The sequence below is a fragment of the Arachis stenosperma genome, chromosome 3 (genome assembly GCF_014773155.1).
Source record: "Arachis stenosperma cultivar V10309 chromosome 3, arast.V10309.gnm1.PFL2, whole genome shotgun sequence".
NCBI classification, from domain to species: Eukaryota; Viridiplantae; Streptophyta; class Magnoliopsida; order Fabales; family Fabaceae; genus Arachis; species Arachis stenosperma.
In genome coordinates this window covers 124,910,995-124,966,888 of record NC_080379.1, presented here as the reverse complement: position 1 = coordinate 124,966,888, position 55,894 = coordinate 124,910,995, and the positions used below count along the sequence as shown (strand labels likewise).

General features: G+C 38.3%; 2 protein-coding genes and 1 non-coding gene across 6 annotated transcripts; 2 read left to right on the top strand and 1 right to left on the bottom strand.

The window, feature by feature from the left end:
• Positions 1-15,188: 15,188 nt before the first annotated feature.
• Positions 15,189-34,019, top strand: LOC130969595 (cation/H(+) antiporter 17-like). Of its 4 annotated transcripts, none has more exons than XM_057895389.1 (4): positions 15,189-15,364; positions 17,829-23,663; positions 31,281-32,508; positions 32,738-34,019. In XM_057895389.1, exons 3-4 carry the CDS (start codon positions 31,312-31,314, stop codon positions 33,902-33,904), a joined length of 2,364 nt encoding a protein of 787 aa, XP_057751372.1. In that variant the 5' UTR covers positions 15,189-15,364; positions 17,829-23,663; positions 31,281-31,311; the 3' UTR covers positions 33,905-34,019. The 4 variants fall into 4 exon arrangements, with proteins under 4 accessions (XP_057751372.1, XP_057751369.1, XP_057751370.1 ...); XM_057895386.1 differs by having other exon boundaries at positions 17,829-27,587; XM_057895387.1 differs by lacking the exon at positions 17,829-23,663.
• Positions 18,433-19,572, top strand: LOC130966670 (uncharacterized). Its single transcript, XM_057891491.1, has 2 exons — positions 18,433-18,847; positions 19,232-19,572. The coding sequence occupies exons 1-2, from the start codon at positions 18,433-18,435 to the stop codon at positions 19,570-19,572; spliced, it is 756 nt and encodes a 251-aa protein (XP_057747474.1).
• A 15,589-nt stretch (positions 34,020-49,608) lies between the features above and the next one.
• Positions 49,609-49,716, bottom strand: LOC130971865 (small nucleolar RNA R71). Its single transcript, XR_009083070.1, has one exon. It is a non-coding gene; the product is annotated as a small nucleolar RNA R71 (small nucleolar RNA).
• Positions 49,717-55,894: the final 6,178 nt, after the last annotated feature.

Here is a 55,894-nt window from a genome sequence, read left to right as displayed (position 1 = left end):
CGTGGTATAGGCAGGACCTGATGGCAGCATTCAAGAGAATCCGGAAGGTCTAACCTGTCTGTGGTATTCTGAGTAGGATTCAATGATTGAATGACTGTGACGTGCTTCAAACCTGTACCTACTGGGCGTTAGTGACAGACCAAAAGAGTGATTCTATTCCGGTAGGGGAGGGAACCAAACCGGTGATTGGCAGCACTGTGACAGAGTGTGTGCATTAGCTTTTACTGCGCGGATGGGAGGTAGCTGCTGACAACAGTGAACCCTACACGAGCTTGCCATGGAAGGAGACATGCGTGTTTGATGAAGACGACAGTAGAAGCAGAGATTCGGAAGATGGAGCATCTCCAAACCTCAACCCATTCTCCATTACTGCAGTACAAGTAACCATTACATGTTCTTTTGCTTTTTACAATCAATCCTGATAATTTCTGATATCCTGACTAAGATTTACAAGATAACCATAGCTTGCTTCAAGCCGACAATCTCCGTGGGATCGACCCTTGCTCACGCAAGGTATTACTTGGACGACCCAGTGCACTTGCTGGTTAGTTGTGCGGGATTGCAAAAGTGTTATTGCAATTTCGTGCACCAAGTATTCTTCCTCTGAAGAGGATGAGTATGTCACTGAAGAGCAAGTTGCTAAATACCTTGGAGCAATCATGAAGCTAAATGACAAGTTATTTGGAAATGAGACTTGGGAGGATGAACCTCCCTTGCTCACCAAAGAACTGGATGACTTGTCTAGGCAGAAACTGCCTCAAAAGAGGCAAGATCCTGGGAAGTTTTCTATACCTTGTACCATAGGCACCATGACCTTCAAGAAGGCCTTGTGTGACTTAGGGTCAAGTGTAAACCTCATGCCCCTCTCTGTAATGGGAAATTAGGGATCTTTGAGGTGCAAGCTGCAAGAATCTCATTAGAGATGGCAGACAATTCAGAAAACAAGCTCATGGACTTGTAGAAATGTTTTGGTGAAGATTGAGGACCATTACATCCCTACTGACTTCATAGTCCTAGAGACTGGGAAGTGCATGGATGAATCCATCATCCTTGGCAGACCCTTCCTAGCCACAGCAAGGCTGTGATTGATGTTGATAAGGAGAGTTGATCATTCAAGTGAATGAAGAATCCTTGGTGTTTAAGGCCCAAGGACATCCCTCTATCATCATGGAGAGGAAGCATGAAGAGCTTCTCTCAAAACAGAGCCAAGCAGCCCCCACAGTCAAACTCTAAGTTTGGTGTTGGAGGCCACAACCAAACTCTAAGTTTGGTGTTGAACCCCCACATTCAAACTCTAAGTTTGGTGTTGGGAGGTTCCAACACGGTTCTGAGCATTTCTGAGGCTCCATGAGAGTCCTCTATCAAGCTAATGACATTAAAGAAGCGCTTGTTGGGAGGCAACCCAATGTTTTATAGTTAACTATTTTCTTTTGTTATTTTATCTTTTTTGTAGGTTGATGATCATAAGAAGTCACAAAAACAATGAAAAAAGCAAAAACAGAATGAAAAACAGGAAGAAAAATAGCACACCCTGGAGGAGAAGAAGCTGGCGTTCAAACGCCAGTAATACTAGCTGTTGGGCGTTTAACGCCCAGTCTGGCACCATTCTGGGCGTTTAACGCTAGAAAGGGGCACCAGACTGGCGTTAAACGCCAGTAAAGGGCAACAACCTGGCGTTAAACGCCAGGAATGGGCACCAGCCTGGCGTTTAACGCCAGAAATAGCTCAAAAACGTGATTTTGAGCAACATTTGGTGCAGGGATGACTTTTCCTTGACACCACAGGATCTGTGGACCCCACAGGACCCCACCATCACTTTCTCTCTTCTTCCCCCATTCACCACTCACATCCATCCTTCATAAATCCCCACCAACCTCACCCTTCAAATTCAAACCACTTTCCCTCCCAAACCCACCCTCCATGGCCGAACCATTACCCCCCTCTCTCCTATAAATACCCTTCTTCAGCCCTTCATTTTCACACAACCTAAACACCCTTTCTTACCCTTCTTGGCCGAACACACCACCTTCCCCCTCTTCCTCATTTCTTCTTCTTCTACTCTCTTCTTTCTTCTTTTGCTCGAGGACGAGCAAACATTTTAAGTTTGGTGTGGTAAAAGCGTTGCTTTTTCATAACCATTTATGGCATCCAAGGCCGGAAAACCTCTAAAAAAAGGAAAGGGAAGGCAAAGGCTTCCACCTCCGAGTCATGGGAGATGGATAGATTCCTCTCAAGGGTGCATCAAGACCACTTCTATGAAGTTGTGGCCTTGAAGAAGGTGATCCCCGAGGTCCCCTTTTCACTCAAAAAGGGTGAATATCCGGAGATCCGCCATGAGATCCGAAGAAGAGGTTGGGAAGTTCTTACCAACCCCATTCAACAAGTCGGAATCTTGATGGTTCAAGAGTTCTATGCCAATGCATGGATCACCAAGAACCATGACCAAAGTGTGAACCCGAATCCAAAGAATTATCTCACTATGGTTCGGGGGAAATACTTGGATTTTAGTCCGGAGAGTGTGAGGGTGGCGTTCAACTTGCCTATGATGCAAGGAGATGAGCATCCTTACACTAGAAGGGTCAACTTTGATCAAAGGTTGGACCAAGTCCTCACAACCATATGTGAAGAGGGCGCACAATGGAAGCAAGATTCAAGAGGCAAGCCGGTTCAATTAAGAAGGCATGACCTCAAACCCGTGGCTAGAGGATGGTTAGAGTTCATACAACGCTCAATCATTCCACTAGCAACCGGTCCGAAGTTACCATAGACCGGGCCATCATGATCCATAGCATCATGATTGGAGAAGAAATAGAAGTTCATGAGGTATAGCCCAAGAACTCTACAAGGTGGCGGACAAGACCTCCACTTTGGCAAGGTTAGCCTTTCCTCACCTCATTTGTCACCTCTGTTATTCAGTTGGAGTTGACATAGAGGGAGACATCACCATTGATGAGGATAAGCCCATTACCAAGAAAAGGATGGAGCACACAAGAGACCCCTCTCATCATGAGATCCCTGAGATGCCTCAAGGGATGCACTTTCCTCCACAAAACTATTGGGAGCAACTAAACACCTCCCTAGGAGAATTGAGTTCCAACATGGGACAACTAAGGGTGGAGCATCAAGAACACTCCATTCTCCTCCATGAAATTAGAGAAGACCAAAGAATCATGAGGGAGGAGCAACAAAGACAAGGAAGAGACATTGAGGAGCTCAAGCACTCCATAGGATCTTCAAGAGCAAGAAAGAGCCGCCATCACTAAGGTGGACCCGTTCCTTGATTTCCTTGTTCTTTATTCTTCTGTTTTTCGATTTTTTTTTATGCTTTATGTTATCCATGTTTGTGTCTTGTGATCATTAGTTTCTTAGTGTCTATGCCTTAAAGTTATGAATGTCCTATGAATCCATCACCTTTCTTGAATAAAAACGTGCTTAATTGAGAAGGAAAGAATTGCATGAATTCTGAATTTTATAACAGTTTAATCATTTTGATGTGGTGGCAACACTTTTGTTCTCTGAATGTATGCTTGAACAGTGCATATGTCTTTTGAATTTGTGGTTCATGAATGTTGGCTCTTAAAAGAATGATGAAAAAGGAGACATGTTACTGAGGATCTGAAAAATCATAAAAAATGATTCTTGAAGCAAGAAAAAGCAGAAAAAAAAAAAGAGAAAAAGCAAACGAAAAAAAGCGAAAAAAAAAAATTTCGAAAAAAAAAGAAAAAAAAAAGAGAAAAAGAAAGAAATAAAGTTGTGATCCAAGGCAAATAAGAGTGTGCTTAAGAACCCTGGACACCTCTAATTGGGGACTTTAGCAAAGCTGAGTCACAATCTGAAAAGGTTCACCCAATTATGTGTCTGTGGCATGTATGTATCCGGTGGTAATACTGGAAGACAGAGTGCTTTGGGCCACAGCCAAGACTCAATAAATAGCTATGTTCAAGAATCATCATACTTCACTAGGAGAATCATTAACACTATCTGGATTCTAAGTTCCTAAGGAAGCCAATCATTCTGAATTACAAGGGATAGAGTGAGATGCCAAAACTATTCAGAACCAAAAAGATAAAAGCCCCGCTCATCTAATTAATACTGATCTTCATAGATGTTTTTGGAGTTCATTGCATATTCTCTTCTTTTTATCTTATTTGATCTTCAGTTGCTTGGGGACAAGCAACAATTTAAGTTTGGTGTTGTGATGAGCGGATAATTTGTATACTTTTTGGCATTGTTTTTAGTATATTTTTAGTATGATCTAGTTAGTTTTTAGTATATTTTATTAGTTTTTAATTAATTTTACTTTTCTGGACTTTACTATGAGTTTGTGTGTTTTTCTGTGATTTCAGGTATTTTCTGGCTGAAATTGAGGGACCTGAGCAAAATCTGATCCAGAGACTCAAAAGGACTGCAGATGCTGTTGGATTCTGACCTCCCTGCACTCGAAGTGGATTTTCTGGAGCTACAGAAGCCCAATTGGCGCGCTCTCAACGGCGTTGGAAAGTAGACATCCTGGGCTTTCCAGCAATATATAATAGTCCATACTTTGCCCAAGATTTGATGGCCCAAACCGGCGTTCAAAGTCACCTCAAGAAATTCCAGCGTTAAACGCCGGAACTGGCACCTGATTGGGAGTTAAACGCCCAAACTGGCACTAAAGCTGGCGTTTAACTCCAAGGAGAGTCTCTACACGAAAAAGCTTCATTGCTCAGCCCAAGCACACACCAAGTGGGCCCGGAAGTGGATTTTTATGTCATTTACTCATCTATGTACTAGTTTTCTATAAGTAGGACCTTTTACTATTGTAATAAGGAGACTTTTAGAGACTTTTAGAGACTTTTAGAGACTTTTGGAGACTTTGGTAGCTATCTTTGTTTTATGCTATCTTAGACCTTTGGGAGGCTGGCCATTCGCCATGCCTAGACCTTGTTCTTATGTATTTTCAACGGTGGAGTTTCTACACACCATAGATTAAGGTGTGGAGCTCTGCTGTACCTCGAGTATTAATGCAATTACTATTGTTCTTCCATTCAATTCCGCTTGTTCTTTATCCAAGATATCACTTGTTCTTCAACATGATGAAGGTGATGATTGACGCCCATCACCATTCTCACTCATGAACAAGGTGACTGACAACCACTCTTGTTCTACAAGCATCTGAGGCTTAGTGAATATCTCTTGGATTCCTGATTGCACGATGCATGGTTGATCGCCTGACAACCGAGTGCTCGCCTGACAAACGAGCCAACCATTCCGTGAGATCAGAGTCTTCGTGGTATAGGCAAGAACTGATGGCAGCATTCAAGAGAATCCGGAAGGTCTAACCTTGTCTGTGGTATTCTGAGTAGGATTCAATGATTGAATGACTGTGACGTGCTTCAAACCTGTAACCTACTGGGCGTTAGTGACAGACGCAAAGAGTGATTCTATTCCGGTAGGGGAGGGAACCAAACCGGTGATTGGCAGCACTGTGACAGAGTGTGTGCATTAGCTTTCACTGCGCGGATGGGAGGTAGCTGCTGACAACAGTGAGACCCTACACAAGCTTGCCATGGAAAGGAGTAAGAAGGATTGAATGAAGGCAGTAGGAAAGCAGAGAGACGGAAGGGAAGGCATCTTCATACACTTGTCTGAAGCTCTTACACCAATGATATACATAAGTATCACTATCTTTATCTTTTATATTATTTTCGTTCATCATCATATATATTTGAGTTTGCCTGACTAAGATTTACAAGATGACCATAGCTTGCTTCAATGCTAACAATCTCCGTGGGATCGACCCTTACTCACGTAAGGTATTACTTGGACGACCCAGTGCACTTGCTGGTTAGTTGTGCGAAGTTGTGTAATGCCATGGTATTGAGCTACCACGTTTTTGGAGCCATTACCGGGGATTATGAGAGTTGTGAAAAGTATTGTTCACAATTTCGCGCACCAATATGTGAGGGGTTTTTGGGGAAGAGGTGTTGAGGTGATTGGTGAATGGGTGAAGAAGAGAGAGAGTGGTGGGGTAGGTGGGGATCCTGTGGGGTCCACAGATCCTGAGGTGTCAAGAAAAATTCATCCATGCACCAAGTGGCGAGCAAAAATGCTCTTTATGCCAATTCTGGCGTTAAACGCCGGGCTGGTGCCCATTTCTAGCGTTTAACGCCAGCTTCTTGCCCTTTCCTGGCGTTTAACGCCAGTCTGGTGCCCCTTTCTGGCGATAAACGCCCAGAATGGTGCCAGACTGGACGTTAAACGCCCATTTGCTGCCCTTACTAACGTTTAAACGCTAGCAAGATTTTCCTCCAGGGTGTGCTGTTTTTCTTTCTGTTTTTCATTCTATTTTTGCTTTTTCAATTGATTTTGTGACTTCCCATGATCATCAACCTATAGAAAACATAAAATAACAAAGGAAAATAGATAAATATAACATTGGGTTGGCTCCCAACAAGCGCTTCTTTAATGTCAGTAGCTTGACAGTGGGCTCTCATGGAGCCTCACAGATACTCAGAGCAATGTTGGGACCTCCCAACACCAAACTTAGAGTTTGAATGTGGGGATTCAACACCAAACTTGGAAGTTGGTTGTGGCCTCCTAACACCAAACTTAGAGTTTGACTGTGGGGGCTCTGTTTGACTCTGTTTTGAGAGAAGCTCTTCATGCTTCCTCTCCATGGTGATAGAGGGATATCCTTGAGCCTTAAACACAAAGGATTTTTCATTCACTTGAATGATCAATTCTCCTCTGTCAACATCAATCACAGCCTTTGCTGTGGCTAGGAAGGGTCTGCCAAGGATGACAGATTCATCCATGCACTTCCCAGTCTCTAGGACTATGAAATCAGCAGGGATGTAATGGTCTTCAACTTTTACCAAGACATCCTCTACAAGTCTATAAGCTTGTTTCCTTGAATTGTCTGCCATCTCTAGTGAGATTCTCGCAGCTTGTACCTCAAAGATCCCTAGCTTCTCCATTACAGAGAGAGGCATGAGATTTATACTTGACCCTAAGTCACACAGAGCCTTCTTAAAGGTCATGGTGCCTATGGTACAAGGTATTGAAAACTTCCCAGGATCCTATCTCTTTTGAGGTAATTTCTGCCCAGTCAAGTCATCCAGTTCTTTGGTGAGCAAAAGGGGTTCATCCTCCCAAGTCTCATTACCAAATAACTTGTCATTTAGCTTCATGATTGCTCCAAGGTATTTAGCAACTTGCTCTTCAGTGACATATTCGTCCTCTTTAGAGGAAGAATACTCATCAGAGCTCATGAAAGGCAGAAGTCAATCCAATGGAATCTCTATGGTCTCAGTGTGAGCCTCAGATTCCCATAGTTCCTCATTAGGGAACTCATTGCAGGCCAGTGGACGTCCATTGAGGTCTTCCTCAGTGGCGCTCACTGCCTCTTCATCCTCTCCAAGTTCGGCCATGTTGATGGCCTTGCACTCTCCTTTTGGATTCTCTTCTGTATTGCTTGAAAGAGTACTTGGAGGGAGTTCAGTAATTTTCTTGCTCAGCTGTCCCACTTGTGCCTCCAAATTCCTAATGGAGGACCTTGTTCCAGTCATGAAACTTTGAGTGGTTTTGATTAGATCAGAGACCATGGTGGCTAAGTCAGAGTGGCTCTGCTTAGAATACTCTGTCTGTTGCTGAGAAGATGATGGAAAAGGCTTGCCATTGCTAAACCTATTTCTTCCACCATTATTGTTATTGAAACCTTGTTGAGGTCTCTGTTGATCCTTCCATGAGAGATTTGGATGATTTCTTCATGAAGAATTATAGGTGTTTCCATAGGGTTCTCCCATGTAATTCACCTCTTCCATTGAAGGGTTCTCAGGATCATAAGCTTCTTCTTCAGATGAAGCATCCTTAGTACTGCCTGGTGCAGCTTGCATTTCAAACAGACTTTGAGAAATCATATTGACTTGCTGAGTCAATATTTTGTTCTGAGCCAATATGGCATTCAGAGTATTAATCTCAATAACTCCTTTCTTCTGATTCGTCCCATTGTTCACAGGATTCCTTTCAGAAGTGTACATGAATTGGTTATTTGCAACCATTTCAATGAGTTCTTGAGCTTCTGCAGGCATCTTCTTCAGATGAAGAGATCCTCCAGCAAAGCTTTCCAATGACATCTTGGACAGTTCAGACAGACCATCATAGAAGATACCTATGATGCTCCATTCAAAAAGCATGTCAGAAGGACACTTTCTGATCAATTGTTTGTATCTTTCCCAAGCTTCATAGAGGGATTCACCTTCCTTTTGTCTGAATGTTTGGACTTCCACTCTATGCTTACTCAATTTTTGAGGTGGAAAGAACTTTGCCAAGAAGGCATTGACTAGCTTTTCCCAAGAGTTCAGGTTTTCTTTAGGTTGTGAGTCCAACCATATCCTAGCTCTGTCTCTTACAGCAAAAGGGAATAGCATAAGTCTGTAGACCTCAGGGTCAACCCCATTAGTCTTGACAGTGTCACAGATTTACAAGAATTCAGCTAAAAACTGATGAAGATCTTCCAATGGAAGTCCATGGAACTTGCAATTCTGTTGCATTAGAGAAACTAATTGAGGCTTAAGCTCAAAGTTGTTTGCTCCAATGGCAGGGATAGAGATGCTTCTCCCATAGAAGTCGGGAGTAGGTGCAGTAAAGTCACCCAGCACCTTCCTTGCATTGTTGGCATTGTTGTTGTTTTCGGCTGCCATGGGTTCTTCTTCTTTGAAGATTTTTGTTAGGTCCTCTACAGAGAGTTGTGATTTAGCTTCTCTTAGCTTTCTCTTCAAGGTCCTTTCAGGTTCAGGGTCAGCCTCAGCAAGAATGCTTTTGTCTTTGTTCCTGCTCATATGAAAGAGAAGAGAACAAGAAAATATAGAATCCTCTATGTCACATTATAGAGATTCCTTGAGGTGTCAGAGGAAAAGAAAAATAGAAGGAAGAAGTAGAAGAATTTGAACATATCAAGTAAGATAGAGTTCGAATTGTGCATTGAGGAGGAGTATTAGTCCATAAATAGAAGGATGTGAGAAGGGGGGAAGAAATTTTCGAAAATAAATTAAAAAGATTTTAAAAACATTTTGAAAAATACTAATTGATTTTCGAAAACTAAGAGTGGAAAAGAAATTAAGTGATTTTTGAAAAAGATTTTGAAATTAGAAATCAAAAAGATATGGTTGAAAAATTAATTTTGAAAAAGATGTGAGAAAAAGATATGATTGAAAAGATATAGTTTTAAAAAGATATGATTGAGAAGATATGATTTGAAAAACAATTTAAAAAGATTTGATTTTAAAAATTAATGACTTGCCTAACAAGAAAAGATATGATTCAAACATTAAACCTTTCTCAACAGAAAAGGCAACATACTTGAAATGTTGAATCAAATCATTAATTGTTAGCAAGTATCTTTGAAAATGGAAAGAAATTGATTTTGAAAACATATGATTGAAAAGATATGATTTGAAAAAGATTTGATTTTGAAAAATTTTGAAAACTTGAAAAAAATTTGAATTAAAAACAAAATCTTCCCTCTTGTGCCATCCTGGCGTTAAACGCCCAAAATGGTGCACATTCTGGCGTTTAACGCCCAAAACACTACCCTTTTGGGCGTTAAACGCCCAGCCAGGCACCCTGGCTGGCGTTTAAACGCCAGTTTTCCTTCTTCACTGGCCATTTTGAACGCCCAGCTTTTTCTGTGTAATTCCTCTACTGAATGTTCTGAATCTTCAATTCCCTGTATTATTGACTTGAAAAGACACAAATTAAAATTTTTTTGAATTTTTGATGATGAGGAATAATCAAAATGCAACTAAAATCAAATAACAATGCATGCAAGACACCAAACTTAGAAGTTTGTATACTATCGACACTGACAAAATGAAAATGCATATGAGAAACAACAAAACACACAAGACAAGAGAATTTAAAGATTAGAACAAGGAAATCATCAAGAACAACTTGAAGATTAATGAAGACACATGAATGAATTCGAAAAAATGCAAGATGAATAGAAACATGCTATTGACACCAAATTTAAAATGAGACACTAGACTCAACAAGAAACATAAAATATTTTTGGTTTTTATGATTTTGTAATTTTTTTTGGACTTTTTTCGAAAATTAAGTGGAAAAGAAAATAAAGGTATCAAAATTCTTAATGAGAATTCCAGGAATCATGCAATGTTACTCTAAAGCTTTAGTCTAAAGAAATTAGACATGGCTAGCCAAGCTTCAGCAGGACATTGCATTCAAGAGCTAAATTGATGAGAATCAATTAGCTTTAGTGATGATAAGAAAATCACCTTGAAACACTAGAATTCATTCTTAAGAACTCTGAAGAAAAATACCTAATCTAAGCAATAAGATGAACCGTCAGTTGTCCAAACTCAACAATCCCCGGCAACGGCGCCAAAAACATGGTGCACGAAATTGTGATCATCAATGGCGCCATCAACATGGTACGCTCAATTGTAATCTCAACTCTTTATCACAACTTCGCACAACTAACCAGCAAGTGCACTGGGTCGTCCAAGTAATAAACCTTACGCGAGTAAGGGTCGATCCCACGGAGATTGTTGGTATGAAGCAAGCTATGGTCATCTTGTAAATCTCAGTCAGGCAGATTCAAATGGTTGTGGAGGATTGATAATTAAAAGATGAATAAAACATAAAATAAAGATAGAGATACTTATGTAATTCATTGGTGAGAATTTCAGATAAGCGTATGGAGATGCTTTGTCCCTTCTGTCTCTCTGCTTTCCTACTGTCTTTATCCAATCCTTCTTACTCCTTTCCATGGCAAGCTGTATGTTGGGCATCACCATTGTCAATGGCTACAGTCCCGTCCTCTCGGTGAAAATGTTCAACGCGCTCTGTCACAGCACGGCTAATCATCTGTCGGTTCTCAATCAGGTTGAAATAGAATCCAGTGATTCTTTTGCGTCTGTCACTAACGCCCAGCCTTCAGGAGTTTGAAGCTCGTCACAGTCATTCAATCCTTGAATCATACTCAGAATACCACAGACAAGGTTTAGACCTTCCGGATTCTCTTGAATGCCGCCATCAATTCTAGCTTATACCACGAAGATTCTGATTAAGGAATCCAAAAGATAAACATTCAAGCCTTGTTTGCTTGTAGAACGGAAGTGGTTGTCAGGCACGCGTTCATAAGTGAGAATGATGATGAGCGTCACATAATCATCACATTCATCATGTTCTTGGGTACGAATGAATATCTTAGAACGAGAATAAGCTGAATTGAATAGAAGAACAATAGTAATTGCATTAATACTCGAGGTACAGCAGAGCTCCACACCTTAATCTATGGTGTGTAGAAACTCCACCGTTGAAAATACATAAGTGATAATAGTGATCATTGGCTTCGGCCCCAGAGAGGGAACCAGAAGAACCAAGATCTGATCTAAGATCTAAAGTGATCAAAAGATTCAAAGATCTAAAGATGATCAAAGATCCAAAGATGAAAATACAATAGCAAAATGTCCTATTTGTAGAAAACTAGTAGCCTAGGGTTTACAGAGATGAGTAAATGACATAAAAATCCACTTCCGGGCCCACTTGGTGTGTGCTTGGGCTGAGCATTGAAGCTTTCATGTGTAGAGACTTTTCTTGGAGTTAAACGCCAGCTTTTGTGCCAGTTTGGGCGTTTAACTCCCATTCTTGTGCCAGTTCCGGCGTTTAACGCCGGGCAGTTTTGTGCTGATTTGGAACGCCGCTTTGGGCCATCAAATCTCGAGCAAAGTATGGACTATTATACATTGCTGGAAAGCCCAGGATGTCTACTTTCCAACGCAACTGAGAGCGCGCCAATTAGGCTTCTGTAGCTCCAGAAAATCCACTTCAAGTTCAGGGAGGTCAAAATCCAACAGCATCTGCAGTCCTTTTCAGCCTCTGAATCAGATTTTTGCTCAAGTCCCTCAATTTCAGCCAGGAAATACCTGAAATCACAGAAAAACACACAAACTCATAGTAAAGTCCAGAAAAGTGAATTTTAACTAAAAACTAATAAAAATACAATAAAAACTAACTAAAACATACTAAAAACAATGCCAAAAAGCGTATAAATTATCCGCTCATCAGGGCATAAAAACAAAACATGATAAATTGCAAAGGAAAATGGAAACTATAACCAAACTATTCACAATATCAACAATAAACATTCAATCAAGCAAGTATAAATCATAAAAGACCAAATTCATAAACAAAAGATTCAAGTAATCAAAATTGAGCAAATTAAGAAAATGACTTCTATGATAAAAAAGTAAGAGTAAATGTGATGTAATTAAAGAGAAATTAAAGAATACTTACAAAAGAGATGAGCAAAATCCAAGATCAAAACTGAAAGTATAAAATTCTACATTGAAATTTAAGTAAACCCTAAAAGAGAAATAAGAGAACAGTACTCTACACTACTCCTACTCCTAATTATCTATCTAGTGTGTAATGAGGCCTCCTAAGTGTATGTTCATTTCCCTTTGATATAGCCTTCAAATTGGCTTTAGCAACTCCAAAAATTGGGCCAAGAGGCCCCCAAAATTGCGACCCATGTGCTTCATTAATGAAGTCACGCGCTGGGACTTGTGCGTACGTATAGATGTGTGCGTACGCGTACTTGCTGATTTCTCCACTTATGCGTACGCACAGGAGGTTGTGTGTATGCACACTTCAGTATGTACTTCTCCTTTGTTTTCTTTATGAAATCTCTCCGTTTGCATGCTTTCTTCCACTTCTACCAAACCATTCTTGCCTAATTGACCTGAAATCACTTAACAAAACATATCACGACATCGAATTGAATAAAAGTGGAATTAAAATGATCAATTTAAGCACAAAAATACGTGTTTTCACATTTATGTTCAAACTAGAGAGAAATCACAAAAGTATGCTCTTTTGGTGATTAAGTGTGAATTATGTGATGAAATCTGTCCAATTCAAGCTAAAAATCATCATCAAATAGGGACTCATCACTAGTTCAATCCTATAATATTAAAACACCATAATCTTCAATATCCATAAACCAAAATTTTAAAATTGCAAGGAGGAAGGGCTGAGTGGGAAAATGAAATTTACTTACAACTTTTTTTGGATGGTTTTGAAGAGCTTAACGCAGTGAACACGTAGCTGCAAATGGTGCGGCGATCGGAGCTCCGAATTAAGAGATATGGAGAATTGAACATTAAATGGGGTAGGTTTAGTTCAATTGTTCTTCCCTTGCTCCCCCCTTTTCAGCATGCTTCAAGGAAATAGTGGGGAAGAGTAGGCTAAGTCTTCCTATTTATATAGTGCCTTGGGTCCGGTTTAGATCCAATTCAATCGGTTCGGTCTGTTGGCCCAGTTTTGGACTAAATTTTTTAAAATTAGTGTTAAAATTTGTATTTTAAATATTTCTACCTCTCTGAATTATAAAATTTTAATTTTCTAATTTTTTTAATAATTAATTTATTAGCTAATTATTCATTAATTTCGCAGGATTTACAGCCTATGTTGTTTAAGCATCTCTGCTTGATTTGGACAATACGAATGTGAATGATGTAACACAATCTTCGAAATGATCCAAACACCAACGTTCTTCAATATATGTATATAAATTCCTATAAGACAATTTAATCCAACTAAGGGATTCGCCTTCTCAGTTAGAGATATGTTCCATTTTCATTTTCCATCTCTAGTACATGTAATCAATTGGTTCTTAATTTCATTTTCCTTCTTATTTGTGTTTCAAATTTTTGTAGAAAAACTTGAAAGTTTAGAATAATTTTTGTAAAATTTTCCAACTTCTTCAAGCATGTTAAAAGTCATCCCAATATTTGGAACTAGCTGTTCATGAACATCACACAAAAACTGAAAACACACCAAAATCGTTCCAAAATACACCATATTAGAATCTAAAATACACTGAAACTTTGAACGAAACAGATTCATCAAAATAATAAAGTCAGATTTAGAACTCATACATTACATTCAAATTCAAACTATCAACTATGAACAAAAATTTTCACAAACAAAAACAAAATTATTCAATTACAGAATCATAAAACAACTAACAAACTACATTAACTAGATTCAAACTACACCTCACCACTTGATTTGATTCAAAACAATAATACAATTGGGTTTGGTTCAATTGAAAGTCTGAACCTAAAAATTCACCAAAAGATTACCAAAATACACCAATTTACAAATAGAAACACATCGAAATAAGAATGGAACAGATTCGTTATAATAATAATTCAGATTCAGAACTCCTACATTACATTAATTCAAACCATCAACCATGAATAGCAATTTTCAAAGATAAAAATATTATTCACTTACAAAATTATAAACTACTAACGAACTACATTAACTAGAATCGAACTAAAACCTCAGCCACTTGATTTAATTCAAAACAATAATTTACTTCGCTATGGTTCAATTGACAGTCTGACTTGAATCATTTATTATCTTCGACAACGAAATACCTGCTCAAACTTGATTTCATAGCTTGATTTCAAAAGCTTTGATCCAAATCTTTAGATCAGATAAAAGAGCATTGAACTTGAACGAAGAAAACGCAGAGAACGAAGAGAATATAGAGAATGAAGAGCAATGCAGAGAACGCAGAGATGGAACAGAACGTAGAGACGCAAAATACGGTGAAAAATTCGAGAAAGAAAATGAAATCCGCATAAAAAAGACAGTTCGCACGTTGAGTCAAAAATTTGTTAGAAGTAATAGGGGTTGGAGATAAATTAAGTCAGAACTACTTGATTAGACTTAGTTGATTAAATGACTTGAACAGTTAGACGTAGAGATTAATTGATACAAATATATGACAACTGATTTTGATAATTAATTTTAGTATACTAATAATATTTTAAAATACATATTATATTAATTAATTTAGTTAAATATAATAATATTTTAAAATATATATTATATTAATTTAGTTAATTGTTATATTTATTTTTAAAAATGTTAATTTATGTAATAGTAACTATAATATTTTTATCCAAAAATAATATTTAAAATAATTAAATTATTTAATATATTTAACTAAATTATTTTTGCCTCCCAATTTTATGTTTTTGTTTAATAATATTTTAGATTCAATGCATAAAATAATGAGGGTGACAAATTACCTCACGGGATGTGGATGCTTGCATGACTGTATATAATATATATAATCCAAGTCAAGTCGGCAAGGGCCTCAGCTTCTTCATTTATGAAATTATGATCAATTCTAAGTTCTCTTAAGCTTCCCTGCTCATTATATCATTCTTCATCAATGATCCCAGTCACCCAATCATGCTCTCCCATGCCAAGCTGATTGTATTATATACGTCGTCCCAACCCACCCAATTCTTCAGATATCGCTCGACAAAACAACCACGTAAGCTCTTCTGTTTATCTCTGCTTTCCCAACATTATCGTCGTTTTCTTTGCACCCAAACATGTTTTCTACATTATTGTTTGTGACGCAGTTCTTTAATTCTAACTAGTTCCATATTGTTCTCAAGTTATTTTTTTAAATAATGCGAAGCCAGATTTCTCTTTTTTTGTCCCTTTCTGAAGGGCGTGTATGTGTGATTTCGGGAATTAAAGAACCGGGAATAAAGCTCGAGAAATATTTGATATCTATAAAAACCAAAGAAATAAAGAATTGAAAAATGAAAATTTACGGGCTGAAAAACAGCTACTGTGATTATGTACTTTTCGTGAAGATTCAGTTGCAGTTTTTTTAAGTAAAATAAATATTTAAAATTAATTTAATAAATTTAATTAAATTATTATTTAATAATTTTTTTAGCTATTATTTTTATATAAAAATAATTTTATAAGTAAATTTTTATCATATATTTAATTATGTAGTGGAATACTGGAAAGACACAAGCTCATCATAAGCCACGTAAGTACGTACGTAACTACATCTCAACATCAAGCCTCTTTCTTTCTCATAAACGTCTTAGCTTCAAAATGTCTCGATAAATCTTTTTTAGCAAAAATAGGATTATTAGAATAAGAATAAAAAACAAATCTTTTAAACGTTATCATTTTTATTTTTTACAGAAAGGTATTTTAAAAATAAAATAAAATCTTTTAATATTATATATATTGAAAGGTCTAAATATAAATTTAAGCAAGATAATCATTAAGAGATAATATTTTAACGAGCACTAAGGTTTTTATTTTATTTTATTTTATTTTAATTTCAATATATTTAAATATTGATTCAATCAATTTTTAAAAATTTTAAAAACAAATATTTTAATCTTAAAAAAATTAATATACAAAAATATTCTCAAAATTTTATTTTTAATTTATTTTTTGATAAAATAATAATTTAGATTAATCTCCAAAAATTTTAAACACAGACATTTTAATTTTAAAAAAAATTAATATACAAATTAATTATCAATATTCTTTTATCAGGCATAACAAATCTTCGTCTAAAAAAAATAAAATTATTATTATTATTAATTACACAATAACATTATACCCTAATTTTTTATATTTTTTAAACAATAATAATAAAAATTTTATTCATTAAATTTATATATATATATATATATATATATATATATACTATTCACTCAATAATAATAATAATAATAATAATAATAATAATAATAATATTAAATAAATTTATTAAAAATTATTCTATAAAAAATTTAAAATTAAAATTATTTAATATTTTTATATTTAATATAATTAAAAAATATTCTATTTTAAAAAATATTTTTGTATTAAAAAAATATATTAATTATTTAAATTTCAAATCATTATTCTCCATCTTATTTGTTTCTACTAAAAAAATATATTAATATATTTGTATTATCGTTTACCTGCATAAAATTAAATTAATAATAATAAAAGTTAACATATAGTAAAAATAAAATAGACGGAAGACTGTTATATATGACAAAAAAAATATTAAAAATAATCTAGGTATTAATTTTTTTAAGATTAAAATATTAATTTTTAAAATTTTAATAAATTAATTTAAATAATTATTCTATTAAAAATAAAACTAAAAACTATTTTGTCTAGTAGAATAAAACTGTAAAAATTAATATGTATATTAATTTCTCCTAAAAATTAAAATATCTACCTTTAAAATGGTTGAAATCTGATTTAGATAATTACTACCGAATATTTAAGCATATACTTGCTTTGAAATGTTGGCAAGACAAATTACATGGTTGCCTTATACCAAAAGTTTTGAGCCTGACTTTGAGTTTTCAACACGTACAACCTGCGTCATCAATTTGACGAAGTCACAAAGATGTTGATGGCGTTCTGATTTGATAACCGGAGTACTAATTCAATTTAGTTACAATTAAAAGACTGGAAACGTTTCACTTAGTTCTCTTCGCATAAAAATTTGTAGTTAAAAATCATTGCATTCACTAAATTATTATCTAATATTATTTAATTATAAAATAAAATATAAAAATAATTGTGTTCATATCCTAGTTTAAATATTATAGTTCAGGTCAAATAAATAAAAAAATCCAATTTAAAAGTTGACTTTCACTGCTCATCTGATCTCTACAAAAAAAGTCGAACTTTATGTAAGCTGCTTTTTAAAGAGGCCGAACTCGAGATAAGCTGACAAATAACACTTATTTAAATAAGTAACTGCCTCTTAAAATCTCTCATCCACTTTCAGAAACAATATCTCAACAACCCTAAAATAAAAAGGCAGTTATCCACCTTCAGAAATGGAACTTCTTCAACGATGGTTATTGGATCACTACTATAAATATACTGACATACTTAGGTAAAACTATGTTCCAATACTCTAAAAACTTGGTTACCCCTTTGCTAACTTAGGCATCGGAATGTCTTTGCAGGTACCGCCCCGAATTCTTTCATACACTCAACTCGAACGACGGCTCCCAGGCGTAAACCAAGTTGGAGGTCCCTTTCCATTGACGTTTAGGCCAGTTCCTCAAGTCCAATCCGCTCGTCTCAAGTTACTCACGTAACATTGGCACCATTGCCAGAGACCTGAGAGATCACCCTATAATGGCGGACGACCAGAACGAGGACGAACGCACTACATCAGAATCTGAGCAAGAACAGCAAGATGCAGTCAACAATGACAGAGCTATAATATCTCTGCAAGGAGCAGATGGTCAGCATCGAGAAGATCCCTTAGGTGTGAAAGATCCAAGGGGAATCTCCTCAGAGGTACACGAACTGGGAAAAGAGGGACAACATCATGCTGCCGATCTCATGGAATTGCTGCACGGCCACCAAGGACGGCTGGAGCAGTTGGAGCAAGAACTAGAGCGACAATGAGAAGTAGAGAGAAACCTAAGGAGAGAGGTCGAGCGGCGAAAGGAGCTTGAAGAAAAGCTCTTAAGATTGGAATCCAATCTCCGAGGAAGGGGCTCTCGCACTGACCGAGAAGATACCCCATTTGGGGGAGAAGATCTGTTTAGTGAAGATATCATGAGGGTAAAAGTTTCAAGGAACTTCAAAAGTCCTGACATGGATCTATACGACGGGACCACTGACCCAAAGCATCACCTGAGCAACTTCAAAAGTTGGATGTACTTAGCCGACGCCTCTGATGCTACCCACTGTAAAGCCTTTCCAACGACTTTGACAAAGGCGGCAATGAAGTGGTTTGATAGCCTCCCCCCAAGGTCGGTCACCAGTTTCGATGACCTCTTGCGTAAGTTTCTTATGCAATTTTCAATTCAAAAGGACAAAGTCAAGCACGCGCCGAGTCTCCTGGGAGTAAAACAGGAGATCGGAGAACCCCTGAAAGACTACATGGAAAGGTTCAACAAGGCGTGCCTAGAAATTCAAGATCTGCCTACAAAAGCAGTGATTATGGGTCTAGTAAATGGACTTCGAGAAGGCCCGTTCTCCCAGTCCATGTACAAAAGACATCCGATTTCTTTAAGTGATGTATAAGAAAGCTGAAAAGTACATCAGCATGGAGGAAAACGCTAGGTTATGAGAATCAAGCTGGCGACCTGGGCACTCTCACCCATCAAAAGAGAAGGAGAGGGAGCCCAAGAAAAAAGAAGAAGTCAGGTCTGAGAGGCCCATGAGATATCACTCTTATACGCCTCTGCGAGTTTTCCTGGTCAATATCTACAGGAAAATTTATCATGCTGAAAAGCTATCTCCCCCTCGGCCCATCAAGAATAAGAAAGGGGGAAGTCATAGCAAATACTGTGAATACCACAAACTGTATGGATACTCGACAAATGATTGTTATGACTTAAAAAAGTGATAGAAAAGCTGGCTCAAGAAGGCCGGCTTGATAGATATCTCATGGAAAGGTCGGACACTTATGGGAAAAGGAAGCGAGATGAAGAAGATCGGAGAGATCCACCACGGATCCTGGAGCAACATATACATATGATCTTGGAAGGGTTTGTTGGAGGAGGTCTCACAAAGTCATCTCGTAAGAGACATCTGAAAGAAGTCTACCAGGTCGGGGGCGAACTGCCTGACCTCCCAATCATCTCTTTCACTAAAGAAGATGAGAAGGGTATTGTTCCCGGACATGACGATTCGGTGGTAATTACCATGATTCTCGCCAATGTCCATCTACACAGAACCCTGGTGGATTAGGGGAGCTCGGCAGACATCCTGTTCAAACCAGCATTTGACAAGTTGGGGTTCGATGAAAAGGGGTTAAGGGCATACCCTAATACCCTTTATGGATTGGGGGACACACCGATAAAACCACTGGGATTCATACCCCTACATACAACTTTTGGAAAGGGGATGAAATCCAAAACTCTAAGCATCGACTTCATAGTCATTGATATGGGCTCGGCCTACAATGCCTTAATAGGTAGAACGATCCTAAATCAACTTGGAGCAGTGGTATCCACCTCTACCTTTGCATGAAATTTCCAACACTGGAGGAAATAGCAACCATCATGGGAGATCAGAAGCTGGCGAGAAAATGCTACAATGTAGGCCTAAACTTAAGAGGTAAAGGCAAGGAGGTTAATACCATTGAACTCGGAGGAATCTGAGCTAAAGAAAAATTATGACCACAACCCGGAGGGAAGGCTGAACAAGTGCAAATCGGGTAAGAGAATGGAAAAAATACAAACATAAGAGCCAATTTGAAAGAAGACTTGAAGCAGAAACTGATAAGGCTCCTACAAGAGAATTCCAACCTCTTTGCCTAGAAAGCCTCCGACATGTCCAGAATAGATCTCGGGCTCATGGAACACAATCTATCAGTATACCCAGGATCCTGACATGTACAACAGAGAAGACGGAAGCTCAGTCCTGAACAAGCTCAAGTGGTCGAAAAACAAATACAAGCCCTCCTAGAAGCCGGCTTCATCAGAGAGGTTAAATATCCGGCTTGGCTGGCAAATGTGGTGCTAGTCAAGAAACAGAATGGCAAATAGAGGATGTGCATTGATTATACCGTCTTGAATAAAGCGTGTCCAAAAGATCCATATCCTCTTTCAAATATTGATACCCTAGTAGATTCCAACTCGGGATAACAATACTTGTCATTCATGGATGCGTACTCGGGATATAATCAAATCCCGATGTACAAATCGGATAAAGAAAAAACATCTTTCATCATGCCTAGGACAAATTATTGCTATGTGGTCATGCCCTTTGGGTTAAAGAATGCAAAAGCCACATACCAAAAGCTGATGAACAAGGTGCTTGCACCTCACCATGGGAATTTAATGGAGGTTTACATAGATGACGTTAATAAAAACCATGGATGAGGCCGACCTCTTGACCGACCTTTTGCAAGTTTTCAATACCATAGGGGCGCATGAGATGAGATTAAATCTAGCAAAGTGCACCCTTGCAGTGGAGGTTGGAAAATTTTTAGGATTTATGCTAACACAAAGGGGAATTGAAGCTAACCTCGACAAGTGTAGAGCAGTCCTGGAAATGAAAAGTCTGACCTGCTTAAGGGAGGTCCAGCAGCTGAACGACTGACTTGCAGCTCTCTCCAGGCTTCTGGCAGGATCAGCACTGAGATTCTTACCACTTTTCTCTCTATTAAGAAAAGGATGCGAATTCAAATGGACTCCCGAGTGCGAAGAAGCCTTTCAGAAGTTCAAAAGTTTTTTAAGCTAACCTCCCATTCTGACCCGGCATAAAGTTAGGGAAGAACTCGTCTTGTATTTATCCGTAGCCGAAAAGGCTGTGGCATCAGCACTAATACGGGAAGACGAGGTCGGACAACAACTTGTATACTTCACCAGCAAAGTTCTACAAGGCCCCAAGTTAAGGTACCAAAAACTCGAGAAGTTTGCGTATGCCTTAATAGCGGTGTCTCGAAGGCTACGACCTTATTTTCAAGCTCGTACAATAAAAGTTCGAACGAACCAGCCCATGTAGCAAATTCTTCAAAAAACAGACATTGCGGGCAGAATGGTTCAATGGGCTATAGAACTATCTAAGTTTGACTTAAGGTATGAAACTCGGACGGCGATTAAAGCCCAATGCCTGACCGATTTTGTGGTAGAATATGCAAAGGATCAAGAAGAGGCCTCCACAATTTGGGAATTGTATGTGGATGGTTCTTCCAACAAAATCGGAAGCGGTGCAGGCATAATACTTGTCAACCAAGAGGGAACTCAAATAGAAGTCTCCCTGAAATTTGAGTTCTCGGCCTACAATAATCAGGCGGAATATGAAGCCTTGATTGCTGGGTTGAAGCTAGCAGAAGAGGTCGGTGCAACCAAAGTAGTGGTCTTCAGTGACTCTCAAGTGGTGACTTCTCAAATCAATGAAAAATATCAGGCTAAAAATCCCAACATGAAAATATACTTAGACAAAATTTTGGAGTATCTTAGGCAATTTTCGGAGACTGAGGTGAGACATATAACTCAGGATCTCAACAGCAGAGCAGACGTCCTCTCCAAGTTAGCAAGTACCAAGCCAGGGGGAATAATAGAAGCCTGATCCAGAAATTATCCAAGAACCTTTTGTCACGAAGACAGAGGTCAAATAAAATGTCATAGAGGTTTTCGGTAGGGCCATCAAAATGGGCTAAACCCATTGGGCCAGTCCGTTTACCGATTTAAATGGGAAGACTTTGCCTCTAAAATTAAGCCCGTTTAAGTTTCGGGTTAAAGGGGCTAGCCCGCGGGCTAAACGGGTGGCCCGTTTATTTTTTTTACATTTTTTCAAAAAAAGCAGTACTTTTAGCTGATATTTCTCCCGATCCAACCCGAAACCCCGACCCATCAACTTAAAAAATATTATTTTTAATAGTTTTTGACCTAAAAATGATATTTTTTGTCAAAATATTTTTAAAAAATTAAATTAAATGATAAACAGGCTGGCCCGTTTAACCCATCGGGCTGACCATAAACGGTCCGAGCTAGAAAATTCTGGCCCGCGAATAAAGTGGACTTAAACAGGCTAGCCCATTTAACCCATGGACTTAACGGGCTGGGCCTAAATGGGCCGGGCTAGCCCATTTGACTGCCCTAGTTTCCGCCTTGGATCTCGGGTGGATGAACCCACTAATCGAATACATAAAATTCGACATCCTGGCCGAGGAGGAAAAAGAGGCCAAGAAAATCCGGAGGGAGGCACAAAACTATACCCTGGTGAAAAATATCCTCTATAAAAGAGGAATATCCACACCATTGTTGAAATGCGTCCCGACCTCAAAGACAACAGATGTTTTAGAGGAGGTCCACAATGGTATCTGCGGGAAGTATCTTGGAGCAAGGTCATTGGCCAGGAAAGTCGTCCGAGCCAGGTTCTATTGGCCGACCTTGCAGAAGGATGCCACTGAGTTCGTAAAGAAGTGTCAACCATGCCAAATGCATTCTAAATTCCATGTCGCTCACCCTGAGTAACTCATCAGCATAACTTCTCCATGGTCTTTTGCAAAATAGGGATTAGATCTACTCGGAACTTTTTCCCAAGCGTCTGGACAAGTAAAGTACCTTATAATGGGAGTAGACTACTTCATGAAGTGGATCAAAACAGAACCATTGGCCACCATCACGGCTCAGAGAAGTCGGAAGTTTCTCTACAAGAATATCATTACCAGGTATGGAATTTCCCATTCTATCACCACGGATAATGGTACCCAGTTCATCGACTCTATATTCAGAAACTTGGTAGCCAGTAAATGGGGAACACCCAGTTCACCTCAGTTGAACACCCACAAGCAAATGGGGAAGCTGAGGCAGCCAACAAAGTCATACTGGCTAGATTAAAGAAAAGATTACAAGATGTAAAGGGGGCTTGGGCTGAAGAACTCCCTCAAGTATTATGAGCATATCAGACTATACCTCAGTCTGCCACAGGAGAAACACCCTTTCGACTTGCTTATGGAATAGAAGCCATGATACCGGTCGAAATCAACGAGTAAAGTCCAATGGTAAGATTTTATGATGAGGTCGGAAATATCAGAGCACATAAAAAAGAGCTCGAACTACTGAACAGGCCCAAATAAGGGAAGTAGCGCTAAAGCAAAGGATGACAAACAGATATAACAAGAAAGTCATTCAAAGAAGCTTTGCCTTAGACGACTTGGTCCTGATCAGGAATGATATCGGTGTTAACAAGTCGGGTGAGGGAAAATTCGCTGCTAATTGGAAAGGGCCATATAAGATAAGTAAAGTCCTCAGAAACGGGTATTACAAGGTATCCGATTTGAGTGGAGCCGGGCTCCCCATATCATGGCATGCTTGCAACATGAGGAGGTATTATAGCTAAAAGCGAACTCCACTCCCTAATGTACTCTTTTTCCCAACTTCATGGTTTTTTTTCCAAATAGGGTTTTTCTGAAGGGGGTTTTAATGAGGCATCAAAGTGGGGACTAAAGGTTAATAGTACTAAAATCCCTTAGTAGCTAATTTAACTTTTATAAAAGCTACCTCCATCAATCAATAAAGATTTTACTCTATCTCTTTATAATTTCGTTATTACCATTATTACTCTAGGAAACGCACCGATTTATGCTCGAAAAAATGTGAAAATCCCATGACCAACCTAGGTGGTCAGCAGGATAAAACAACGAGGTACAAATCGGTGTAAAGAGATTACAAAAGACGATCATAATAACTCGGGAACAAGCAACTCCCTAGTCAGAAAATTCGACACAAATCGAAATACATCGCAAAAATAACCTAAGTTACGAAAACAATTCGATAAAAAAAATTGAATATGTAAGAAATACAAAAGAGATAAGAAAATCCCTCAAGGATAGAAATGAAGGCTCCCTCAAGTCTTTAAAAGAGTTTTTTGGCAGTAATTGCTGAAACTTAAGACAAAACAGCCCACATCACGAAAATTTTTTACATGAAAAAGCAAAGGATTTTTCACAAAAAACCTTAAGAGATAAAGCATCAAAACGCCTACAAGCATGCATAATCGAGATATTTTGTTAAAAGGCTCTTATTTCAAAAGGACCAATAAAACAAAGTAATTTTTTGTTAATGACCCAAGTAAAGGTCAAAATGTCAAAGATCACCAACAAACGCATAAAAAATAATTGTTCAAAAAGGACCCACAAGCCAGGCCCTAAATAGCTGAAATTACTTGGATGGAAGATTGGAGTCATCAAGGGGAATGGGAGTCAGATCTGCTATAGGAGTCGGAAGGGTCTCTTCAAGGACAGAAGTCGGAATCTCAGAAGAACTCGGTAGGAATCCCTCCTGTTGCTCCTCACGAAGAGGAGACTCAACAATGCGCTGACCACGAGTCTTCAGCTCAGAGTCTGTTTCAGGGCAAGGAGGGGAGACAATGGCTCCATCAATAACGATCTTGTCAGGATGGAGAGGGGAAAAGGTCTAAGCTAGGAGCGATAACTTCGACTTGTTCCTTGAACACCCTAAAAGCCTCCTCCGATATCTACTATAAAATTCTCCAAGTCCTAATAGGCCTCCCGATTTAGCTCCAGCTGCTTTTGTAAGTCAATGTTCTCCGAAAAGATCCTGGCATAATTTTGCTCTGCCTTCTCTTTCATCCCTTCAGCCAATGCACATAGGGACATTAGCTTTTTCTCCCTGTCCTGGAACCAAGTAACCTCCTCTTTGAACCAAGAGTTCTCCTCCTGCAGCCTCTTTTCCTCCTCCTGATATTGGACAATTCTCCCCTAAAGGTCCTCTATAATTTTTTGAAGAGAGCTCAAGGGAGTCTTGTCCAGCATATCAAGAAGGGTCGTATAGACTCCAGCCGTCCGAATTCTCCCCCAAGCAAGGATCTGAAGATGGTTACGTAAGGAAGCATCATCCATAGAAATTTGACTAGACGGAAGGATGTGCTTCCTTGAAAACTTTGAACCATCGAAGTTAGCCTCCTCAGCAGTAGAAGAATCAGTCTCCGAGGTCTTTTGTTTCTTTTTTTTCAGGCTCGGCAGAGTATTGAACGGCGGGGGAGGGGAGAGGACAGGAGCAGGAGGAGGAAGAGAAGAAGTATGAATAGGAATTACTAGGATAGGGCGAGAAGAGGAGGACCCCAAACCCGAATCTCGAGGAGGAAGAGTGCCAGAAGCTCCGATCTTCGCAGCAATAGCTCGGGTGCGAGCCTTTCTTTTCGCCTCTTGAACTTTTTGGTAGGCAGCATTGGACCCGCTTTTCACCATTTTTGAAAAAAAATAAAAAACTAATTTGAGGAAAGCAAGATATAAGTCAGAACTCGTCAAAAATAAGCTACAAAGAAACAAAACTACCTAGCTCGGATTGGATAAAACTCGGAGAGCCAAGAAGAAATTTTTTAGTATCCAGGTTGGGAGTTCTCCTCCAGGCCTCTCGGAAAAATCCAACAATGGCCTCCTTCACCTCATCCAAATCATCCAAGCTATATTTTTCAACATGGGAGGCCTCTGACCAGTACAGAGAAAATCGGAGCTGACTATTCTTAGTTAAAAAAAAAAGATGGTGGACCTCTACAGCTTGGACCTTGAAGAAAAAGTTTTTAAAGTCATGGAAGGATTCGTCAAAGATGGAAAAAAACTTTTCAACATTGAATGGCTCGAAAAGACACCCACTACTGTTTGTTTTGTTTATTGGAAGCACTAAAAGGCTTAGTCAAATGGAAGAGGTAGAAAAAGATTCTCAAAGAGATTGGAAAATCGAGCTCCTAGCTGACAAATTGGTAGATTCTCATAAAATTCCAAGAGTTGGGGTGAAGTTGGGTAGGAGCAAGTCGGCTATGGGACAAAACGTCCATTTCAAACTCAGAAAAAGGAAAAGAAACCCCCAGACGGGTGAAAAGGCAATCATACATAAAGAAAAAGTGGGGGTCAGAATCGGCAATCCTCCCGTAATAAACCCGGCCTTCAGAACCCGAGGCTACTAACTTGTACTTAGGCTCATCAGCCTCTAAACTACAAATCCTATCATGGGTGCGAAGTTTGGTAATGAAGTCGGTGTCTACTAAAGGCTTCTCAATGAGCACAGAATCATATACCCATTTCAAAAGGGTCTCAGGAATACGGGAAGACATTTTTTCCGATAAAGAAGTAGAAAAGTGATAAGACCTACAAAGAAAAATAAAATCATCAAAAACAGGGCCCCCAAAGACAAGGAAGTCTCTTCCAAAACCAAACAAGAAAAAGACTCAGCAACGACATCTAATAAACATGCAAAAATTCCTAAAGCCTCGCATTAAAAATTAAGGGGTGGTAAAAGCATGAAAATCTCCAAAGCGCATTGAACAGAAATAAGAAAAGTACTACACAAATAAACAGAAAAAGGGAAAGAAAAACCAACCTTTCTTGTAATATAAAAAAGAAGCGGTCGCGGAGAAGCAACAAAGAACCCAAGAACGAAGAAACCAAAAGGATTTTTCGAATGAGAAAGAGTGAGAGTGTAGGTAAGAAACATCGAAGAGAAGACGAAAGAAAACAAAGAAAAGAAGAGGGAAAGTATTTATAACATGCCAGGGACACAATGATAAAATGACGCAATCATTAAAGAAACACGTTGTTACCAATGTAACTGCTCCCACGTGTGCGACGTTTGATTAGACACGACGGTTGAGAAATTTGAAATCACGTCGATTTCAAACTAAAATCACGTCGGATTCCGACTTGAACGAACCCGAGGCTCAAATTAATACTCGAATGCAACTCATAAGCAAATAGATCGGACTCGAGTAGGGGCACTGTTCATACCCTGGCCCAAACATTATGGTACAGGCCCAAGTAAGCAAAAAAGGCCCAACCCAAAGGTTGGCCTTCACCACTCACCCGACCTCTACAAAAGAAGTCGGGCTCTACGTAAGCCCCTCTCCAAAGAGGTTGGGCTGGAGATGAGTTGGCAGATAACACTTATTCAAATAAGTAACTGTCCCCTGAAATTTCTCATCCACTTGCAGAAGCAATATCTCAACAACCCTAAAATAAAGGGGATTTTATCCACCTTCAGAAGTGGAGCTACTCCAACCGTGATTATTGGATCACTACTTTAAATACACTGACATACTCAAGTAAAACTAAGTTTCAATACTCTAAAAATCTGCTTACCCCTTTGCAAACTTAGGCATCGGAGTATCTTTGCAGGTATCACCTCCCATTCTTTCATATACTCAACTCGGACGGCGGCTCCAAGCATAAACCAAGTCGGAGGCCCCTTTCTATTGATGTTTAGGCCAGTTCCTCAAGCTCAATCCACTCGTCTCAGGTTACCCACGTAACAAGTTGCATACAAATTTTTATCATTATTATAAATGTGTGGGATAATATTTGTTGACATTGCTGTTAAAATTAAGTGCAAACACTTTTTCAGGTGAGTTTGTTTACGCTACGATTTAAATGGATTTTAACAAAAGTTAATTCAATTTAAAGTATATAATTTACTGTAATTTGAATTATATTAATTTTATTTATCTCTTAATTAATTCAATTTAATTTAAATTTTTATCATTTAAATTGGATATGTTTATTTAAAAATAAAAATAATAAATAAAATATAAATAAATAAATAAAAATATATAATAAATTAAATATAAATAAAATATTAAATTTGACAATAAAATAATAATATTATATTGCAGTGTGTGACTTAATTTGGACTAAATCAATTTTGATAAGTTAATCTAAAATTTAGTACAATTTATCAAAAATAAAATCTAATTAAATCTATATTAGTATATATTTTATTGATTTTTTCGTTTAGATTGAATTAAATTAATAACTTTTTTTAGGGCAATTTACCAAAATAAATATTTTGGTTTCCAATTTTATCAGAATACATATCTTGTAAAATGGATATAAAAATACATTTTTTCCATAAACTATATAAACCGCGACAGGACTCACAGTTTACAAATGAATGTAAACCGCTATAGGGGTCTCGCAGATTACGTTCGAAGCCAATATGCACATAATCTGCGATAGGGGTGTCGCTGTTTGTGTGTGAATTGCAAACGTCCATAAACCGCTACACCCTTGCTGTGGTTTATGTTGATATGCAAAATGGCTAGAAATCGCGCTAAAAATTTGGTGCGGTATTTTACAACCCACAAACTTACCGGCAAGTGCATCGGGTCGTACCAAGTAATACCTTACGTGAGTAAGGGTCGATCCCACGAGGATTGATGGATCAAGCAACAATGATTGATTGATTGGCTTAGTTAGGCAAGCAGAAATTGGTTTCGATATTGAGATGTTTAAAATGTTAAGTTGAAAATATCATAAGGCAGGTACACAAGTAATTAAGTTAAAAATAAAATATGGGAAAACAATTAAGGCTTCAGAGTTATCTATTTTTCCGGATTAACTTTTCTTACTAACTATTTTAATTATGTAGGATTTAGTTTATGGCAAACTATATGTGACTAGATCCTAATTCCTTAGACCTTCCTAGTCTCCTCTAAAATTCATTAACTGCCAATTCCTTGGTCAATTAATTCCAATTAAAGGGTACATGATCAAATTCCAGTTTGCATGCCACAAAAACTCTAATTACCAAAAGAATAAAAGGATTATATGTCACGTATCCCGTTAAATCCAGATAATTAGAATTTAGGAGAATATATTTTCAAGCTGTTGTTCAAGTATAGAGCTTTTCCAAGTTATACAAGAACTCAAATAGAAAGAGGGTCATACTTCCGTTCCACCCAAATTCATAAGATAAAGAACGAAAACAATTCTTAAATATAAATTCAAAACATAAATTAAAATAGAAAAAGTAATAAAATCAATCCATACAAATAGATAGAGCTACTAACCTTAACAGTGGAGGTTTAGTTGCTCATGAAATGTAGAATGTAAATTTGTATAGAATTCCCTAATGGAATCCCTCTAATGTGTATATGTGTTTTTTTGCTTTTAGTTGAACATTTTTTCAACTTGGACCTTCAACTTTAGCATAATTTTCACCTGTTTCGGTGCTTCACCTATGTCCGACATCTCATCAGTGGAAACTTGATGACCAATGTGTGATTTTTGCTTTTTTTATATAAATAAATAAAATAAAATGATTATATATTGAGAAAATTTCATTCTCCTCTCTTGCGAGATGCTAAAATGTACATTTATAAAATAGAAGAGAGGAGAGTGTCATTTTAGCATCTCGCAGGGGAGGGGAGTGAAATTTTTTCTTATTTATTTAAATACAAACTAAAATTGCACATCATTTCAGTCATGGTGCCTGCGAATTGGAGATTGAAATGACTTCCATTAGAATATTAAAATAGATAAGGAATGATCGTATTGAATCTTCCTAATTAAACAATAATAAGCTTAGATGTTTCACAAAAAGAGAGAAATGGACGTTTTTAGTTATTTAATTTTTTTATTAAGTTAACAATTAATTTTTATATAATATCAAATATGAAATACGTTTGTCGAATTTATAATCAATTTAGTTCTAAAATTTAGGATTGAAAAAGTATATTTGTTAAATTTTTTTATTTAGTACTGAGTACGTACTACCTGACTTAAAAGAATTATGGTAAATAATAGATTAAATTACTAGTCTTATTTTTTAATGGTTGATCTATATAAATGCAATTAATTATTTTAATATTGTAATTTATTTCATATTTGATATTATATAAAAATAAATTATTCTTAAACTTGAAGTAAGAATCAGAAGCATCATTAAGATTCCCTTGATCAAATGACAGAAAACTTAGCCAATAAAATGAGCTAATAGTCAGAGAAATCATGGTCGAAAAAAAATAAAACTAAATAAATAAACACAACATTACAGGCCCAAAATAATTGATTTTTTGATAAAATTAAAACAAAATAATAAAAAAGATCGCTAAAAAAGTCAACAAATATATATATATATATATATATATATATATATATATAAAAGAAAAAACTGAATAACCTAAGAATTGGAGAGGATGATTGGAGAATCAAACAATACATTGGGGCTAATGCAACGGGTATAATGCATGGTGATGCAGAGAAAAAAATGGAGATACAAAAGCGAAAATGCTCACGATTTATGGACGTTTGCAATTCACATACAAATTACGATATTTCTATGTGCAGTTTAGTTTCCAATGTAATCCATGAGATTTCTATAACTATTTATGTTCATTTATAAATTATGAGTCTACTGTCACGGTTTATAAAATTTAAAAAATATATATTTTAATATTTATTTTATAAAATATATTTTTTAATAAAATTAAAAACTAAATTATTTATTTTAGTAAATTGCCTTTTTCTCTAGATCAATTTACTTTTGAACACCTCTCTTGTTCTTCCAGTCCAACCATATTTGTGTGAACTTATTCTTCTCCCCGTCCCACTCCAACCATATTTGCGTGAACTATTAATACATTTACTTATGGAAATGAAGCCAAGCTTATTGTTGAAAATTTGGCCGATCATTTAGACCGTTCAAAGAAATATACGTTGCTTTCGTGTTGGTTGCATAGTCTTCGTAGAAAATATTCCCAAATTTCTACCTCTATATATTTGAATCAACAATCATATTAGATATAAAAAAACTCATTAAATCAATTATTTATATAAAATATATCTTTATACATAAATATATAATAAATCAATAATTAATTTTGTAATTAATTTTTAATATATAAATAAGATTTTTAAATCAAATAAAAAATATTTAAATACAGAATATTTAAATATTTTAAAAGTGTTTAATAGAATGGATAATTTCAGATAATCTTCGATTAAATCATTAGTTGGTTTAAATTTAACTTTCTCAAATTCATTAGGTTGTATGGAACTGAATATTATTCTGTTTTTTTTTTTTTTTTGTTAACGAAAGATAAAGATTTATTTTGATAAATAATTAGATACGTATCTAAAAGAGATATAATTTTGTTTTGATTAATTTTTTAAAAACAAACTTATACACTTGTATTCATTCTCTCTGGTGCAGTAATTGAAAAGTTAAGCAAGAAATATTAGCAATGGGTTCAAATAGTACAGGATGTCCGGCAGGCATGAAAGCGACGTCGAATGGGGTGTTTCAGGGAGACAATCCGCTTGACTACGCACTCCCTCTTGCAATCTTACAAATCTGCATGGTGGTTCTTCTCACTCGCCTCCTAGCATTTCTTCTCAAGCCACTAAGGCAACCTCGCGTGATTGCAGAAATTGTGGGTGGAATATTGCTTGGTCCATCAGCTCTGGGACGCAGCACTGCCTTTCTAAACGCGGTCTTTCCATCCAAGAGCCTAACGGTTTTGGACACTTTGGCCAATATTGGCTTACTTTTCTTCATGTTCTTGATAGGACTCGAGCTCGATACAAAGTCCCTCCTTAACAAAACAGGAAAGAAAGCTCTTGCCATTGCCCTTGCAGGGATTACATTCCCCTTCCTCTTGGGAATTGGGACATCTTTCGCACTTCGAACAACAATCTCGCAGGGAGTCGATAAAGCACCTTTCTTTGTGTTCATGGGAGTCGCACTCTCCATCACCGCCTTCCCCGTTCTGGCACGCATCTTAGCTGAGTTGAGGCTGCTTACCACTGAGGTTGGACGGATGGCCATGTCAGCAGCGGCTGTTAATGACGTGGCAGCGTGGATTCTTCTCGCCCTTGCGATTGCGCTCTCTGGATCTAACTCTTCTCCACTTGTCTCCGTTTGGGTCCTCTTGTCCGGATGCGGCTTTGTAATCTGTTGCGCACTTGTTCTTCCTCCCATTTTTAGATGGATGTCTCGGCGCTGCTCTGAAGGCGAAGCCGTCAACGAGTTCTACGTCTGTGCCACTTTGGCAATGGTCTTGGCAGCTGGTTTTGTCACTGACACCATTGGAATCCATGCTCTATTTGGGGCTTTTGTCGTTGGAGTTGTTCTTCCCAAGGAAGGCCTTTTTGCGGCTGCTCTTGTTGAGAAGGTTGAGGATCTTGTCTCTGGTCTCTTCCTTCCATTGTACTTTGTGTCCAGCGGACTCAAGACAAATGTAGCCACCATTCGTGGCCTTAAGTCCTGGGGGCTCCTTCTTTTGGTTATATTCAATGCTTGCTTCGGTAAGATTGTTGGTACCATTGTTGTCTCCTCCTTTTGTAGGGTACCTTTTCAAGAATCATTGGCTCTCGGCTTTCTCATGAATACTAAGGGCTTGGTGGAGCTCATCGTGCTCAACATTGGTAAAGATAGGAAGGTAAATTAAATTAACAAAAATTTGCAAATTTAGACGTATTTAATTTTTTATGAACTTAGTAGTTAAAAATTGTTAAATAATAAATTATATCAAATTATTTAGCGATTTTCATCTGGTAACTATAAGTGAGTTTTTATTTTAACAAAAATGTTTAATTTGTTTAACCCTCAACGTTGCATTTGATTAAGTTTTGCACATGATCTTATTACTCTTTTTAATTACTTTGTAGGTATTAAATGACCAAACATTTGCAATTATGGTGCTGATGGCTATCTTCACAACATTCATCACGACGCCTTTGGTAATGGCAGTTTATAAGCCGGCCAAGAGAATGGCAAAAGCTGACTACAAATACAGAACAGTTAAGAGGAAAAACGCGGACACTCAACTGCGACTCATGGTGTGTTTCCACAGCACAAGGAACATCCCTTCAATGCTAAATCTGATTGAAGCCTCGCGCGGCACTGAAAAAAGGGAAGGCCTTTGCATATATGCATTGCATCTCATGGAGCTCACTGAGAGGCCTTCTGCTATATTGATGGTCCACAAAACCAGAAAGAATGGCCTACCCTTTTGGAACAAAGGCTGCCATAACAACAGCCATTCTGATGCGAATCAAATAGTGATTGCATTTGAGGCTTTGGAGCAGCTAAGCAGAGTGTCGATTCGCCCCATGACTGCAATCTCATCCATCCCCAACATTCACGATGACATATGCGCTTGTGCTGAGAGCAAGAGGGTTGCAATGGTAATTCTGCCATTTCACAAGCACCAAAGGGTTGATGGAACATGGGAAACAACAAGAAGTGAATTCAGGTGGGTGAATAAGAGAGTTCTCGAGCATGCACCCTGTTCTGTAGGGATTTTGGTGGACCGGGGGCTTGGTGGGACCACCCACGTGGCAGCAAGTAATGTTTCATCTTCGATGACGATGCTATTCTTTGGAGGCAACGATGATCAAGAGGCGCTTACTTATGCTTTGAGAATGGCAGAGCATCCTGGTATCAACCTCACCATAGTGCACATGATAGTAAGGTCCGAGGATGTTGGAGCCATTGTCAGTGTCGTAGATATAAACGACAACGCATCATCGTCATCATCATCAACGGACGAGATGCTGCTTTCTGAGGTCAAAGCAAAGAAGAGCTCATCCGTAAAGTTTGAAGAGAGAGTTGCGAAAAGCCTCGGTGAGATAATTGAGGTGGTTGGAGAGTACAGCAGAGGATGCAACTTGTTTGTGGTTGGTAGGGTGCCCAAAGGACACGTGGCGGTGACTTTGAACAATGTGAAATGCGAGTGTCCAGAATTGGGGCCACTCTGCAACTTATTGACCTCTCCAGAACTGGTCTCAACTTCAGCCTCGGTTTTGGTCGTTCAACACTATCATGCTCTATGAAAATTATGCTCTAGTGGATAAAAAATTTTCTTTTCTTTCATTTTAGACTTAATTAATCCTGTAAGTAGGGATCATCATCCCATAATTAGTAATATTATACTTAATGTTATGCGAATCAACTTTCCAACATATAGGGGCGGTCACTTTCTTTCTTTTTGCTAGTGTTTAAATCTAATATCTTAATTAAAATGATTCAAGAGAGTGGATATTTTTATTTTAAAATTGATAATGTCATCTCAATTTGATCATATTTTGTTATATGTTCATTCCAATCGTAAGAACATCTCAAAAGCCAAAGGCAACCATCTCTAGCATTATAAGTGCTGCTGGACTTATAATTCCAATGCCAACCCGGTTGAGGTCCAACGTGCACTCTTGAATCAAACTTATAAAACAATTCCACGCACTATGTCAGTTGTAAGAGGGATACCAAGTCTGTTTAAATGCCCACTGGAATAATATCAAATATCAATGAGAAGTAATTTCTAGATTATTGATGATTATCGTGGTAGTACAAGACAAACATGAGTTGTTTTTGGTTATACAGGACTACAAGAGCCCAACATATATGTATCATTGGCTACTTTTACTTTTGTTTTGGTGTCAAAATTAATGAATTTATCTTTTCAATTAATGTTAAGTATTTAAAAAGTATTTATCTTTATATCTTTTAAATAAAATATAAATTTTAACCTTTTTTTAAACAAAATAGACACCAAAACTTTAGACAAATATAACAATTATTTGTATTATTATATCCTGATGTGTAGTTTTTGTCTAGCTATTTCTACAATAGTAGTACAATCATAAACATATCCTTTCTCCACGAAAAATACACACAATACGATTGGATTTATCCATAAACTAATTAAATGAAGGACATTACCATCGAATTTATTAACAGAAATTTGATAATAAGAGCAAAAAAATCGTTCCTGAAAAATTTTATCATCAATTTTGGTTTTCCGTAAGAAAATACAATGGTATCAAGTAGTGCGAAAAATAATTAACTAGGTGCACATTTTGCCGTCAAATTTTCTGTTGGTAAACAATCATAGTGAAACGCTTAATTTCATTTTTCAAACACAGTGACGAGCGCTAAACACCATTTTAGAAAATTTATAAATTTAAAGGTCAAGATTCGTCGTAGCTTTAAACCGGAATTCAAAACTCTTCAAAGTTTAGTAAAAGGTGTCATAATTTCAAATCAATAACCAGAAGTTAAATCTCAAGTCATTCTCCTTAAGAATCACAATTGAGTGATCAATTGTTGGCTATGAGAAAAAGGAGAATTATTTAAATAAAAAGAAATTAAAAATCATGTAATAACTAAATGTTAAAAGAAATTAAACTAGAAATAATTGAGACAATTAACTAAGAAGGAAAAGGAGAGGTCAAGTGCTAAAAGATCTTGGCAAGGATTGAAGGTTAAGGATTACTATCCTTGTCACTAACCACAACATGATAATTACAAAGAGAAAATATAATTCATCAACCTTTGCAAATTGAGGAAAGTCAATTAGATTTAACTAATCCTAATCCACAAGTCCTAACTAACTTACTAACTGAAATAGTAAAAGATTAGCATTAGCAGAAATAAGGTTAATTAACATCTCTAAATTATCAATCAACTTGAACATTAATGACTCAATTTCATCCACATTCCCAACCGAAGCCAATAATGAAAATTTTACTCTATAACTAATATAAATATTTTATTAAACACTTGGTGTGCATAAAATTGAAGCATCATAAATTGCAAGAATAATAAAAACTACAACTACTCAATTCAAGAATGAAATGACATCAACTCAAGTAAGTAATAATAAAGCATAAAACATCAAATTCATTCATAAAAAAACATAAATTCAACAAGAGTTTGTAAACTTGCAAAAACAAGAAACTAACAAGAGAATCCTAGTAAACTAAGATAGTAAAACAAGAAGATGTAAATAAAACTAAGCTAAAACAAGATTAAAACTAAAACAAGAGAGAATTAAAATAAAAATCCTAAAAATTATAGAGAGAAGGTAGAGCTTCTCTCTCTAGAATTCACTAAAACATGCTAAAAACTAAAACATAAGACTACTTGGTATGTTCTCCCTCAATGCTTGCTTCAAATACATCAAAAATGAGTTGGATTGGGCCCAAAATAGGTTAGAAATCGCGAGTCATATGCCATTTTAAGTGAGGCACATGCTGCTTATGATGCAAACGCATGCATGATGTATACGCACGATTTGGAGATGATGCGTACATACGATTTGCAGCTTTGGAAATTCTTCTTGAATTCTCTATTTTTGTTTGCTTCCTTCCCTTTTTCCAAGCCATTCATACCTCCTAAACCTTAAACAACTTAAACAAACTGACACGTGTTCAAGAAGGCATTTTCGTCATTTTAGAGCTAAGGGACAGAATGGTAATCTCATCACATTCAAAGATCTGAATACTAGAAGAATCATACCATGCCGGTCTTGGACATTAAGGAGACCAAGAGTTCGTCTCAAAAATAGTGGTGCTGAAATGGTGACAACTCATAAGGCCCATTGGGCTAAGTCAGGATAGAAAGAAGCCCAATGATACTTTTCAAATTCAGTGGAAAGCATAATTCATTATTAAATTTTGAATTTTTAAGCATTTATTTTAGTTTATTTTGTTGCTAGAGTTTGTTGAAAGATTTGATTTTCTTAGTAGTATTTTTAGGGATTTTAAATTTAAATCAAATCTGATCTAATCTAATAAGATTAAATCTGATTTAAATTAGTTATATTATTTTTAGGAGATTTAAATTAAGTTATCTTATCTTATCTTTTAGTTAGTTTGTTAGGGGCCTATTTAAACACCCTTGGTGAGACAATTTATACAACTTTTGATGAATAAAAATTTTAGTTGCTTTATGCACGTTTTTAGTGTGATTAAGTGAGGTGAGTGATTTACTTCACTTGTTGCATGAAGAAGATTAAAGGATCCAACACTAAGGTGATCTGCGTGGTGGTCTTCTTTCAGTTTTTATCCCTCTGATCTAGGTTGTCAAGGACATGTTCTTTGAAGTTCTAGAAGGAAAAATCCTTCTGGTGACCTAGGTTGCTAAGAACAAGTTTCTTGGAGGTCTAGTAGGAAAATACTTCCAATGACCTAGGTTGCTAAGAATAGGTTTCTCCACCTATCTTTTCTTATCCATTTATCCTTCGTTTTAATAATTTTTATTTACAAACATATCAAGACATTGAGTAGGATAAAAGTGAAATTAATTTGACAATTTTAAAGGCCTAAACATTAAGAAAGACAAGATTAACGAATGTCAACTGGTGCACGAAACTGGCTCCGCAGAATTCACACAGATAGACCGGCAAGTATACCGGGTCGTCCAGGTAATACCTGTGGTGAGTCAAGGTCGATCCCACGAGGATTGTTGGTTTGCGCAAGCAGTGGACACCTTGCAGATCTTAGTTAGGTGGATAGAAAATATAGTTTGTCATGGAAAAATGCATAAAATAATTAATTAAATGAAACGTTACTGATTAAACAAGAATTCAATGGTGATAGAATGGTTGAGGCTTCGGAGATGCTTTGTATTTTTGGATTAACTTTTCTTAATGTCTTCTTCAATAACCTTTTGATTCCTTCAATGGTAGCTGTAAGTGATTAACTAATGTTCTCTCATCAAGTTAACTTCCTCTACTGAGTAATCCACCATGTTGAGATGACTCATGTCCTCTCATCAAGCCAGCTCTAGGTTTCTCACTGTAGCAGAAGATGAAGCTCTAAGCAATCCACTCTCCTTCACGATCCTACTCAAGGTGCCACAAACAAGGCAGATCTTCTAGATCCAAAAGTGTCACTTCTCTAACTCTAGCCTTAACGCCACAGAAACTTTACGCACCCATAGTCAATGGGATTATATGTCACATTTCCAAAGTTGCTCAGATGCTCTATTGGAATCCGCAATGCAATCTCTAGCTTTAGTTCAACGCTATCCGGGTCAGGAATCACATGGAAACCATGTAGAACAAGGGTGATTGTCACGGGTCACCCTCAATTCATATGATTAAGAACGAGGTTGCATAAGAGAATAGAATCAGACATATTGAATGAAAACTGTAATATTATTGATCCATGGAACTCAGTAGAGCTCCTAACCTTAACCTTAGGAGGTTAGTAACTCATGCTGATAGAAAAATACAATGAAAGGTTCGAATGGCAAGAGTCACCAGAGAGATCCTAAACATAGTTGATCTTCTCTTATATATACTAATCTAATAACTAAGGATTACAGAAATAAGATAAACTACGTTGATAGTGCAAAAATCCACTTCTGGGACCCACTTGCTGAGTGTTTGGGCTGAGCTTGAGTGTCTCCCATATGCTAGTGTCCCTTATGGGCATTGAACGCTGGCTAGCGACCCCCTTTTAGGCGTTCAACTCCAGTTGCTCCCTTATGGGAGCTGGACGCCAGGAGTGGGGCTGGTGGCTGGCGTTGAACGCCAGTTTTGGGCCTTAATTTCAGAAATAAAGTATGAACTATTATATATTTCTGGAAGGCCTTGGATGTTAGATTTCCATAGCCGTTAAGAGCGCGCCATTTGAATGTCTGTAGCTCCAGAAAATCTCCTTCCAGTGCACGGAGGTCAGATGCTGACAACATCTGCAATCCTTTCTCTGCTTCTGAATCAGACTTCTGCTTAAGCTCCTCAATTTCAGCCAAAAAATACCTAAAATCACCATAAAACACAGAAACTCAAAGTAGAATCTGAAAATATGAATTTTGCACTAAAACCTATGAAAACATAATAAAACGTAAACAAAACATAACGAAAACTATACGAAAACAATGCCAAAAAAACGTATAAAATATCTACTCATCATCAACACTTATCAAATGCAAGCTACCTAAGACTCATTCAAATACTCTACCTAATTCTATTTACTTGGTTAAAATTAAGTCAACTCCAAGAACATAAAATGAGCATAAAGGGATAAAAACAATATATCAATCAATTCAATCCCATCAAGCAATTTGTAATCTAAAACTATAATAAACTTGCAAGATAAACTCTCATGATAGGTGGATCGTATAATTATGCAATGAAACCCTCACCGGATGTGTTTACTCTCTAATCGCTCTAGTGTATAGAGTTGATTCACTCTATTCTCTTCTAACCTTGCTTTCTAAAACTTGTTCTTCTTTTAACAATCAACAAATATTCATTGTATACATACAAGTATCATCAAAACTTTAGAGGGTTGAAATGAGACTAGGGTAAAGGTGAGGATGTATTTAGTTAAGTGGACTAAAAATTTGAATATTTGATTAGTTTAAACTTTTTCCTAACCTACAACAACCTACTTAATCCTAATTCATTATCCCTCTAGCCCTTGGGCACTTTCTTACTACCATTCCTCTTAGAGCTTGATGATGGTTGCCCCACACCAAACTTAGAATTGGTGTCTGTGGGCCCTGTTAGGCTATATAATGAGTGGAGTGGTTAAAGAACTTCATGTTTATGAATGGTGCTTCCTTCAGTTGAGGTAGAATAAGGTTTATGAACCTTGAACACAAGATAGTCCTCATCTAATTGCAGGACTAGTTCTCTTCTGTCTACATCAATTACAGCCTTGGCTGTAGTTAGGAAGGGTCTTCCAAGGATGATGGATTCATCCTCTTCCTCCCCGGTATCTAGGATTATGAAATCAGCAGGGATGTAAAGGTCTTCAACCTTCACCAAGACATCTTCTACCAGTCCATAAGCCTTTTTCATGGACTTGTCTGCCATCTATAGTGAGATTCTTGCACCTTGTACCTCAAAGATTCCCAGCCTCTCCATTACAGAGAGAGGCATGAGGTTTATGCTTGACCTTAGGACACACAGAGCCTTATCAAAGGTCATGGTACCTATGGTGCAAGGAATTAAGAAGAGTACGGGATCCGATTTCTTCTGAGGTAACTTTTGATGGACCAAGGCATTGAGTTCCTTGGTGAGCACTGGAGGTTCTTCCTCATGAACCTTGGGTTCTATCGGGTCTTCAATAGGGGAGTTCTCAGTGGGCTTAGGGTTGCCAACTACCCCTATTGTGGCATTCAATGCCATGACTTGTGTTTCTTTGAGCATTGAACGCCCATCATGCATCCCTGTACCGGTGTCCAACGCCAGCTTTGGTACTGCTTTAGTCATTGAACGCCCAGTAAGGACCTCCTTATTGGCGTTCAACGCCACTAATGTCCCTTCTTTGGGCGTTGAACACCCAGTAAGGACCTCTTTACTAGCGTTCAACGCCACTGATGCCACCTTAGATTCGGCTTTCACTTTTGTAGTGATGGCCTTGCACTCTTCTCTTGGGTTCACTTCAGTGATACTAGGAAGAGTGTTTAGAGAGATTTCAGGAATTCTCTTGCTCAGTTGACCAACTTGTACCTCCAGATTTATGATGGAGGACCTAGTTTCTGTTTTGAAACTGTGAGTGGTCTTAGAGAGCTCAGAGACTATGGTTGCTAAGTGAGAAAGGCTTTGCCTAGGAGTCTCTATCTGCTATTGAGAAGATGGAAATGGTGGTCTGTTGTTGAAATTATTCTGGGTTCTTCCACCTTGATTATTGTTGAAGCCTTGCTGAGGCTTCTGTTGATCCTTCCATGAAAGGTTAGGATGATTCCTCCATGAAGGGTTGTAGGTGTTTGACGTTAGGATTTTTTGCTAGTAAAGAATTTTGTAAAAATATAGTCGTGTTGTGAGTATAGATTCTAAACCAACAGAAAATCCCTTCGTACAAACGTTTTGGTTGTCACTTAAGTAAACCCAATAAAATTGATAACCGAGTATTTAAACCTCGGATCGTCTTCTCAAGGAATTATAGGGAGGTATGACTTATTATTGGCTATGAAAAAGGTAAAATTTTGGGTTTTTAATGTATAAGATAAAAAGCAAGAATAGTAAATGGCAAGAAAGTAAATTATAAGGAATTAATTTAAATAAATAATAAAACTCTTGGCAAGGTATAAGAAATTAGAAGTCATATCCTAGTTATCCTTATGAATTGTGATGAGAATTGGATTTTTCTCCCACTTTGTTAACCTCTAACTATGAAGGTAAGTTAAGTGATGAATTAATTTTGATTCCTCAGGTCCTAGTCTTTCCTTGGGAAAGGCTAGAGTTATTGGAACTCGAATTAATTCTAGAAGAATTCCAAATTTTAGTCGACAATGAGTTTGACAACTCAAGAGTTACCAATTAATCAAGCAAAGCCAAAAGGGAAAAATCTAAATTATTTATATAAATAAAAGAAACAAATCATAGATCTAAAAATACCTCAAATTATATTTAAATAAGAAAATCATAACATGGATGTCATTAAACAAATAAAAGAGACAATAAATAGAAGAACATTGAACTTGAGATGAAGAAAATATTCCTAATTTCTAAAAATCCTAATCCTAAATCCTAAGAGATAGGAGAGAACCTCTCTCTCTAAAAGCTACATCTAAAATTATGAAAAGTGTGTTATGAGTGAATGAGTGATCTGAATTAATGGATTCCCCCACTTTATAGCCTCTAATCTGTATTTTCTGGGCCGAAAACTGGGTCAAAAACAGCCCAAAAATCGCTGTTTACGAATTTAGCTATGCTGGTTTTTCATCACTGTGACGCGTCCGCGTAGATCACGCGTTCGCGTCACCTAGCGGTATGGCCACTATGGAAAATTATATATCAAATCGAAGCCCTGGACGTTAGCTTTCTGGTGCACGGAATTGTGATCATCAATGGCGCCATCAACATGGTACGCTCAATGCAATCTCAACTCTTTATCACAACTCCGCACAACTAACCAGCAAGTGCACTGGGTCGTCCAAGTAATAAACCTTACGCGAGTAAGGGTCGATCCCACGGAGATTGTTGGTATGAAGCAAGCTATGGTCACCTTGTAAATCTTAGTCAGGCAGACTCAAATGGGTATGGGTGATATATGAATAAAACATAAAGATAAAGATAGAGATACTTATGCAATTCATTGGTGAGAACTTCAGATAAGCGAATGGAGATGCTTGGTCCCTTCCGTCTCTCTGCTTTCCTACTGTCTTCATCCAATCCTTCTTACTCCTTTCCATGGCAAGCTTATGCAAGGGTTTCACCGTTGTCAGTGGCTACCTCCCATCCTCTCAGTGGAAATGTTCAACGCACCCTGTCACGGCACGGCTATCCATCTGTCGGTTCTCAATCAGGCCGGAATAGAATCCAGTGATTCTTTTGCGTCTGTCATTAACGCCCCGCCCTCAGGAGTTTGAAGCACGTCACAGTCATTCAATCATTGAATCCTACTCAGAATACCACAGACAAGGTTAGACCTTCCGGATTCTCTTGAATGCCGCCATCAGTTCTTGCCTATACCACGAAGACTCTGATCTCACGGAATGGCTGGCTCGTTTGTCAGGCGAGCGCTCGGTTGTCAGGCGATCAACCATGCATCGTGTATCAGGAATCCAAGAGATATTCACTCAATCTAAGGTAGAACGGAGGTGGTTGTCAGTCACACGTTCATAGGTGAGAATGATGATGAGTGTCACGGATCATCACATTCATCAAGTTGAAGAACAAGTGATATCTTGGAACAAGAACAAGCTGAATTGAATAGAAGAACAATAGTAATTGCATTAATACTCGAGGTACAGCAGAGCTCCACACCTTAATCTATGGTGTGTAGAAACTCCACCGTTGAAAATACATAAGAACAAAAGTGATCATTGGTTTCGGCCCCAGAGAGAAAACCAGAAGAACCAAGATCTGATCTAAGAACTAGATGTCCGAAGATTAAAAATACAATAGTCAAGGGTCCTACTTATAGGGAACTAGTAGCTTAAGAATTACAAAGGTGAGTAAATGACATAAAAATCCACTTCCGGGCCCACTTGGTGTGTGCTTGGGCTGAGCATTGAAGCATTTTCGTGTAGAGACTTCTCTTGGAGTTAAACGCCAGCTTTTGTGCCAGTTTGGGCGTTTAACTCCCACTTTGGTGCCAGTTCCGGCGTTTAACGCTGGGAATTCTGAAGGTGACTTTGAACTCCGGTTTGGGCCATCAAATCTTGGGCAAAGTATGAACTATTATATATTGCTGGAAAGCCCAGGATGTCTACTTTCGAACGCCGTTGAGAGCGCGCCAATTGGGCTTCTGTAGCTCTAGAAAATCCACTTCGAGTGCAGGGAGGTCAGAATCCAACAGCATCTGCAGTCCTTTTCAGTCTTTGAATCAGATTTTTGCTCAGGTCCCTCAATTTCAGCCAGAAAATACCTGAAATCACAGAAAAATACACAAACTCATAGTAAAGTCCAGAAAACTGAATTTTAACTAAAAACTAATAAAAATATACTAAAAACTAACTAAATCAAACTAAAAACATACTAAAAACAATGCCAAAAAGCGTACAAATTATCCGCTCATCACAACACCAAACTTAAATTGTTGCTTGTCCCCAAGCAACTGAAAATCAAATAAGATAAAAAGAAGAGAATATGCAATGAACTCCAAAAACATCTATGAAGATCAGTATTAATTAGATGAGCGGGGCTTTTAGCTTTTTGCCTCTGAACAGTTTTGGCTTCTCACTCTATCCTTTGCAATTCAGAATGATTGGCTTCTTTAGGAACTCAGAATCCGGATAGTGTTATTGATTCTCCTAGTTAAGTATGATGATTCTTTGAACACAGCTACTTTATGAGTCTTGGCCGTGGCCCAAAGCACTCTGTCTTCCAGTATTACCACCGGATACATACATGCCACAGACACATAATTGGGTGAACCTTTTTAGATTGTGACTCAGCTTTGCTAGAGTCCCCAATTAGAGGTGTCCAGGGTTCTTAAGCACACTCTTTTTGCCTTGGATCATAACTTTATTTCTTTCTTGTTTTCTTTCCTTTTTTTTGTTTTTTCTTCTTTTTTTTTTGTATTCACTGCTTTTTCTTGCTTCAAGAATCATTTTTATGATTTTTCAGATCCTCAGTAACATGTCACCTTTTTCATCATTCTTTCAAGAGCCAACATTCATAAACCACAAATTCAAAAGACATATGCACTGTTTAAGCATACATTCAGAAAACAAAAGTGTTGCCACCACATCATAATAATTAATCTGTTATAAAATTCAAAATTCATGCAATTCTTCTCCTTTTCAATTAAGAACATTGTTTATTTAAGAGAGGTGATGGATTCATAGGACATTCATAACTTTAAGGCATAGACACTAAGACACTAATGATCATAAGACACAAACATAGACAAACATAAGCATGAAAATTTCGAAAAACAGGAAAATAAAGAACAAGGAGATTAAAGAACGGGTCCACCTTAGTGATGGCGGCTTGTTCTTTCTCTTGAAGATCTTATGGAGTGCTTGAGCTCCTCAATGTTTCTTCCTTGTCTTTGTTGCTCCTCTCTCATGATTCTTTGATCTTCTCTAATTTCATGGAGGAGGATGGAATGTTCTTGGTGCTCCACCCTTAGTTGTCCCATGTTGGAACTCAATTCTCCTAGGGAGGTGTTAATTTGCTCCCAATAGTCTTGTGGAGGAAAGTGCATCCCTTGAGGCATCTCAGGGATCTCATGATGAGAGGGGTCTCTTGTTTGCTCCATCCTTTTCTTAGTGATGGGCTTGTCCTCATCAATGAGGATGTCTCCTTCTATGTCAACTCCTACTGAATAACAGAGGTGACAAATGAGATGAGGAAAGGCTAACCTTGCCAAGGTAGAGGACTTGTCCGCCACCTTATAGAGTTCTTGGGCTATAACCTCATGAACTTCTAGTTCTTCTCCAATCATGATGCTATGAATCATGATGGCCCGGTCTATAGTAATTTCGGACCGGTTGCTAGTGGGAATGATTGAGCGTTGGATAAACTCTAACCATCCTCTAGCCACAGGTTTGAGGTCATGCCTTCTCAATTGAACCGGCTTTCCTCTTAAATCTCTCTTCCATTGGGCGCCCTCTTCACATATGACTGTGAGGACTTGGTCCAACCTTTGATCAAAGTTGACCCTTCTAGTGTAAGGATATTCATCTCCTTGCATCATAGGCAAGTTGAATGCCAACCTTACATTTTTCGGACTAAAATCCAAGTATTTCCCCCGAACCATAGTAAGCCAATTCTTTGGATCCGGGTTCACACTTTGATCATGGTTCTTGGTGATCCATGCATTGGCATAGAACTCTTGAACCATTAAGATTCCGACTTGTTGAATGGGGTTGGTAAGAACTTTCCAACCTCTTCTTTGGATCTCATGTCGGATCTCCGGATATTCACTCTTTTTGAGTGAAAAAGGGACCTCGGGGATCACCTTCTTCAAGGCCACAACTTCATAGAAGTGGTCTTGATGCACCCTTGAGATGAATCTCTCCATCTCCCATGACTCGGAGGTGGAAGCTTTTGCCTTCCCTTTCCTCTTTCTAGAGGTTTCTCCGGCCTTGGATGCCATAAATGGTTATGGAAAAATAAAAAGCAATGCTTTTACCACACCAAACTTAAAGGGTTTGCTCGTTCTCGAGCAAAAGAAGAAAGAAGGGAGTAGAAGAAGAAGAAATGAGGAAGAAGGGAATGGCTTTGTGTTCGGCCAAAGAGGGGGAGAAGTGGTGTTTAGGTTGTGTGAAAATGAAGGAGTGAAGAAGGGTTTATATAGGAGAGGGGGGCTCATGGTTCGGTCATGTATGGGTGGGTTTGGGAGGGAAAGTGGTTTGAATTTGAAGGGTGAGTGATGAGCGGATAATTTGTATGCTTTTTGGCATTGTTTTTAGTATGTTTTTAGTAGTTTTAGTTGAGTTCTTAGTATATTTTTTATTAGTTTTTAGTTAAAATTCACTTTTCTGGACTTTACTATGAGTTTGTGTGTTTTTCTGTGATTTCAGGTATTTTCTGGCTGAAATTGAGGGACCTGAGCAAAAATCTGATCCAGAGACTCAAAAGGACTGCAGATGCTGTTGGATTCTGACCTCCCTGCACTCGAAGTGGATTTTCTGGAGCTACAGAAGCCCAATTGGCGCGCTCTCAACGGCATTGGAAAGTAGACATCCTGGGCTTTCCAGCAATATATAATAGTCCATACTTTGCCCAAGATTTGATGGCCCAAACCGGCGTTCAAAGTCACCTCAAGAAATTCCAGCGTTAAACGCCGGAACTGGCACCTAATTGGGAGTTAAACGCCCAAACTGGCACTAAAGCTGGCGTTTAACTCCAAGGAGAGTCTCTACACGAAATTTCTTCATTGCTCAGCCCAAACACACACCAAATGGGCCCGGAAGTGGATTTTTATGTCATTTACTCATCTATGTACTAGTTTTCTATAAGTAGGACCTTTTACTATTGTATTTTCATCTTTGGATTATTTTTAGATCCTTTGATCATCTTTGGACATCGAGTTCTTAGATCATTTGGGGGCTGGCCTCACGGCCATGCCTAGACCTTGTTCTTATGTATTTTCAACGGTGGAGTTTCTACACACCATAGATTAAGGTGTGGAGCTCTGCTGTACCTCGAGTATTAATGCAATTACTATTTGTTCTTCCATTCAATTCCGCTTGTTCTTTATCCAAGATATCACTTGTTCTTCAACTTGATGAAGGTGATGATTGACGCCCATCACCATTCTCACCCATGAACAAGGTGACTGACAACCATTCTTGTTCTACAAGCATTCGAGGCTTGGTGAATATCTCTTGGATTTCTGATTGCATGATGCATGGTTGATCGCCTGACAACCGAGTGCTCGCCTGACAAACGAGCCAGCCATTCCGTGAGATCAGAGTCATCGTGGTATAGGCAAGAACTGATGGCGGCATTCAAGAGAATCCGGAAGGTCTAACCTTGTCTGTGGTATTCTGAGTAGGATTCAATGATTGAATGACTGTGACGTGCTTCAAACCTGTAACCTACTGGGCGTTAGTGACAGACGCAAAAGAGTGATTCTATTCCGGTAGGGGAGGGAACCAAACCGGTGATTGGCAGCACTGTGACAGAGTGCGTGCATTAGCTTTCACTGCGCGGATGGGAGGTAGCTGCTGATAACAGTGAAACCCTACACGAGCTTGCCATGGAAAGGAGTAAGAAAGGATTGGATGAAGGCAGTAGGAAAGCAGAGAGACGGAAGGGAAGGCATCTTCATACGCTTGTCTGAAGCTCTTACACCAATGATATACATAAGTATCACTATCTTTATCTTCTATATTATTTTCGTTCATCATCATATACATTTGAGTCTGCCTGACTAAGATTTACAAGATGACCATAGCTTGCTTCAATGCTAACAATCTCCGTGGGATCGACCCTTACTCACGTAAGGTATTACTTGGACGACCCAGTGCACTTGCTGGTTAGTTGTGCGAAGTTGTGTAATGCCATGGAATTGAACCACCAAGTTTTTGGAGTTCATGACCAGGGATTATGAGAGTTGTGAAAAGTATTGTTCACAATTTCGCGCACCAAGTTTTGGCGCCGTTGCCGGGGATTGTTCAAGTTTTGAGCAAGCTTTTGGTAACAATGCCTGGGATTGTTCTAGTTTGGACAACTGACGGTTCATCTTGTTGCTTAGATTAGGTATTTATTTTTTTCGAAATTCTTGAAGATGAATTCTAGAGTTTCATGATGATTTGTTGAAATCTGGCTGGCTGAGAAGCCATGTCTAATCTGATTGGACCGAGGTTTCAACTTATCACCACAAGAGCTTGTTGATTCTCATCAATTTTGCCCTTGGAGCAGTGATCTGCTAAGATTTGGCTGACCTTTGGTCATGTCTAGTGTTTTGGACCGAAGCTTTCCTTGAAAGCTTGGCTGGCTGTGAAGTCATGTCTTATTCCTGGACCGGAGTCTTAGACTAGCATTGCACTGATTCCTGGGATTCTCATCAAGGATTTTGATACCTTTTCCCACTTAATTTTCGAAAAACACAAAAAAATTTACAAAATCATAAAAACCAAAAATATTTGATGTTTCCTGCTTAAGTCTAGTGTCTCATCTTAAGTTTGGTGTCAATTGCATGCATTCATTCATGTGTCTTAAGGATCCTCAAGTAATTCTTGATGATTTTTGTGTTCTAATCTTTGAATTCTATTGACTTGAAGCATTTTGTGTGTCTCATATGCATTCTCATATAGTTAGTGTCAGTAGTATACAAACTGCTAAGTTTGGTGTCTTGCATGCATTGTTAATTGATTCCTTTTGCATTTTGATTATTAAAAATCCAAAAATATTTTTTAATTTGTGTCTTTTCAAGTCAATGATACAAAGAATTGAAGATTCAGAACATACTGCAGAGGAATTATACAGAAAAAGCTGAGCATTCAAAAATGCCCAGTGAAGAAGGCAGACTGGCGTTTAAACGCCAGCCAGGGTACCTGGTTGGGCGTTTAACGCCCAAAAAGGTAGCATTTTGGGCGTTAAACGCCAGAATGTATACCATTCTGGGCGTTTAACGCCAGGATGGTGCTAGGGGGAAGATTCTGTTTTCAAAATCAATTTTTTTTCAAGTTTTCAAAGTTTTTCAAAATCAAATCTTTTTCAAATCATATCTTTTCAATCAAATGTTTCAAAATTAATTTCTTTCCTTTTTCAAAGATACTTACTAACAATTAATGATTTGATTCAAAATTTCAAGATTGTTACCTTTCTGTTGAGAAAGGTTTAATGTTTGAATCATATCTTTTCTGTTAGGCAAGTCATTAATTTTTAAAATCATATCTTTTCAAATTGTTTTCAAATCATATCTTTTAAAATTGTTTTCACATCATATCTTCTCAATCACATCTTTTTAAAACCATAACTTTTCAATTAAATCTTTTTAACCACATCTTTTTCAAATAGTTTTCAATCAAATCTTTTAATTTCTAATTTCAAAATCTTTTTCAAAAATCACTTGATTTCTTTTTCACTTTAATTTTCGAAAATTATCAATCAAATTTTCAAAATGTTTTCAAAATCTTTTAAATGAATTTTCGAAAATTCTCTTCCCTCCTTCCCACATCCTTCTATTATGGAGTACCACTCCTTCTAAATGCACAATTCGAACCTTATCTAATTAAAGTTCGAATTCATCTTCTCCTTCTTCTTTCTATTTCTCTTTTCCTCTGACATTTCAAGGAATCTCTATACTGTGACATAGAGGACTCCACATTTTCTTGTTCTCTTCTCTATCATATGAGCAGGAGCAGAGACAAAGGCATTCTTGTTGAAGCTGACCCTGAACCCGAGAGAACCTTGAAGAGAAAGCTAAGAGAAGCCAAGGCACAACTCTCTTTAGAGGACCTGACCGAATTCTTCAAGGAAGAAGAACACATGGCAGCCGAAAACAACAACAATGCCAACAATGCAAGGAAGGTGCTGGGTGACTTCACTGCACCTACTCCTGATTTTTATGGGAGAAGCATCTCTATCCCTGCCATTGGAGCAAACAACTTTGAGCTTAAGCCTCAATTAGTTTCTCTAATGCAACAGAATTGCAAGTTCCATGGACTTCCAATGGAAGATCCTCATCAGTTCTTAACTGAATTCTTGCAAATCTGTGACACAGTCAAGACTAATGGGGTTAACCCTGAGGTCTATAGACTGATGCTATTCCCTTTTGCTGTAAGAGACAGAGCTAGAATATGGTTGGATTCTCAACCTAAAGAAAGCCTGGACTCTTGGGAAAAGCTAGTCAATGCCTTCTTGGCAAAGTTCTTTCCACCACAAAGATGGAGTAAGCTTAGAGTGGAAGTCCAAACCTTCAGACAGAAGGATGGAGAATCCCTCTATGAAGCTTGGGAAAGATACAAACAATTAATCAGAAGATGTCCTTCAGACATGCTTTCTGAATGGAGCATCATAGGTATTTTCTATGATGGTCTCTCTGAACTATCCAAGATGTCTTTGGATAGCTCTGCTGGAGGATCTCTTCATCTGAAGAAGACCCTGCAGAAGCTCAAGAATTGATTGAAATGGTTGCAAATAACCAGTTCATGTACACTTCTGAAAGAAATCCTGTGAACAATGGGACTAGTTAGAAGAAAGGAGTTCTTGAGATTGACACTCTGAATGCCATATTGGCTCAGAACAAGATATTGACTCAACAAGTCATTTGATTTCTCAAAGTCTGTCTGGAATGCAAATGCACCAAGCAGTACTAAGGAAGCTTCATCTGAGGAAGAAGCCTATGATCCTGAGAACCCTTCAATGGAAGAGGTGAATTACCTAGGAGAACCCTATGGAAACACCTACAATTCTTCATGGAGAAATCACCCCAATTTCTCATGGAAGAATCAAGAGAGACCTCAACAAGGTTTCAATAACAATAATGGTGGAAGAAACAGGTTTAGCAATGGCAAGCCTTTTCCATCATCTTCTCAGCAACAGACAGAGAGTTCTAAGCAGAATACTTCTGACTTAGCAACAATGGTCTCTGATCTAATAAAGACCACTCAAAGTTTCATGAATGAAACAAGGTCCTCCATCAGAAATTTAGAAGGACAAGTGGTCAGCTGAGCAAGAAAGTTACTGAACTCCCTCCTAGCACTCTCCCAAGTATACAGAAGAAAATCCAAAAGGAGAGTGCAAAGCCATAGACATGGCCGAATATGGAGAGGAAAGAGAGGAGGAGGACGCCACTGAGGAAGACCTCAGTGGGCGTGCACCAATCTCCTCTGAGTTCCTCAATGAGGAACAATGGGAATCTGAGGCTCAAAATGAGACCATAGAGATTCCATTGGACTTACTTCTGCCATTCATGAGCTCTGATGAGTATTCTTCCTCTGAAGAGGATGAGTATGTCACTAAAGAGCAAGTTGCTAAACACCTTGGAGCAATAATGAAACTGAATGACAAGTTATTTGGAAATGAGACTTGGGAGGAAGAACCACCTTTGCTCACCAAAGAACTGGATGACTTGTCTAGGCAGAAACTGCCTCAAAAGAGGCAGGATCCTGGGAAGTTTTCTATACCTTGTACCATAGGCACCATGACCTTCAAGAAGGCCTTGTGTGACTTAGGGTCAAGTGTAAACCTCATGCCCCTCTCTGTAATGAAGAAATTAGGGATCCTTGAGGTGCAAGCTGCAAGAATCTCATTAGAGATGGCAGACAATTCAAGAAAACAAGCTCATGGACTTGTAGAGAATGTTTTGGTGAAGATTGAGAACCATTACATCCCTACTGACTTCATAGTCCTAGAGACTGGGAAGTGCATGGATGAATCCATCATCCTTGGCAGACCCTTCCTAGCCATAGCAAAGGCTGTGATTGATGTTGATAGAGGAGAGTTGATCATTCAAGTGAATGAAGAATCCTTGGTGTTTAAGGCCCAAGGACATCCCTCTATCATCATGGAGAGGAAGCATGAAGAGCTTCTCTCAAAACAGAGCCAAGCAGAGCCCCCACAGTCAAACTCTAAGTTTGGTGTTGGGAGGCCACAACCAAACTCTAAGTTTGGTGTTGAACCCCCACATTCAAACTCTAAGTTTGGTGTTGGGAGGTTCCAACACGGTTTTGAGCATTTCTGAGGCTCCATGAGAGTCCTCTGTCAAGCTAATGACATTAAAGAAGCGCTTGTTGGGAGGCAACCCAATGTTTTATGGTTAACTCTTTTCTTTTGTTATTTTATCTTTTTTGTAGGTTGATGATCATAAGAAGTCACAAAAACAATGAAAAAAGCAAAAACAGAATGAAAAACAGGAAGAAAAACAGCACACCCTGGAGAAGAAGAAGCTGGCGTTCAAACGCCAGTAATGCTAGCTGTTGGGCGTTTAACGCCCAGTCTGGCACCATTCTGGGCGTTTAACGCCAGAAAGGGGCACCAGACTGGCGTTAAACGCCAGTAAAGGGCAACAACCTGGCGTTAAACGCCAGGAATGGGCACCAGCCCGGCGTTTAACGCCAGAAATAGCTCAAAACGTGATTTTGAGCAACATTTGGTGCAGGGATGACTTTTCCTTGACACCACAGGATCTGTGGACCCCACAGGACCCCACCATCACTCTCTCTCTTCTTCCCCCATTCACCAATCACCTCAATACCTCTTCCCCAAAAACCCTTCACCTATCAAATCCCATCTTTCTCTTCACCACTCACATCCATCCTTCATAAATCCCCACCAACCTAAACACCCTTTCTTACCCTTCTTGGCCGAACACACCACCTTCCCCCTCTTCCTCATTTCTTCTTCTTCTACTCTCTTCTTTCTTCTTTTGCTCGAGGACGAGCAAACATTTTAAGTTTGGTGTGGTAAAAGCGTTGCTTTTTCATAACCATTTATGGCATCCAAGGCCGGAGAAACCTCTAAAAAGAGGAAAGGGAAGGCAAAAGCTTCCACCTCCGAGTCATGGGAGATGGATAGATTCCTCTCAAGGGTGCATCAAGTCCACTTCTATGAAGTTGTGGCCTTGAAGAAGGTGATCCCCGAGGTCCCCTTTTCACTCAAAAAGGGTGAATATCCGGAGATCCGCCATGAGATCCGAAGAAGAGGTTGGGAAGTACTTACCAACCCCATTCAACAAGTCGGAATCTTGATGGTTCAAGAGTTCTATGCCAATGCATGGATCACCAAGAACCATGACCAAAGTGTGAACCCGAATCCAAAGAATTATCTCACTATGGTTCGGGGGAAATACTTGGATTTTAGTCCGGAGAGTGTGAGGGTAGCGTTCAACTTGCCTATGATGCAAGGAGATGAGCATCCTTACACTAGAAGGGTCAACTTTGATCAAAGGTTGGACCAAGTCCTCACAACCATATGTGAAGAGGGCGCACAATGGAAGCAAGATTCAAGAGGCAAGCCGGTTCAATTAAGAAGGCATGACCTCAAACCCGTGGCTAGAGGATGGTTAGAGTTCATACAACGCTCAATCATCCCCACTAGCAACCGGTCCGAAGTTACCATAGACCGGGCCATCATGATCCATGGCATCATGATTGGAGAAGAAATAGAAGTTCATGAGGTTATAGCCCAAGAACTCTACAAGGTGGCGGACAAGACCTCCACTTTGGCAAGGTTAGCCTTTCCTCACCTCATTTGTCACCTCTGTTATTCAGTTGGAGTTGACATAGAGGGAGACATCACCATTGATGAGGATAAGCCCATTACCAAGAAAAGGATGGAGCACACAAGAGACCCCTCTCATCATGAGATCCCTGAGATGCCTCAAGGGATGCACTTTCCTCCACAAAACTATTGGGAGCAAGTAAACACCTCCCTAGGAGAATTGAGTTCCAACATGGGACAACTAAGGGTGGAGCATCAAGAACACTCCATTCTCCTCCATGAAATTAGAGAAGACCAAAGAATCATGAAGGAGGAGCAACAAAGACAAGGAAGAGACATTGAGGAGCTCAAGCACTCCATAGGATCTTCAAGAGCAAGAAAGAGCCGCCATCACTAAGGTGGACCCGTTCCTTGATTTCCTTGTTCTCTATTCTTCTGTTTTTCGATTTTTTATGCTTTATGTTATCCATGTTTGTGTCTTGTGATCATTAGTGTCTTAGTGTCTATGCCTTAAAGTTATGAATGTCCTATGAATCCATCACCTTTCTTGAATAAAAACGTGCTTAATTGAAAAGGAAAGAATTGCATGAATTCTGAATTTTATAATAGTTTAATTATTTTGATGTGGTGGCAACACTTTTGTTCTCTGAATGTATGCTTGAACAGTGCATATGTCTTTTGAATTTGTGGTTCATGAATATTGGCTCTTGAAAGAATGATGAAAAAGGAGACATGTTACTGAGGATCTGAAAAATCATTAAAAATGATTCTTGAAGCAAAAAAAAAAAAAAAAATTTCGAAAAAAAAAGAGAGAAAAAGAAAAAGAAAAAAAAAAGAGAAAAAAAGAAAGAAATAAAGTTGTGATCCAAGGCAAATAAGAGTGTGCTTAAGAACCCTGGACACCTCTAATTGGGGACTTTAGCAAAGCTGAGTCACGATCTGAAAAGGTTCACCCAATTATGTGTCTGTGGCATGTATGTATCCGGTGGTAATACTGGAAGACAGAGTGCTTTGGGCCACAGCCAAGACTCAATAAATAGCTATGTTCAAGAATCATCATACTTTACTAGGAGAATCATTAACACTATCTGGATTCTAAGTTCCTAAGGAAGCCAATCATTCTGAATTACAAGGGATAGAGTGAGATGCCAAAACTATTCAGAGGCAAAAAGTTAAAAGCCCCGCTCATCTAATTAATACTGATCTTCATAGATGTTTTTGGAGTTCATTGCATATTCTCTTCTTTTTATCTTATTTGATCTTTAGTTGCTTGGGGACAAGCAACAATTTAAGTTTGGTGTTGTGATGAGCGGATAATTTGTATGCTTTTTGGCATTGTTTTTAGTATGTTTTTAGTAGTTTTAGTTGAGTTCTTAGTATATTTTTTATTAGTTTTTAGTTAAAATTCACTTTTCTGGACTTTACTATGAGTTTGTGTGTTTTTCTGTGATTTCAGGTATTTTCTGGCTGAAATTGAGGGACCTGAGCAAAAATCTGATCCAGAGACTCAAAAGGACTGCAGATGCTGTTGGATTCTGACCTCCCTACACTCGAAGTGGATTTTCTGGAGCTACAGAAGCCCAATTGGCGCGCTCTCAACGGCATTGGAAAGTAGACATCCTGGGCTTTCCAGAAATATATAATAGTCCATACTTTGCCCAAGATTTGATGGCCCAAACCGGCGTTCAAAGTCACCTCAAGAAATTCCAGCGTTAAACGCCGGAACTGGCACCTAATTGGGAGTTAAACGCCCAAACTGGCACTAAAGCTGGCGTTTAACTCCAAGGAGAGTCTCTACACGAAATTTCTTCATTGCTCAGCCCAAACACACACCAAATGGGCCCGGAAGTGGATTTTTATGTCATTTACTCATCTATGTACTAGTTTTCTATAAGTAGGACCTTTTACTATTGTATTTTCATCTTTGGATTATTTTTAGATCCTTTGATCATCTTTGAACATCGAGTTCTTAGATCATTTGGGGGCTGGCCTCACGGCCATGCCTAGACCTTGTTCTTATGTATTTTCAACGGTGGAGTTTCTACACACCATAGATTAAGGTGTGGAGCTCTGCTGTACCTCGAGTATTAATGCAATTACTATTTGTTCTTCCATTCAATTCCGCTTGTTCTTTATCCAAGATTCACTTGTTCTTCAACTTGATGAAGGTGATGATTGACGCCCATCACCATTCTCACCCATGAACAAGGTGACTGACAACCATTCTTGTTCTACAAGCATTCGAGGCTTGGTGAATATCTCTTGGATTTCTGATTGCATGATGCATGGTTGATCGCCTGACAACCGAGTGCTCGCCTGACAAACGAGCCAGCCATTCCGTGAGATCAGAGTCTTCGTGGTATAGGCAAGAACTGATGGCGGCATTCAAGAGAATCCGGAAGGTCTAACCTTGTCTGTGGTATTCTGAGTAGGATTCAATGATTGAATGACTGTGACGTGCTTCAAACCTGTAACCTACTGGGCGTTAGTGACAGACGCAAAAGAGTGATTCTATTCCGGTAGGGGAGGGAACCAAACCGGTGATTGGCAGCACTGTGACAGAGTGCGTGCATTAGCTTTCACTGCGCGGATGGGAGGTAGCTGCTGACAACAGTGAAACCCTACACGAGCTTGCCATGGAAAGGAGTAAGAAAGGATTGGATGAAGGCAGTAGGAAAGCAGAGAGACGGAAGGGAAGGCATCTTCATAAGCTTGTCTGAAGCTCTTACACCAATGATATACATAAGTATCACTATCTTTATCTTTTTATTTTGTTCATCATCATATACATTTGAGTCTGCCTGACTAAGATTACAAGATGACCATAGCTGCTTCAATGCTAACAATCTCCGTGGGATCGACCCTTACTCAGTAAGGTATTACTGGACGACCCAGTGCACTTGCTGGTTAGTTGTGCGAAGTTGTGTAATGCCATGGAATTGAACACCAAGTTTTTGGAGTTCATGACAGGGATTATGAGAGTTGTGAAAAGTATGTTCACAATTTCGCGCACCAA

Coding starts and splice junctions, on each gene's coding strand:
- LOC130966670 (XM_057891491.1), top strand. CDS start 18,433: ATGAGGGTAAAAGTTTCAAGGAACTTCAAAAGTCCTGACATGGATCTA. Junction 18,848..19,231: donor AGTAAATGGACTTCGAGAAG/GCCCGTTCTCCC, acceptor AAAAAGTGATAG/AAAAGCTGGCTCAAGAAGGC.
- LOC130969595 (XM_057895387.1), top strand. CDS start 31,312: ATGGGTTCAAATAGTACAGGATGTCCGGCAGGCATGAAAGCGACGTCG. Junction 32,509..32,737: donor ACATTGGTAAAGATAGGAAG/GTAAATTAAATT, acceptor ATTACTTTGTAG/GTATTAAATGACCAAACATT.